Source organism: Manihot esculenta, chromosome 9 (assembly GCF_001659605.2).
Source record: "Manihot esculenta cultivar AM560-2 chromosome 9, M.esculenta_v8, whole genome shotgun sequence".
Classification (NCBI taxonomy): domain Eukaryota; kingdom Viridiplantae; phylum Streptophyta; class Magnoliopsida; order Malpighiales; family Euphorbiaceae; genus Manihot; species Manihot esculenta.
The window spans coordinates 10,089,841-10,160,663 of NC_035169.2; the positions used below are offsets into that span (position 1 = coordinate 10,089,841).

The 70,823-nt window shown below is 35.1% G+C and overlaps 7 protein-coding genes and 1 long non-coding RNA gene across 10 annotated transcripts; 3 read left to right on the forward strand and 5 right to left on the reverse strand.

Moving 5' to 3' along the window:
• Positions 1-11,931: 11,931 nt before the first annotated feature.
• Positions 11,932-15,401, reverse strand: LOC122724484. 2 transcript variants are annotated; one of them, XR_006351857.1, is made up of 3 exons: positions 13,362-15,401; positions 13,169-13,255; positions 11,932-12,066 (listed from the first exon to the last, which is right to left on the reverse strand). It is a non-coding gene; the product is annotated as an uncharacterized LOC122724484 (long non-coding RNA). The 2 variants fall into 2 exon arrangements; XR_006351856.1 differs by having other exon boundaries at positions 13,169-13,258.
• A 348-nt stretch (positions 15,402-15,749) lies between these two features.
• Positions 15,750-18,275, forward strand: LOC110623184 (beta-galactosidase 7-like). Of its 2 annotated transcripts, XM_043960434.1 has the most exons (5): positions 15,750-16,136; positions 16,229-16,345; positions 16,935-17,168; positions 17,326-17,814; positions 17,898-18,275. In XM_043960434.1, exons 1-4 carry the CDS (start codon positions 16,134-16,136, stop codon positions 17,665-17,667), a joined length of 696 nt encoding a protein of 231 aa, XP_043816369.1. In that variant the 5' UTR covers positions 15,750-16,133; the 3' UTR covers positions 17,668-17,814; positions 17,898-18,275. The 2 variants fall into 2 exon arrangements, with proteins under 2 accessions (XP_043816369.1, XP_043816368.1); XM_043960433.1 differs by having other exon boundaries at positions 15,750-16,345.
• A 320-nt stretch (positions 18,276-18,595) lies between these two features.
• Positions 18,596-20,938, forward strand: LOC122724693 (pentatricopeptide repeat-containing protein At5g12100, mitochondrial-like). Its single transcript, XM_043960436.1, has 2 exons — positions 18,596-20,690; positions 20,817-20,938. Exon 1 carries the CDS (start codon positions 19,950-19,952, stop codon positions 20,631-20,633), a length of 684 nt encoding a protein of 227 aa, XP_043816371.1. The 5' UTR covers positions 18,596-19,949; the 3' UTR covers positions 20,634-20,690; positions 20,817-20,938.
• A 335-nt stretch (positions 20,939-21,273) lies between these two features.
• Positions 21,274-23,659, reverse strand: LOC110623116 (SRSF protein kinase 1-like). Its single transcript, XM_043960435.1, has 3 exons — positions 23,030-23,659; positions 21,735-21,782; positions 21,274-21,652 (listed from the first exon to the last, which is right to left on the reverse strand). The coding sequence occupies exons 1-3, from the start codon at positions 23,645-23,647 to the stop codon at positions 21,482-21,484; spliced, it is 837 nt and encodes a 278-aa protein (XP_043816370.1). The 5' UTR covers positions 23,648-23,659; the 3' UTR covers positions 21,274-21,481.
• Positions 23,660-23,866: 207 nt separating this feature from the next.
• Positions 23,867-26,696, reverse strand: LOC110623117 (pentatricopeptide repeat-containing protein At5g12100, mitochondrial). The gene is made up of 2 exons (XM_043960432.1): positions 24,147-26,696; positions 23,867-24,009 (listed from the first exon to the last, which is right to left on the reverse strand). The coding sequence occupies exons 1-2, from the start codon at positions 26,615-26,617 to the stop codon at positions 23,991-23,993; spliced, it is 2,490 nt and encodes an 829-aa protein (XP_043816367.1). The 5' UTR covers positions 26,618-26,696; the 3' UTR covers positions 23,867-23,990.
• A 366-nt stretch (positions 26,697-27,062) lies between these two features.
• On the reverse strand, positions 27,063-30,947 carry LOC110623183 (beta-galactosidase 7). The gene is made up of 16 exons (XM_043960438.1): positions 30,817-30,947; positions 30,606-30,718; positions 30,460-30,526; positions 30,278-30,370; positions 30,057-30,200; positions 29,884-29,972; positions 29,689-29,794; positions 29,529-29,616; positions 29,334-29,452; positions 29,083-29,244; positions 28,773-28,990; positions 28,584-28,693; positions 28,398-28,507; positions 28,061-28,294; positions 27,444-27,932; positions 27,063-27,360 (listed from the first exon to the last, which is right to left on the reverse strand). The coding sequence occupies exons 1-16, from the start codon at positions 30,910-30,912 to the stop codon at positions 27,253-27,255; spliced, it is 2,346 nt and encodes a 781-aa protein (XP_043816373.1). The 5' UTR covers positions 30,913-30,947; the 3' UTR covers positions 27,063-27,252.
• A 2,511-nt stretch (positions 30,948-33,458) lies between these two features.
• On the forward strand, positions 33,459-34,662 carry LOC122724694 (pentatricopeptide repeat-containing protein At5g12100, mitochondrial-like). The gene is made up of 2 exons (XM_043960437.1): positions 33,459-34,157; positions 34,284-34,662. Exon 1 carries the CDS (start codon positions 33,514-33,516, stop codon positions 34,099-34,101), a length of 588 nt encoding a protein of 195 aa, XP_043816372.1. The 5' UTR covers positions 33,459-33,513; the 3' UTR covers positions 34,102-34,157; positions 34,284-34,662.
• A 9,517-nt stretch (positions 34,663-44,179) lies between these two features.
• LOC110622516 (threonine dehydratase biosynthetic, chloroplastic) lies at positions 44,180-49,014 on the reverse strand. The gene is made up of 9 exons (XM_021767044.2): positions 48,376-49,014; positions 47,914-48,093; positions 47,555-47,824; positions 46,924-47,130; positions 45,971-46,219; positions 45,824-45,894; positions 45,366-45,483; positions 44,724-44,858; positions 44,180-44,603 (listed from the first exon to the last, which is right to left on the reverse strand). Exons 1-9 carry the CDS (start codon positions 48,829-48,831, stop codon positions 44,463-44,465), a joined length of 1,827 nt encoding a protein of 608 aa, XP_021622736.2. The 5' UTR covers positions 48,832-49,014; the 3' UTR covers positions 44,180-44,462.
• Positions 49,015-70,823: the final 21,809 nt, after the last annotated feature.

The following is a 70,823-nucleotide window of genomic DNA, read 5'->3' on the forward strand; positions in this document are numbered from 1 at the left end:
GGTACCCATAATCAGAGAGAGAATCAAGACTGCTGCCAGCAGACAGAAGAGCTATGCAGACGTCCGCAGAAGACAGTTAGAGTTTCAGGAGGGGGATCTGGTATTGCTCAAGGTGTCTCCAATGAAGGGAGTGGTTCGCTTCGGGAAGAAAGGTAAACTAGCCCCACGATACATCGGACCCTTTGAAATCTTGCAAAAGATTGGGAATGTGTCGTACAAGCTGGATTTACCTGCTTCAATGGAAAGAATCCATCCGGTTTTCCATGTTTCAATGTTGAGGAAGTTTGTGTCAGATCCGAGCAAGGTTCTTAGTGAGCCTGATGTGGAGGTCCAAGAGGATCTCACTTATGTTGAACAGCCAGTACGGATCCTAGACACCCAGATCAGAAAGTTAAGAAACAAGGAAATCCCGATGGTGAAAGTCCTGTGGAACCACCACAATTTGGAGGAATGCACTTGGGAGACACGGGAGTCCATGCTCCAGCAATACCCTTATCTTTTCTGAGGTTAGTTCCCTGTGAGTTTTATGTGCTATGTATGTATGTTATGTTTTATGCCATGCTATGTGTGCTAGTTGAGGTACATTCGGGGACGAATGTTCTTAAGGGGGGGAGAATGTAATACCCGGCTAGACTCCGGTATCGGAATTCCTACCGTCCGGTGGAATCTCGGATGTCGGAAGCCTCTAGTAGGGTAGAAACATGTTTTCATAAAATGTTTTAAGGTATTTCATGGTTTTAAGTATGAAAATTAAATGAGTTTTTGCATGAAAAGTCTTTGGAGGAAAACCCAGGTTCGGCCGCCGAAAGTCAAGTTCGGCCGCCGAACATGCATGCGTTTTGGAGGCACGTTAGGCCCCCGAAAGCATGAGGGAGGGAAGTCCAGGTTCGGCCGCCGAAACCCAAGTTCGGCCGCCGAACATGGCATGCATGCGGAGGCACTTTCGGCCCCCGAACGTGGCCTGGCCAGCCACCTATAAAAGGGTCACTTAGCCGAAATGGGCGAGCTTTCTCCCATTTTCGGCCATAGCTAGCTTCCGACCTCCCTCTCCCCAGATCTTGTGTTCTTTCTCCAAATCTCCTCCATTTTTCTTGAGTTTTCACCTCTCATTGCAAGTTTTGAGCATTTAAGACAAGTTTTGGAGCTTTGGGAACTCAGGAGCTCATTTGCTTGGATCTCCGAGTTTAGGTCGTCTCTCTCTCGATCTTCAAGAGGTAAGAGCCGATCTTAAGCTCATTGTATGTTTTAAGTAAGTTTTAAGTGGTTTTATGGGGTAGAATGGCATGTATAGGGTTGTATGAGTTTTTAAGCAAATGTTATGTTTTTGAACAATGTGAGTTGCTTGTGTGTTGTAGTTGGGGTTTTTGTTGGTTTGATGCCCCTAGGAGCTTGTATGTTTGCTTGTGAATGCTTGGGAATGTTGTAGAATAGGTTTATGCATGATTGGTTAGTTTTGGAGGCATAAATGCATAAGGGAGCCAAGTTTCTGCCCTTTGGCAGAAACCAGGTTCGGCAGCCGAAGGAGCTTTCGGCCGCCGAACATGGCTGGGGAGGCAGGCCTTTCGGCTGCCGAAGTTGCCCCCGAAAAGAGACTTTCGTCTCTGTCTGGGACTTTCGGCCGCCGAAGGTGCCGCCGAACATGCATGAGTTTCGCCTCTGTCTGGGAGTTTCGGCCGCCGAAGGTGCCGCCGAACCTGCCTGACTTTCGGCTCTGGAGGGACTTTCGGCCGCCGAACCTGCCGCCGAAAGTGCCCTGTCCAGCCATTTCTTGCATGTTTTTATGTAGTTGTTTTATGATGTTTTAGGGGGTTTTTGGGGAGTATATTAGAGTTATGTTTATGTATGTTTGGTCCCTCATTGGAGTCCACCTGTGTAGGTTCGGACCCGAGGAACCGAGGACCCCAGCAGTGAGCCAGCTGCTACAGAGTTTGTCAGAGCTAGCCAGAGGTGAGTGGAATAAACCTTAAGTTTTAAAATAAATGAAATATGAATTTTGAGCATGATCCATGCATCATGAATGCCATGAGATATAGTAGGTTGTTTGCATTAGTATTCACGAATATGTTGCATTGCATTTATGATGTTGATGTGGATTGGTTATTGGATGATCCTTTAGTCCTCATATGGTATGATGATGTTACGGCATGATATGGTATGGAAGTCCAGGTTGTACCCATTCTACGTCCCTGGCACGATGTAAGAGAAAGTCCAGGTTGTACCCATTCTACGTCCCTGGCACATTGGTATGTTATGATATGTTATGTTAAGAGAAAGACCGGTTGTACCCATTCTACGTCCCGGCACAGTTGGACTATGTAGAGGACTATAGGTGACAATACCATCCGAGATGTGATTTGTTGTGATGTGTTGCATTTCATGAAAGCATGAAATTTTAATATATGATTTCACTATTCTGCTCACTGGGCTTTGTAGCTCACCCCTCTCCCCTAACCCCAGATGTGCAGGTACAGGGTAGACCAGGAGGTTAGCCAGAGTTTTGAAGTATGTCTATGTAATAGTTAGATTGTGGACATGACAATTGTACTATGATGTAATGTAAGAGATTACAGTATGTTATGTAATGAGGTATATTGAGGTTATAGATGTGCTTGACCCTATGAGTATTGTAATCCCTTGTTGATGCATGATCTTAGATATTTGATGATACAGATGTTAGCCAACTCAACACATGTATATCGCCCTTTGGGGCATTGATGAGATCCCACAGAGGGGTCAAGTTTATGATTATGTTTTAGTGCATGCACAGGTTGAGTTTGGTGTATGAGAAATGAATGAAAGAAAAGTTTAAATTTTTATGCATGTTGTTGATCATGTATGGGATTATACAGGTTTACAGGTTATATGTCAGGCTTGCTACGGGTCCCGGCGGCCTTAAGCCGATCTGGATCCTAGCGCCGGTAGCGGTCCGATTTTCGGGTCGTTACATAAACCTCGGGTCTCTGTCAGATATGATAGAGATAGGTACGCCATGCAGTCGTACTATCTCATTTATATACAATTCTGCTAATTTTTCAAGGGAATAATCTGTTATGACAGGTAGAAAATGTGCAGACTTTGTCAATCTATCAACAATCATCCATACAACATCTTTCTTTCTTAGTGTGAGTGGCAGACCAGTGACAAAATCCATTATAACTCGATCCCATTTCCATTCTGGTAAAGAGATTGGTTGTAGCAACCCAGAAGAAACTTGGTGCTCTGCTTTTACCTGCTGACAGGTTAAGCATTTTGAAACAAACTCTACTATATCTCTTTTTATTCCTGGCCACCAATAGTTTTTCTTCAGATCTTGATATATTTTGGTACTACCAGGATGCATTGCGTATGGACTACTATGAGCCTCTTCAAGTATACTCTTCCTTAACTCAGTTATGTCTGGCACACATATTCTATTTTGGTAATATAAGCAACCATCGGCTTTAATTTTAAAACCATTATCCTTCCCTTCCTGTATTTGTCTTACCTTCACTGCAATATCCTTATCTTTCTTCTGAGCTTCCTGGACTTGTTGAAGCAAACTGGGCCTAACTTTCAATTCTGCAATAACAACTCCATCTTTAGCCAATGTCAAGTGAGCATTTATAGCTTTGAGTGCAAGCAAATGTTTTCTGCTAAGAGTATCTGCCACCACATTTGCTTTGCCAGGGTGGTAGTCGATAATACAATCATAGTCTTTTAACAGCTCCATCCATTTCCTTTGTCTCAAATTTAACTCTTTTGGAGTTGGCAAGTACTTTAGGCTTTTATGATCCGTATAAATATAACATTTCTCACCATATCAGTAATGCCTCCAGATCTTTAATGCAAAGACTATGACTGCTAATTCTAAATCATAAGTGGGATAGTTTCTTTCATGTGACTTTAAATGCCTGGAAGCATAAGCAACAACTTTTCCATCTTGCATCAACATGCAATTAAGTCCATTGTGAGAGGCATCACTATAAATCACAAAGTCCTTACCTGACATTGGTTGTGTAAGGACAGGTGCCTCTATAAGCATAGCCTTTAATTGATCAAAACTGGCCTGACACTTGTCATTCCATTCGAACTTGACATTTTTCTGCAACAACCTTGTCAGTGGAGCAGCTATTTGAGAGAATCCTTTTACAAACCTTCTGTAATAACCAGCTAACCCCCAAAAGCTTCTGACTTCTGTAATGTTCTTGGGAGGCTTCCATGCAAGGATAGTCTCTATCTTTTTGGGATCGACCCTTATGCCTTCTGCAGATACTACATATCCCAGAAAAGATATTTCATTCAGCCAAAATTCACATTTGCTGAATTTAGCATAAAGTTGTTTCTCCCTCAGCGTTTGCAACACAATCCTCAAGTGCCTATCATGCTTTTCTTTTGTTTTTGGATAGAGTAGAATGTCATCTATGAACACAACAACAAACTGGTCCAAGAAAGGGCGAAAGATACGATTCATCAAGTCCATAAATGCAGCTAGAGCATTGGTCAATCCGAATGGCATGACAAGGAATTCATAATGCCCATATCGGGTCCTGAACGCAGTGTTTGGAATATCTGCATCCTTTACTCTGAGCTGATAATAACCTGATCTTAGGTCAATTTTAGAAAAGACACCTGCTCCTTTTAGCTGGTCAAACAAATCATCTATATGAGGCAGTGGATATTTATTTTTGATGGTCACCTTGTTGAGTTGTCTGTAATCCACGCACAATCGCAGCGAACCATCCTTCTTCTTAACAAATAGCACTGGTGCACTCCAGGAAGAGATACTAGGGCGTATGAAACCCTTATCGAGTAATTCTTGTAGCTGCACTTTTAATTCTTTTAATTTTGTGGGAGCTATCCTATAGGGAGCAATTGATATGGGTGTAGTGCCTAGTACAACTTCTATGGCAAATTCTACTTCTCTTTCTAGAGGTAATCCTGGTAATTCGTTTGGAAAGACGTCAGAAAAGTTGCAAACAGTAGGTATATCTTGCACAATAGGTTTCTCCTTTGTAGCCTCCAAAACACAGGCTAAGTACGCCTCACAACCCTTTCTTATCATTCTTCTGGCTGCAGTAGCAGAAATAATATTGGAGAGAAAATCTGATCTCTCGCCCACAACTACTACTTCTTCACCATCAGGTGTCTTTAGCGGGATTCTCTTCTTTCTACAATCAACTATAACCTGGTGTCTAAACAACCAATCCATTCTTAGAATTACATCAAACTCCTGAAAAGGTAATTCAATCAAATCTCCATGAAAAATGTGACCGTGAATCAAGATGGGGCAATCTTTAAATATTTTACTGACAACTACACTGTAGCTAAGAGGATTAGTTACTACTATATCCCGGTCTAGTATGTCTACTTGTAGTTCCTTTTTATTTGTGATAGATATGCAAATATAAGAGTGTGTGGAACCAGGATCTATTAAAACATGAACAGACCGACCAAAGATAGAAAATATACCCATGATAACATCTGGGGAATCCTGATCCTCTCTGGCTTTGATGGCATAGGCTCTGGCAGGTGCTCTAGATTCTGGTCTATCCACAGTCTCTAACACTCTTTGACTAGAGGTACCTGTCGGCTCACTTTTACCTTTACTTCTGGTCTTTTGAGTTACTGGTGCAGTTCTTTCTGTTGCTGGTGCTGAGGTTGTCTGCTTCTTAGGACAATCCCTCATAACGTGATCCATAGAGCCACATATGAAACAAGCTCCTGTCAGCAATCTGCAAGTACCAGTATGTCTCCTTCTGTAGTGGTCGCACTCTGGTGGAAGACTTCTTCCTGAGCCTCCAGAACTGGCCACAGAAGTAGTCTGTTGAATAGACCCACTTGCTAAACTCTGAGCTGATTTTTGGCCTTGCCTTTGAGACTGGCTTGATCTAGCAGGTTGAAAACTTTTCTGTCTCTTACTAGAGCCTTGTGAAGCTATGATCTGTCCTTGACACTGAGTCTGACTGTAAGTCCTTTTTTACTGACTCCTCTGTCTTCTACTCTGATCTTCTTCCCTCACTTTCTCTACATTTAAAGCTGTATTCACCAATGCTGAAAAATCTCTGATTTGAAGAGCAACTAGAAGCATCTTGATCTCAGTGTTTAACCCTTACTTAAATCTTTTACATTTTGCCTCCTCTGTAGGAATAATCTCCCTGGCATATTTGCTCAATCTAATAAACTCCCTTTCATACTCAGCTACTGTCATACGTCCCTGCCTCAAATAGATAAACTCCCTTTTTCTCTCCTCCATATATATGTCTCCTACATATCTCTTTCTAAACTCATCCAAGAAAAACTCCTATATCCTCTGTATTGGTTGCACTGTCTGTGCCACAGTGTCCCACCATTGGTAGGCTTCTTCTTTCAGTAGTGACACTGCATATACTAGACATCTTCTAAGGAACACTGTAGCTGTTGAAGCACCCTATCTGTACTTTGCAACCAATATTCTGCTGCAGATGCATCATCTTCCTTTCATCCTTTAAATTCTGTAGCACCATACTTTCTCAGTTTATTAATAGGCGGCCTGGCTGGTGCTGGTGCTGGTACAGGAGCCGGTGGTGGAACTATAACTGGCTGAGCTACTCCAGCCACCTGCCTAAAAATCTCTGCTATTTGCTGTAATAAGACCTTCTGCTATGGCCTTCTAGCACCAGGAGGAGCCTTTGGCGGTACATGGCCAATGGCCTCAGTCGGTACATGACTTTCTACCTCTTATTCGACTTGAAGTTCTCTCCGTTCTTCAGTCATACTATAATATTAAAATTCATAAAATAGATCTACATCAGAGTTACATCATATTGACATGTACATATTCCTATACCTAACTATTTACCAACATACTGCCTAGAGTCGACTAAACCTACTCTGATACCACTAAATGTAACACCCCTACCTGGTATTTAATTAACCGAGCTGGAGACATTACATTATGTAACAATTCTCTTATTTTTCCTTTAATTTATATCATGTAATTTATGGCTTTTTTTTATTATTATTATTACCGAAAATCCGATAGATTTTCCGCTGAAATATGAACTTAATTCCACCTGTGAATAGTAATATCACACTTCTATAAACTTCAATCTTAACCCCCGAACTTCTTTTAGCATCAACACAATTTCAATTCAGATCAAACACTTCATAAACCATCTTATTAATCTCAACACAAAAACTTATACTAATAACACATATTTACACCAAAATTAAAATTTTCAAACTTATCTAATTCAAACCACATACAACTTTACCTCTAAAACTTTATGTACATGCCATATTTCCAAAATTAACTTTATATAAAATTTACAAAATATAATCCAATATAGTTAATGATGTAACTCTGACTGGGTTTGTAACAGCCCGGAAACCGAACTGCCACCGGCACTAGGATCCAGATCGACTTAAGGTCGCCGGGACCCGTAGTAAGCCTGCTATCCTGTTTGTATACCTGTGAAATCCCATACATGATCATCCATTTTCTGTAAAAACATAAAACATTTCTTCATTCCAAGGCTTAACCTGTGCATGCACTCTCTCTGTTCTCTACTCATCCCTACTAGAGCTCCTCATGGCTCTAGGCGGATCAAACTCATAATGTTAAGCCTGGTTTTGCTTATAAACATACAACAATAAAGAACCATACATAAATTGATCATGTGACTCCACAAAGGGATTACAAGTCTTATAAGTCAAGCACCGTTCTATACACTGTACATACACTGTACATATACACTATCGCTATACATTTACATGTCCACACTAGCTATTACACCACTCTGAACTCTTCCTGTACCCTGCTGAGTTCTCTCTGACCTCTGAACCTGCACAACTGGAATTAGGGGAGAGGGATGAGCTACGATAGCCCAGTGAGTAGAATAGTAATAAAATATCAGGTGATAAAACATGCTCTCATGGAATGCAACACATAATCACATCACCTCGGCCGGACGGATCAAAACTCCCTCTATCTCATCTGGGGTACCTACGTACCATGTGCCTGGTCCCCGTAGGGCTGTTCCAGGTCTTTGTGTGCCTGGTCCCCGTAGGGCTGTTCCAGGTCTTTCCTCTGAGGGCTAATGAATCCTCACGAAGTCCGTGCCGTCTCACATAAACAATGTACAAGGAGCAATGCCAAGTACAAGGATAAATGCAATGCATCATCTTTGTGTACACTAATGCACTCACCCTATAGCACATTCATGATGCATGAAGCATGATAAAATATTCAGTTCTCAGATTAAAACATTACATTCAGGTAAATTCCACTCACCTCTGGTTATCTCTGAACTGACTCTGCAGGTTCTGACACTGGACTCACTGCTGACCTCTCTGATTCCTCTGGTCCGTACCTACACAGGTGGACTCAAATGAGGGACCAAACTGACTCAAGTACATCTCTAAGAAACTCCCCAAAACCCCTCTAAACAAACCTAAAACCATCACATAAAACATGCAAAAGAAAGCTGGACAGGGCACTTTCGGCGGCAGGTTCGGCGGCCGAAACCCCTCTCCAGAGACGAAACTCATGCATGTTCGGCGGCACCTTCGGCGGCCGAAGGTCTCGTCCAGAGACGAAACTCACACACTTTCGGCGGCCAAACTCCTTCTTTCGGCGGCCGAAAGTCTCTGTCTAAACCGAAAGCCTAGCTTTCGGGGGCAACCTTTGGCAGCCGAACTGCCTCCACAAGGGGTTCGGCGGCCGAACCTTCCTTCGGCGGCCGAACCTGGTTTTGCCCGAAGGGCAGAACCCTGCTCTGTTTCATGCAAACATTGCCCAAAAACCTACAAACATGCATAGCAACTACTCCCCACTAGCATATACACATATATATGCACAAAGGGGTCTAAACCTACCCTAAACCCCAAACAAACTTCACACATAACACTTAACCATGCTGGAACACCACAAATCACCAAAAACCTCACCTAAACCTAAACATGCATACTACCCATACAAACTTCATAAAACCTTTCAAAATCATCAAAGAAACTCAGGATCTTCACTTACCTCTGACACAACTTGAGGATGAAGGATCCTAACGTGGAGATATGAAGAAAAGCTCTTCCAAAGCTCCAAGCTTCAAAACTTGGTTCTTTTGCTCAAAACCTTCATAAGTCACCAAAACTCTTAAAACTCTTGAAAGATTTGATGAAAATCATGGAAAACATGAAAGTCAACGTAGGAGAGGCTGAAACTCACCTCTGGCTGCAAGTGGAGGAGAAATAACCTCCTTCCACCGACTCTTGGCCCTTTTATAGGTGGCTGGCCAGACCACCTTCGGCAGCCGAACGTGAAGCTGCAACCATGCAATGTTCGGCGGCCGAAAGTGACCTTCGGCGGCCGAACCTTTGCATTTCTCCCTTGTTGCTTTTCTTTCAAACCTCCATGCTTTTCACACTTCAAAACATGAAAACAAGTGAAAATACTTGGGAATACATATGCATTACCCTTCTCGAGGGTTCCGACACCCGAGATTCCACCGGACTACAGGAATTCCGATGCCGGACTCGAGCCGGGTATTACATTCTCCCCCCTTTAAGAACATTCGTCCCCGAATGTCCCTAACACAACAGAAACACATAGAAAAGGGGAAAAATTAACCTTAAAACAGATATGGGTATTGCTGGAGCATGGACTCCCGAGTCTCCCAAGTGCACTCTCCTAGGTTGTGGTGGTTCCATAGCACTTTCACCATTGGTATCTCCTTGTTTCTCAGCTTTCTACTTTGGGTGTCAAGGATCCGCACTGGCTGCTCTACATAGGTGAGATCACTTAAGATTTCCACCTCAGGTTCATGAAGAACCTTTTCTGGATCTGACACAAACTTTCGCAATATAGAAACATGGAATACCGGGTGAATTCTTTCCATAGAAGCCGGTAAATCTAGCTTATACGACACAGGCCCGATCTTCTGCAAGATCTCAAAGGGACCAATGTACCGTGGGGCCAGTTTACCCTTCTTTCCAAACCGAACCACTCCCTTCATCGGAGACACCTTAAGCAATACCATATCCCCCTCCTGAAATTCTATCTGCTTCCTACGGATGTCTGCATAGCTTTTCTGTCTGCTTACAGCTGTTCTGATCCTCTCTCTGATGATAGGCACTAACTTCTGGTTATCTCAACTAACTCTGGCCCTGCAAGAGTTTTCTCTCCTACCTCTTCCCAGCAAACAGGTGTTCGGCACTTCCTCCCATACAGAGCTTCATAAGGGGCCATCCCTATGCTAGCATGATGGCTGTTGTTGACTATCGCTATACATTTACATGTCCACACTAGCTATTACACCACTCTGAACTCTTCCTGTACCCTGCTGAGTTCTCTCTGACCTCTGAACCTGCACAACTGGAATTAGGGGAGAGGGATGAGCTACGATAGCCCAGTGAGTAGAATAGTAATAAAATATCAGGTGATAAAACATGCTCTCATGGAATGCAACACATAATCACATCACCTCGGCCGGACGGATCAAAACTCCCTCTATCTCATCTGGGGTACCTACGTACCATGTGCCTGGTCCCCGTAGGGCTGTTCCAGGTCTTTGTGTGCCTGGTCCCCGTAGGGCTGTTCCAGGTCTTTCCTCTGAGGGCTAATGAATCCTCACGAAGTCCGTGCCGTCTCACATAAACAATGTACAAGGAGCAATGCCAAGTACAAGGATAAATGCAATGCATCATCTTTGTGTACACTAATGCACTCACCCTATAGCACATTCATGATGCATGAAGCATGATAAAATATTCAGTTCTCAGATTAAAACATTACATTCAGGTAAATTCCACTCACCTCTGGTTATCTCTGAACTGACTCTGCAGGTTCTGACACTGGACTCACTGCTGACCTCTCTGATTCCTCTGGTCCGTACCTACACAGGTGGACTCAAATGAGGGACCAAACTGACTCAAGTACATCTCTAAGAAACTCCCCAAAACCCCTCTAAACAAACCTAAAACCATCACATAAAACATGCAAAAGAAAGCTGGACAGGGCACTTTCGGCGGCAGGTTCGGCGGCCGAAACCCCTCTCCAGAGACGAAACTCATGCATGTTCGGCGGCACCTTCGGCGGCCGAAGGTCTCGTCCAGAGACGAAACTCACACACTTTCGGCGGCCAAACTCCTTCTTTCGGCGGCCGAAAGTCTCTGTCTAAACCGAAAGCCTAGCTTTCGGGGGCAACCTTTGGCAGCCGAACTGCCTCCACAAGGGGTTCGGCGGCCGAACCTTCCTTCGGCGGCCGAACCTGGTTTTGCCCGAAGGGCAGAACCCTGCTCTGTTTCATGCAAACATTGCCCAAAAACCTACAAACATGCATAGCAACTACTCCCCACTAGCATATACACATATATATGCACAAAGGGGTCTAAACCTACCCTAAACCCCAAACAAACCTCACACATAACACTTAACCATGCTGGAACACCACAAATCACCAAAAACCTCACCTAAACCTAAACATGCATACTACCCATACAAACTTCATAAAACCTTTCAAAATCATCAAAGAAGCTCAGGATCTTCACTTACCTCTGACACAACTTGAGGATGAAGGATCCTAACGTGGAGATATGAAGAAAAGCTCTTCCAAAGCTCCAAGCTTCAAAACTTGGTTCTTTTGCTCAAAACCTTCATAAGTCACCAAAACTCTTAAAACTCTTGAAAGATTTGATGAAAATCATGGAAAACATGAAAGTCAACGTAGGAGAGGCTGAAACTCACCTCTGGCTGCAAGTGGAGGAGAAATAACCTCCTTCCACCGACTCTTGGCCCTTTTATAGGTGGCTGGCCAGACCACCTTCGGCAGCCGAACGTGAAGCCGCAACCATGCAATGTTCGGCGGCCGAAAGTGACCTTCGGCGGCCGAACCTTTGCATTTCTCCCTTGTTGCTTTTCTTTCAAACCTCCATGCTTTTCACACTTCAAAACATGAAAACAAGTGAAAATACTTGGGAATACATATGCATTACCCTTCTCGAGGGTTCCGACACCCGAGATTCCACCGGACTACAGGAATTTCGATGCCGGACTCGAGCCGGGTATTACAGGGTTGATGCAGATCTTGATCTACTGCTCATTGGATCTACAACCTGTGCGAGGAAAAAATAAATTCCTACAAATTGCTTAGTGGTGCTCAATTTCTTTTTTTTTTTAAATAAAACATTTAAATCAAAATTCATTTATCAACAATAAATCAAACAAATAACAATAAACTATATAGCAAATAATTTGAAATAATTCTAAATCATATTATTATTTCACATATATACAAATTTCAATTTCATAGTCTTTTTCTTTTTCTTCATGTAAAAAGTTTTGTTTTCTCTTAATACTTTTATTTATTTATTATTTTTCTTTTGGTCCCTATAAATTTAAATGGGACTGTTAAGTGTTAAATGCCAAATAACTGGCTCAAAAGCTGAGTTTATAACTATAGGGTACCTCATTGTATTCCAAAAATCAGTGTAACTGTAGTGCAGTACTGCAAGATTTGTATATGACATACCATACCCTTAAACTAACTCACAATTCCCACCAAACTTACTAGGGTCAGACTTTAAATAATTTATATATTTAAACATGGGGACAAAAACTTTCAATACAGTGTAACTTTCAATTATTCAAACTATAATACTTTATCATATTACAACTCTACCTTTAGACATTGTCATATCATGTAAATATATTAATTTAATTCTACTACATAAATTACAAATTCATAATTTAATCCTTAATTAATTAACTATTATTATTTTTATTATTATTATTTATTTTTCTAATCTAATATTTTTTTCTATTTATCACGATATACCATAACTCGTTTTTCTTTTTCTTTTAATTTTTATTTCTATCCAACAATTTTCTTTCAACCCTAATTTAACTAATTTACAACATTTAACATAGTATTCCTTATTTAGACTAATAATTAATTTATTATTATTATTATTACTATATATTAGCCAAATTACATCCCTAGAGACATTTCACTTGGTCCATAACTTGAGTTTTGCTCAAATTACATATTAATTTCAAAATTTTCTATTTATCAAATTTATCATTTCTTCAAACTTTAATCATACTATATAACTAAAATATTATACACTTGATCTAGTTCTACTAAAGTAATAAAATTTTCAAATAAAACCTAATTAACAAATTATTGAATTTATTCAAATAAAGTTGAGCACAAACCTTAAACCTTCCAAATCTTCCACAAGCTTAAAATTTTCTAATTTTCCTTTTATTTCCCTTTAAAGTTTCCACTCTTCCCTTCCACTTCTTCTTCATGAAAAATAAACAAATAAATCATATTAATACAATATTCTTCATAAATATTCACATAAAAATGATAAGAAACATTCATAGATCAAAACCCCTAACATACCTTTATATTTTCCAACACTTGTTACTGTTTACTCTCTCTCAACCTTGAATTTTCTCTTTGATTTCTCTTCTTTTCTTTAAATTCTACTTTGGAAAGGTGTTGGGAGAAAATGGGTAATTGATTGGAGGTGGAAATTTGAAGAAATTTGGTGTAGAATAGAAAAGATAAGAAATGGGGTTTCATTGTTGTTCACGGGAAGAGAAGAAAATGGGAAAGATGAAATCCCTCTTCTCTTCTAGTCTTTTCTTCTTTCATTCTTTTCTTTTCTTTTTTCTTTTTTTTTATTTGGTTAAGTGGCTAGCAAATTGGCACTTGTCCTTAAATTAAAATTTAATTTTTTTTTTCTCTTTTTTCTGTTTTTTTTATTCTTATTATTTTATTTTATTTTTTATTTTATTTTATTTTATTTTATTTTTGGGACGTTACAGGCAATGCCTAATTTTAATGAACCATTTGTCATTGCAACTGATGCTTCAAATGGTAGAATTGGAGCAGTCTTGATGCAAGAAGAAAAACCAATAGCATTCATGAGTCGAGCCTTGGGGATTACAAAGTAATCTTGGTCTACATATGCCAAAGAAATGCTGGTGATTATTCAAGTTTTTCGCACCTGGCGATCATATTTGCTAGGCAGAAAGTTCTTTATTTAGACTAATCAACGAAGCCTCAAATACTTGATGGAACAACGAATTGTGACGCCGGAATAGCAGGAGTGGGTATTTAAGCTGCTGGGTTATGATTATCAAATTCTTTACAGACCGGGCTGTGAAAATTTTGTTACAGATGTATTATCAAGAATAGTAGGCAGCCCTAGCCTTAATTCCTTATTCCTTCCACAAACTACTCTGTGGAATGCAGTGAAGGCAGAAACTAAGGATCATCCGTATATAGCTCGCATTGGGAAATTTGCCACTGAGAATCCAAGAGCTCCATACATGTGGCATAATGGTTTAATCCATTATAAGAATTGTGTGGTTATCCCTCCTAATTCTAATCTGGTGAAATTGCTCTTGCAAGAATTTCACGACTCCCCATGCGAGAGGCACTCAGGTGTCTTACGAACATATAAGAGAGAGAGTGGCTCAACAATTTTATTGGCAACAATATATATCTTCTTGCTCTGTAACATTACCATGGCTTTCAGCGAAGGGTTTCCCCTATCCATGGGTAGGAACACTATTTTGGTAGTGGTTGACCGCCTAAGCAAGTATGCACATTTTTTAACTCTATCTCATCCTTATACTCCAAAGTAGTTGCTGAAAAATTTATGGAAGGGGTTGTGAAGTTTCATGGAATGCCCAAGTCAATTGTTGGTGATCGAAATCCTATTTTCATCAGCCATTTTTGGCGAGAATTCTTCAAACTGTCAGGTACTAAACTTAATATGAGCTCTGCTTATCATCTGGAGATCGACGGCCAATCTGAAGTAATTAACAGATGTGTTGTGCAGTATCTTCGATGTTTTGTTGCGCAACAGCCCCGCAAGTGGAGTTCTTATTTACCTTGGGCTAAATTTTGGTACAATACCACTTACCACAGTTCTATTGTAATGACTCCATTTCAAGCACTTTATGGCAGACCTCCACCTACCATTCCCCAATACGAAACGGTCACTCTCCTGTTCATGAAGTAGATAAATCATTGGCAACGCGAGATGCAATTCTACAGCAATTCAAGGGCAACTTATCTTCTACAGTCAATCGAATGAAACAAACAACTGATTCCAAAAGGCGCGATGTTGAGCTGCAAGTGAGAGATTTCATTTACCTCAAACTTCATCCTTATCGGCAGCAAACGGTGTATAAGCGAGCTTATCAAAAGTTGGCTAGCTATTTTAATGGACCATTTCCATTGAAGCAAGAATTGGGAAAGTTGCATACAAACTCTAAGGGGTCAAGGTTCCATCCTGTCTTCCATGTGTCGCTGCTTAAAAAACACATTGGGGAAACACACGCCACTATCTCAGAATTGCTGCCTATAGATGATAATGGGGAAATTATGCTGGAACCAATAAAAATTTTGGAGACTAGGTGGGTTAAGAAGGGATCATAATTCATTGAAGAAAGTCTTGTCTTACCGGCTGAAAATGCGACTCGAAATAATACGCAACGGTTGAAATATAGATTTCTCGATTTGAACCTTGAGTACGTGGTTCCTTTCAAAGAAGGGAGCAATAATAAGATAAGAATATCCACAAGAATGCTAATTCAAAATAAAAAATATATGGACTAAAGATATGCACGTGAAAATCCTATTTTAAGTACACATGTGCTGCTGATTTTTAATTGATGCAAAATATGTCAATTAGTTAATTCCTTAATAGAATCTTTTATATTTGTTTTGTTATAAAGTAGCGTTTGAGGCCCAAAAGAATAAAAAGTTTTGAGTTTCAGTTCTATTTATAATTTCTAAGAATAAGAAAGTTTTTTGGTTTAGTTCTATTTATAATTTCTTATCGGAGTAGTTTTTAGGGAAAATTCAATAAAAAGCCTTTGATTTTACTGAAATCTTTCCTTAGTAGCTTTGACCAACCGGGACCTATCAACAATCTTCGATTTTTGCTTGAACAAGGCAGCACAGAAGCCGCCTATAGCTTTACCAAGTCTATTGTTCTATCAAAATCGTTATTCTCTACACCCTCTGATCTCCTTTCTTGTTTCTCTTCATTCTTTCCTTCATTACGATTCAAACTGTCAAACATGTTATTTTCTGTTTGTTGCGACTCAAAAATGCTCGACCAAGCTACAGAATTATACGATCTCATGAAGCGAGATGGTAAGCTTCCTCCTCTTGCTTATTTGAATGTGTTGCTTAATTCTTTGGTGGTCTCGAAGCAATTTGATAAGGTTCTTGTTTTGTTTACGGAGCTTTTGGAGTCGGGCTTTAGGCCTGATACAGCTATGTACGGTAAGGCTGTGCAGGCGGCTATGATGGGGGATGTAAAGAGGGGCATGGAGTTGCTTGATTCCATGACAAAGAGAGGGGTAAGAACTAACGTGTTTGTATACAATGTTTTGATTGGTGGGTTATGTAAGGAGAAGAGCATAAGAGATGCATAGGAGCTGTTTGATGAAATGAGGAGGAAGAATTTGGTGGGGAGCACTATCACTTATAGCACGCTTATTGATGGATATTGTAAGGTTGGGGAGGTGGGCACAGCATCTAAAATGATGGAGGGGATGAAGGAAGAGAATGTGCCCATGAATATTATTACTTTCAACTCATTGCTTAGTGGGCTTTGTAAGATGAAGAGAATGGTGGAGGCAAGAAATATACTGAAGGAGATGGAAGTGAATGGTTTTGTGCCTGATGGATTTACTTACAGCACCTTTTTTTATGGGCTTTTTAGGAGTGCTGATTGGAATGGTGCTATGGATTTGTACGAATCAGCTACTAGAAAAGGAATTAAGATTAATAATTACACTGGTAGCATTTTGTTGAACGGGTTATGTAAAGAAGGAAAAGTCGAGAAGGCAGGGTTATGTAAATAGATAACATTTCTTTTTAATTTCTTTTATTATTTCAATGATTTACTGATTTTTCTTTGTGGGTATGTGCATGATTGGTGGTTAGAACTATGGTCAATTTTTTGACACTGTACGAGTTGGAATCCGAGGTCCTGTTAAGATGATTGCAAGGAGCAAAAATGGGGAACCAGATGTGCTTAACAATATTTCATCATACAGATGGGTTTACAAGACTGGATTAATCGGCGTAGATCAAGGACTTCACCAATTTCAACCTCGCTATCTACACAGTTGGAATCCCGATAAGCTTCAAACTAATCGGCCTTTCATCTGGTACAAGGTAACCTTAGCCAATAACAGATCCAAGGGGGCTGGCAGGGGCTGCCGCCTTGTTTGTGCCCCTTGAACGTTAAGGCTGCGTCCATCGTCGACCTTTTGCATACCCTTTTCTTCTTAGTGATAGATTCAAACTGAGTTGTTCTTTTGTTTCTGTGCAGACAAGCTTCAAGGCTCCATTGGGATCAGACCCTGTAGTGGTGGACTTGCTTGGACTGGGGAAGGGAGTTGCATGGATTAATGGACGTAGCATTGGGAGGTATTGGCCTAAGTATTCAGCCTCAGAGGAAGGTTGTGATATAGTTTGTGATTATAGGGGAGCTTATAAGCCAGAAAAATGCAATATTGGCTGTGGGAAGCCTTCGCAGAGATACTACCACGTCCCTAGAGACTGGCTAAAAGGAGAAGATAATCAGCTGGTTTTGTTTGAAGAACTAGGAGGCAACCCATCTCTTGTTTCTTTCCAAACTGTCACTGTCGGTACAGTTTGTGCAAATGCTTAGGAAGGGCACACGTTGGAGTTAGCTTGCCATGCAGGAAGCAAATTTTCTGATATCAAATTTGCTAGCTTTGGATTGCCTGAAGGTGGCTGTGGTCATTTCAGAAATGGCGTATGCCATTCTGAGAAAACTTTGTCAGTTGTGGAACAGGTTGATTTTTTGAATACCCTTTTGCTTTGTGATGTTAATATGTGAGATTTCAATTGTTTCTGATTAATTAATGATTTTGGCAGGCTTGTCTTGGCAATGAAAGATGTGTTCTTCAAGTTAATGAGGATGCTTTTGGATCTTTACGTTGCAATGCTGATACTTACAGGCTTGCTGTTGAAGCTGTTTGTTAGGATCTGTGATCTGTTCTCCATTACAGTAGTGTCAGAATTCATGAATGTATGGACTCTCTTAGATTTGTTAGGTTAGATTTAGATTTGGTCAGTTCATGAACTCTGTTATGTTAGGATTCTTTTTGGGTAGGAATAGATTTGCAATTCGACTTGGGAGATAATATCAGTTATGAAATCTGTCCAGCAGTATTATCTTCTTTCTTCTGTTGCTATGGCTGTGCTGGCAATTCTGTTGATTCTATCTATTAATGGAGTTGAATCTTTACTATTTCAGAAAAGTTTTCATTTTTATTTTTCAGATTTCACATTTATACATTATCCATTCGAGAGTTAACTAATTCAATTTAATTAATTAAAGTTTTTCTTAACCGTGAGTTAATATTTTAAAATTTAATTTTAATATTTTAATTTTAATTTTTTTAATAATAACTATTAAACAATATAAATAAAAATAATTATTTCGTTAAATTTTATTGAGTTCTTTTAACCATAAATAATATACACTTATTAACAATTTTTTAATCGAAAAATGCAAAATTTTAAAAAACCCTTGTACACATTTATACAAATTTAAAAACTAATGACTAGATTCAGTTTAATTTAATTGAAAATTTTTTAGCCAAATCCGAATGATACGCGCCTCACCTTGCTAACGAGTACAAAGGATTTGGATACTAGAATTTGCTAATGAGTATGCAACAGCTCTAGCTATGCTCTGCTAATCGAAATTGAATTTTCTTTATGTCAGAAAATGGCCAGAAGAGCTGGCTTTGTCCTCAGATTCTCTGTTATTGCAACAAACAAACCCATAAATCCCATATTGTTTCATGTCTCTTTCTCCTTCTCCCCGGTTCCTACACCCCAATTCGAACAAACCGAACAGCGCGAAATCCTACAAAACTATAGCAACACTATTAGCGGCAAAGACCATGAACGCTGTGAACAAATGGACAAGCTTCAATTTTTGCTTCAGCAAGGCAGCACAGAAGCCGCCTATAGCTTTACCAAGTCTATTGTTCTATCAAAATCGTTATTCTCTACACCCTCTGATCTCCTTTCTTGATTCTCTTCATTCTTTCCTTCATTGCGATTCAAACTGTCAAACATGTTATTTTCTGTTTGTTGCGACTCAAAAATGCTCGACCAGGCTACAGAATTATACGATTTCATGAAGCGAGATGGTAAGCTTCCTCCTCTTGCTTCTTTGAATGTGTTGCTTAATTCTTTGGTGGACTCGAAGCAATTTGATAAGGTTCTTGTTTTATTTACGGAGCTTGTGGAGTCTTGCTTTAGGCCTGATACAGCTATGTACGGTAAGGCTGTGCAGGCGGCTATGATGGGGGATGTAAAGAGGGGCATGGAGTTGCTTGATTCCATGACAAAGAGAGGGGTAAGAACTAACGTGTTTGTTTACAATGTTTTGATTGGTGGGTTATGTATGGAGAAGAGGATAAGAGATGCACAGGAGCTGTTTGATGAAATGAGGAGGAGGAATTTGGTGGGGAGCACTGTCACTTATAACTCGCTTATTGATGGATATCGTAAGGTTGGGAGGTGGACACAGCATCTAAAATGATGGAGAGGATGAAGGAAGAGAATGTACCCATGAATATCATTACTTTCAACTCATTGCTTAGTGGGCTTTGTAAGATGCAGAGAATGGAGGAGGCAAGAAATATACTGAAGGAGATGGAAGTGAATGGTTTTGTGCCTGATGGATTTACTTACAGCATCTTTTTTGATGGGCTTTTTAGGAGTGCTGATTGGAATGGTGCTATGGATTTGTACGAGTCAGCTACTAGAAAATGAATTAAGATTAATAATTACACTGGTAGCATTTTGTTGAACGGGTTATGTAAAGAAGGAAAAGTGGAGAAGGCAGAGGAGATTTTGGAGAGGCTTAGAAAAAATGGACTTGTTCCAGATGAGGTTATTTACAACACTATGGTGAAGGGGTATTGTCAAATAGGTGACATTAATAAAGCCATTATGATTATTGAACAAATGGAGAGTTTGGGGCTGAAGCCAAATTGCATAACTTTTAACTCTTTGATTGATAAGATCTGCGAAATGCAAAAGATGAATGAGGCAGAGGAGTGGGTAAAGAAGATGGCAGAGAAGGGAGTTGCACCAAGTGTGGTAACATACAACACCCTTATCAATGGTTTTGGAAAGTTGTGCACTTTTGATAGGTGCTTCCAGATTCTTGAAGAAATGAAAGAGATTGGGGTAAAGCCGAATGTTGTAATCTATGGTTCTCTCATAAATTGTTTATGCAAGGATGGAAGGATTCTTGAGGCAGAAATAGTTGTCAGGGATATGATCGGAAGAGGGGTTTTGCCTAATGCACAGATTTACAATATGTTGATTGATGGGAGTTGTGCGGTGGGGAAATTGAAAGATGCTTTAAGGTTCTTTGATGAGATGTTGAGAAGTGAAATAGGTGCAACCCTTGTAACATACAATGCACTTATTAATGGGCTCTGCAAGAAGGGAAGATTGATGGAAGCTGAAAACCTGCTTCTACAAATTACTAGCAGTGGTTATAGTCCAGATGCAATCACATACAACTCGTTAATTTCAGACTATGCAAATGCAGGAAATGTCCCAAAATGTCTTGAAACGTAAGAAAGAGACTATTATTGTTGAGCTTGCTCACAATCAATCTATCAACACGGGGAAAAGGTAATATACTAGATAATATCGCCATAAATCCATATTTGATTTTCTTTTCCCCTTCTTTTTTAACTATTCGTGGCTCCATAATCTGAATTTGAATACAGCTTAATTACTTGTTTCTTCTGATCTCAGAAAGCAAGGATCTATCTGACACTACCCAAAGGATCTACACTTAGCCAGTTAATACAAGATGCTACAATGAACATTTGGTGAGATTTTCTCATCTATTATGACTATAAATTATCTGCTGCTGCTAAACAATCAAGTCTGGTGCTGTTATGCATTTTTATCTATTACGGAGATTTGGAAGAGATTTTCATCTTCATCGTCTGTAAGTTTCTCAAGAAGCAACATATGTTGCATTTGTATAATAATACTCCAAAACTCAAGATTGTCATTTTTATTTCTATTTTGGATGATAATACACTTGTTATAAATTGCAATCATCTAAGAGCTCTTTGTATAGGACACTGCAAAAATCAATTTCTTGGTTAACAATTTTCATTTCATTCACTTGCCCGGTGCCCCAACTGAGGGCTTTTTTTGCCTGTAAAAGAAATGATCATCTTTCTAGAATACATTTGAAAGAACTTGCTCGTTGTCCTAACTTTAATGGCATCTCCTTTTTCTTAGTCTTGATCTTTATGTCCATACGTAAGCACCAACACAAATATATTTTTGGGTGTTTAGCTGCTTCTCTCTTCTTGCTTTCATATTATTTGACTAGTATTTTTGAAATATCTTAATTAAAAGATATTAAAAATTAATTTAAAGTTAAATTTTGTATATTTTAACCATTACAATTTTAACTTTGTTATGAAATCATTCATGTCTTCTGCCTCCTTTTCACTGAATTCATACTTCTCAACGAGGACCTTATTCAAGGGCCAAAAACGCAGTCGGCGTATGTGCCTCAAATCGCCATATCTATTAAAGAAGTCCCGAGAATAGCGGCCACCTAAGGCAATCTGAGAATCATGGCCAATATCTTGAAAGTTAGATGTAAATGTCTTTTAAAGTCAACTTATTAGACATTAAAATGCATCTCACCTTGCGTGGCATCATTCCAAGAAGCTCCATCATCAATGCCAAGTGGTCCTGAAACAGAGAAACATGAGCATAACTTGTAAAGGATAACCACAATTTTTTTTTTTTTTTTTTTTTTTGAAAAAAAGAAAGGGAGAGAAAAGGGTCGAATATAGCTTATTTTACAAGTACAAAATCTGTTAGTCCCAATAACTAAAAATTTTGGCACCTTTGCTATTCCACATGTTTAAGGAAAAGTAAATAATATGTTTATCCCAAGTAGAAATTATGGTATCTCTCCTATTCCACTTGTTCCTGGGCTCCCATGGCTCTCATGTATAAGGCTCTAAGAAGGAAAGTTGAATATAAAGGACAAAACAACATAAGTTCATGCAAAAAATTACTCCTCATTTGGTATATGAGTACAAGGAAAACCAAAAGGCCAGTAATAGGTTTAGCAGCAGTAAAGTCACTATTTGATTAAACTTCAAAAATGAACCTATCACATACCACAATTAAAAGGAAAGAGATAAACCTAACCACACAGAAACTAGTAGCTTCCACTTACAGAGACCTAAGAACGAACATTTGGAGAAAAAAAAACCTATGGGCTAGAACAATATAGAACAAGTCATTCAGCAGAAAGCCATCTCGATGGATGCTACTCTGTAATCTTTAAACCTCCTCCCACAGAAAAACTTCAAAGTCTCTCCTAGTGACTTCCATACTTGCAATGCAAAATTTATAACAATTATGATATCAGTTTGATATAGAAATTACAAACAAGGATTCAAAGAGAGGTTCCAAGTTGCAAAAGAAAGATAATCATCCTGCCAAAGCCTTCTTTCAGCAGCCAAAACAAGTCAAAGAAGAAGAATCATTTATCCATGCCTTTCTTTGGAGCCAACAAATAGGATAACTGATGGGAATGGGCAAAACCACTTATATGATATGATGCATCCTAAATATAACAGATATGACATCAAAATATACAAAGGAAAGTCTTCATCTCATCAAACTGAGCCAGTTACAGAAACACCGATAAAGATATATTTTGCTCTAACTGTTGCTCCCAACACATTGTTTCTTTAACTAAACTGTACATGGTCAACCACAGAAATGTTGGTGTTGCCATATTGCTGGGTAGTAACAGTTGGTCATAAGAAATTATTCAAATATCCATGCTGAGACTCAGAGAGACGGGATGACCTAGGGACAACAGCAAATATTATGCAACAAAATTTGGAAAGAAGAAGAAGAGGAAGAAGAAAACGTCAAGCAACCATAAATAGTAATAAGAGATCTACAGCATATCACACCTCATCTCTGTCAAAGTGGTCACCGCTGTGGGGGTCAAAAAGCACATCACCAGTTGCAAGTTCAAAACAAATGCAAGCAAAGGACCAAAGATCAGCTGATGTGGAATATTTAGATCCAAGTATCACCTCTGGACACCTGTATTGTCTCGTCTGGATATCATTTGTAAACTGTTTGTATGTCCAGCATGCATTTCCAAAGTCCACCAATTTACACTTCAGGTCAACTGAGGCCAGCAGTTTCTTCCTTGTGGAGCGGCTCCCCCTCTTATTACCCTGATTTTCTAGTCCATTTTTCTCTGTTCCATCAGCATCAGATACTCTGTTTATATGGTTAGGAGTAGTAGGCCGCTCTTCAGCGGAACCAACGTTTGTTTTAGCATTAGCGGATGACTCCTCTTTAGCAGATGTTTCAGGATCTGCATCAGCATCAGCAGAAACTTCCTTTTCTGCACACCCCTGAGCTGCTCGCTTGGCCTTTCTTCGTATCTTTTTCTTTTGATTTCTTGTCAAATCTCCGTTTAGTTTTGCGATTGCAGATTCCACTACAGTCTTATCCTTACCATTTTGAAGAATAAGAGGGGCACCAGATTTTCTCGGATCCTTTGATGGATCTATCATTGATAATAGCAATATATTCTCTGGCTTGAGATCAGTGTGTATGATGGAAAGCTGTCTATGCAAATAATCCAAACCTACTAAATGTGGAAACAGATCTCTTTAACCTTATGAATGGGCATTCCTCGATAATCAGAATACTTGATAAGGGTCAAAAGGTTATCCCCTAAGTACTCAAAAACCATACAAACATGCTGTCCATTTGGACATGAATGCATAACAGCACCAGACTTAGATTGTTTAGCAGCAGCAGATAATTTATAGTCATAGTAGATGAGAAAATCTCACCAAATGTTCATTGTAGGATGTTGTATTCACTGGCTAAGTGTTGATCCTTTAAGTGGTATCAGATAGATCCTTGGTTTCTGAGATCAGAAGAAACAAGTAATTAAGCTGTATTCAAATTCAGATTATGGTGCTAAGAATAGTAAAAAAAAGAACGGGAAATTAAAATTGATAGATTGATTTTGAGCAAGCTCAACAATAATAGTCTCTTTCTTACGTTTCAGCAACAGCAGATAGATCTTCAATAGAGCCCCAATCTGCCATTCCTTTAACTTTCATTTCAGAGCATATAACTAGGACCTCGTTCAACCTTCCCTCCTGCTTAAGGCCAGCAATAAGCTCCTTGCAAATACTAACACTAGGGTGGAAATTGTTTTCAATCATTTCTCTGCACCAAATATATGCTACACCAAAATACTTTCTGTCGCAATGTCCCTTAACCAAAATGTTATATGTATTAGCATTAGGGGCTAATCCTTTGGCCTTCATACTGTCAACAAGACCTTTAGTTTCTGACAACTCTCCCTCCCTTATATGACCCAGAATCAAACTATGATAAGTCATCTTGTCTGTTTGAACTCCCCGGTCTATCATATCGTGATAGAGTTCATATGCCTTTCGAAGACTTCCGATTTCAGCATGATTATGAATCATTGCATTATACACAACTCGATCAGGAGCCAAATTAAACTGCAACATTTCAGCAAACAGTGTCTCTACAAGCTCTATCCCTTGTCTACTGCATCCACTGATTAGCGGATGAAATGTATTTATAGTTGGTTTTATTCCCAACTTTTTCATAGTTTCATATAGCTCAAGACATTTTGGGACATTTCCTGCATTTGCATAGCCTGAAATTAACGAGTTGTATGTGATTGCATCTGGACTATAACCACTGCTAGTAATTTGTAGAAGCAGGTCTTCAGCTTCCATCAATCTTCCCTTCTTGCAGAGCCCATTAATAAGTGCATTGTATGTTACAAGGGTTGCACCTATTTCACTTCTCAACATCTCATCAAAGAACCTTAAAGCATCTTTCAATTTCCCCACCGCACAACTCCCATCAATCAACATATTGTAAATCTGTGCATTAGGCAAAACCCCTCTTCCGATCATATCCCTGACAACTATTTCTGCCTCAAGAATCCTTCCATCCTTGCATAAACAATTTATGAGAGAACCATAGGTTACAACATTCGGCTTTACCCCAATCTCTTCCATTTCTTCAAGAATCTGGAAGCACCTATCAAAAGTGCACAACTTTCCAAAACCATTGATAAGGGTGTTGTATGTTACCACACTTGGTGCAACTCCCTTCTCTGCCATCTTCTTTACCCACTCCTCTGCCTCATTCATCTTTTGCATTTCGCAGATCTTATCAATCAAAGAGTTAAAAGTTATGCAATTTGGCTTCAGCCCCAAACTCTCCATTTGTTCAATAATCATAATGGCTTTATTAATATCACCTATTTGACAATACCCCTTCACCATAGTGTTGTAAATAACCTCATCTGGAACAAGTCCATTTTTTCTAAGCCTCTCCAAAATCTCCTCTGCCTTCTCCACTTTTCCTTCTTTACATAACCCGTTCAACAAAATGCTACCAGTGTAATTATTAATCTTAATTCCTTTTCTAGTAGCTGATTCGTACAAATCCATAGCACCATTCCAATCAGCACTCCTAAAAAGCCCATCAAAAAAGATGCTGTAAGTAAATCCATCAGGCACAAAACCATTCACTTCCATCTCCTTCAGTATATTTCTTGCCTCCTCCATTCTCTTCATCTTACAAAGCCCACTAAGCAATGAGTTGAAAGTAATGATATTCATGGGCACATTCTCTTCCTTCATCCTCTCCATCATTTTAGATGCTGTGTCCACCTCCCCAACCTTACAGTATCCATCAATAAGCGTGTTATAAGTGACAGTGCTCCCCACCAAATTCCTCCTCCTCATTTCATCAAACAGCTCCTGTGCATCTCTTATCCTCTTCTCCTTACATAATCCACCAATCAAAACATTGTAAACAAACACGTTAGTTCTTACCCCTCTCTTTTTCATGGAATCAAGCAACTCCATGCCCCTCTTTACATCCCCCAATTTCACTGCCGCCTGCACAGCCTTACCGTACATAGCTGTATCAGGCCTAAAGCCCGACTCCACAAGCTCCGTAAACAAAACAAGAACCTTATCAAATTGCTTCGAGTCCACCAAAGAATTAAGCAACACATTCAAAGAAGCAAGAGGAGGAAGCTTACCATCTCTCTTCATGAAATCGTATAATTCTGTAGCTTGGTCGAGCATTTTTGAGCCGCAACAAACAGAAAATAACATGTTTGACAGTTTGAATCGTAATGAAGGAAAGAATGAAGAGAAACAAGAAAGGAGATCAGAGGGTGTAGAGAATAACGATTTTGATAGAACAATGGACTTGGTAAAGCTATAGGCGGCTTCTGTGCTGCCTTGTTGAAGCAAAAATTGAAGCTTGTCCATTTGTTCAAAGCGTTCATGGTCTTTGCCGCTAATAGTGTTGCTATGGTTTTGTAGGATTTCGCGCTGTTGGGTTTGTTCGAATTGGGGGGTAGGAACCGAGGAGAAGGAGAAAGAGACATGAAACAATATGGGATTTATGGGTTTGTTTGTTGCAATAACAGAGAATCTGAGGAGAAAGCCAGCTTTTCTGGCCATTTTCTGAAATGAAAGAAAATTCAATTTCGATTAGCAGACTCATTAGCAAATTCTGGGTATCCAAATCCTTTATAGTCATTGGGATTTGGCTAAAAAAATTTCAATTAAATTAAACTGAATATTTTAAAATTTGTATAGATGTGTACAAAGTTTTTTAAAATTTTGTATTTCTCGATTTAAAATTTGTTAATAAGTGTATATTATTTATGGTAAAAAGAAATTTAACGAAATAATTATTTTAAATGATTTTATATAAATATAGTTTTTAAATAGTTTAATTTTTAATTTAAAGTATTTTTTATTTATATTGTTTAATAGTTATTATTCTCGAATGGATAATGTATAAATGTGAAATCTGAAAAATAAAAATGAAAACTTTTTTTCTGAAATAGTACAGAGTCAACTCCATTAATAGATAGAATCAACAGAATTGCCAGCACAGCCATAGCAACAGAAGAAAGATAACTCTTTGATATTATCTCAAAGTCGAATTGCAAATCTATTCCTACCCAAAAAGAATCCTAACATAACAGAGTTCATGAACTGACCAAATCTAAATCTAACCTAACAAATCAAAGAGAGTCCATACATTCATGAATTCTGACACTACTGTAATGGAGAACAGATCACAGATCCTAACAAACAGCTTCAACAGCAAGCCTGTAAGTATCAGCATTGCAACGTAAAGATCCAAAAGCATCCTCATTAACTTGAAGAACACATCTTTCTTTGCCAAGACAAGCCTGCCAAAATCATTAATTAATCAGAAACAATTGAAATCTCACATATTAACATCACAAAGCAAAAGGGTATTCAAAAAATCAACCTGTTGCACAACTGACAAAGTTTTCTCAGAATGGCATACGCCATTTCTGAAATGACCACAGCCACCTTCAGGCAATCCAAAGCTAGCAAATTTGATATCAGAAAATTTGCTTCCTGCATGGCAAGCTAGCTCCAACGTGTGCCCTTCGTAAGCATTTGCACAAACTGTACCAACAGTGACAGTTTGGATAGAAACAAGAGATGGGTTGCCTCCTAGTTCTTCAAACAAAACCAGCTGATTATCTTCTCCTTTTAGCCAGTCTCTAGGGACGTGGTAGTATCTCTGCGAAGGCTTCCCACAGCCAATATTGCATTTTTCTGGCTTATAAGCTCCCCTATAATCACAAACTATATCACAACCTTCCTCTGAGGCTGAATACTTAGGCCAATACCTCCCAATGCTACGTCCATTAATCCATGCAACTCCCTTCCCCAGTCCAAGCAAGTCCACCACTACAGGGTCTGATCCCAATGGAGCCTTGAAGCTTGTCTGCACAGAAACAAAAGAACAACTCTTAAGTTTGAATCTATCACTAAGCAGAAAAGGGTATGCAAAAGGTCGTCGACGACGCGGCAGCCCCTGCCAGCCCCCTTGGATCTGTTATTGGCTAAGGTTACCTTGTACCATATGAAAGGCCGATTAGTTTGAAGCTTATCGGTATTCCAACTGTGTAGATAGCGAGGTTGAAATTGGTGAAGTCCTTGATCTACGCCGATTAATCCAGTCTTGTAAACCCATCTGTATGATGAAATATTGTTAACCACATCTGGTTCCCCATTTTTGCTTCTTGCAATCATTTTAACAGGACCTCGGATTCCAACTCTTACAGTGTCAAAAAATTGACCATAGTTCTAACCACCAATCATGCACATACCCACAAAGAAAAATCAGTAAATCATAAAAATAATAAAAGAAATAAAAAAGAAATGTTATCTATTTTGATGTGAAACTTACAGCTAATCCAACAGTCCCACCGAGTAAAGAGATTGCATTATTTCCTTGTTTCAATTTAATGCTTTTCTCAAATATAAATTCAAAATGACCATTTTCTGCAAATTGTGATCCTGAAAGGTGATTTACATTATTATGTTAGTAATTAAACACATTGATTTCAGTTAATTAATAAATAATAATACTTACCATAGAATCTTCCATTAACAAAAGCATGAACAACATGCCCATCAGTGTGCACATGGAGAATAATATCCTTGTCATTTCCCCATTGAGGATCACTAGCATTATGCACATAACTAGGGAAAAAAAAAAGCAATAAATAAATTACATTATGAAAAAGAATTAATTGATTAATGGGTATTAATTTATACTTACTTGGTCAAAATCCATGAGTAATCACTGGTACCATTGGTTGTCCTCTTTTGATCCATGAGGACATTGGAAACCAAGAAATTAAAATTACCCTTAAGAATTCCATTCTCATTAAGTCTAGGGATTTTCTCTTCTTTCCATTGCCATACCAAATCATAAGGCTCCTCAAAATCATCTGCTTCATTTGGCCTTTTCACCATAATACTTGTTTGGGCATTAACCTACCAATAATATAATTTAAAACCCATTTGATATTTTTTATTTATTATACATTATTTAGTAAATTAATAAAGTATTTATTCATCAAAATCACCTTAGCTGTGTTGTAAACTTCTGTGTAGCAATCAGGAAGGATGCTGACAGACCATGCAGGAAGAAAATAATCCTTCCCTTCAAATGTTAATGTCTGATCTTTGTTCTCATCTATGCTAGCAAAAAAGCAACTTCTTTTTCCTTGATAAGCATAGATGGTGACCTAAAAAAATTAAAAAAGAATTAATAAAAAGAAATTGTTTTTTTTATACAAAAAATGAAAAAAAGAAAAAAGAAAATTAATTAACTTACAAATTTGTTATCCTGGTAATCCATAGATGTCCTCTCACCATAGAGGAGAATTTCTTCTATTGACATCAATGTCTCATGAAGGTTTTTAAGATGTCCCCATTTGGGTTGGCGTAAATTACCTATTTTTTCATTGAGAAAAATTAAATTTAATTAACTGAAAATTATTATTTATTTTTTTGAAATAATTTTTCTAACCATATTCATCCAATGGTGCATCATAATCATAAGATGTGGTGATGTACGGTCCACCAGCTGTTTTGCCAAAGTTGGTCCCACCATGGTACTAAAGGAAAAATAAATGAGAATTAAAATCAATTTTCTACAATTTAATATTTAATAATAATTAAGAACTAACCATATAATAATTCTGGAGAGAACCACCAAGTTGGTAGAAACGAGCAACGGCAAAAGCTAGATCTTCAGCAGTTCTACGCGGAATTCTATTTCCCCAATCCATATACCTAATTAAATTTAATCAATAAAAATTAAAAATTAAAGTTAATAATAATAATAATAATTAATTAGCCTAAATAAATTATAATTTACAAACCAGCCACTCCAATTTTCAGTCCATATCTTGGGATTGCTGCTGTTTCTAGGATTCCATTGGTCACAATAATAACCATTACATGCACTAAGCTGTAAAATTAAATTAATCAAATTAATTAATTAAATATTAATTATAGTTTAATAAAAATAAAAAAGGTAATATTAATATTATACAATTGGTGATGGAGCATCATCTTGTTGACACATGATCCAGGGTACACCAATTCTGAAATCTTCAGCTATTTGAGCACACCAATCTCTATATTTTTTTCCATCATCTCCATAAGCCCATTGAACATTGCCATATTCATTTTCAATCTATATAATTTCAAAAATATTTAGAAAAAAATTTAATTTAATTTAATAAAAAAATTCATAATATTAATTAATTCAACCTGAGCAAGGATTATAGGTCCTCCTTGTGATGCAAATAGACCCTCACTTTTCATCAGCTCCACTATGTATGCTGTAAAAGTTTGCATTTCCTTCTGTAATAGGCAAAAATAAATAAATAATTATAAATATTATTATTAGACAAAAAGGATATTAGTATATATAAATTTAAAAAAAAAAATACCTTGAATACTTCATTATTAGTTCTTAAAGCAATGCCTGGCAAATTGTGGAGCCAAACTGGAAATCCACTGTAAATAAAAAGGAAATTAATAAAAATACAATAACAAAAAAATTAATTTTTAATTTATTTTTTTAAAATATAATTACCCATAATCCCATTCTGCACAGACATATGGTCCAATCCTAAGGATGGCATACAGTCCTTCATCACGAATGATCTTAATAAAACGAACCAGATCAAGATTTCCAGAAAAATCATACTAAAAAATAAAAAGGAAAAAAAATCAGAATTGAAATTAACATCATTTTAGTAAAAAAAAATAAATATTATTTATTAAAAAATGAAAAATATAAAAACCTGACGAGGTTGAGGTTCATGGCCATTCCAAAAAACATAAGTTTCAATAGTATTAAGACCCCCTTCTTTTGATTTCTTAATAAGGGATGGCCACATCTACACAAAATTTAAAAAAAAAGAAAAGTAATTAATTAGTTTAAAAATTAAAAATGTCTATTATAATAATAATAATAATAATTTGGAGCTACCCCAGGTGTGCTACGAGGATAATGAATGGAACCAGAAATTAATAATTTTCTTTGGCCATCAATCTTAATGCCTCGCTCATCATAGCTCACATCATAAGCAGAAGAAGCTGAGAATGATAATATGAGAATAATAGCAAAGCTGAGAATAGAAACAATGGCTGAAAAACCCATTGTTGAAGTAGAAATAGAAATGGAAATGGAACTGTGAAACTGAGAAAAAATTGTAGTATTTATAGTAAAAAATGAAATCAAATGAAATGGATAGATCTTCAAAAGATTTAATTATTGATTTTGATTAAAATTTGAATTTGAAATTTAGTTAGTAAAATAGCTTCTGTAAAATAAATGAAATTTAAATATGTATATTTATGATTTTTTATATTTTTAAAAAATAATTAAATATAATTTGTTTTTAGAATAGAGTACTCAAAAGTACTCAAAATTGAAAAAATAAAATTTAGGACTTTTTTAAATTTATTTAAATGTATTTTATTATCGAATTAAGTGGGGTTGAGCATTTGATCGATTCGGTTTAAAATCGAATCGAACTGAATAAATTGAAAATTAAAATTTTAGTATTTATTAAAACCGAACCGAATTGATTTTGGTCAGAAATCGAATCAAACCAAACCAGTCTGATTCGATTCGATTTAATCGATTTTAATTTTTAATAAATTTTTTATTTTTTACACTTTATTTTTAATATTTTAAAATTGAATTAAAATATTTTAATGCTAATATGATTTAATTTCTCTATATTATTAAAAATAACATGTTATTATCATTAAATCGGTTCGATTTACTTTTTTTAATTTTTTTTTATTAAAACCGAATCAAACCGAAATAATTAAAATTTTTGAAATTAAAATCGAATCGAACCGCAATGAATAAAAAATCGAATCAAAATTTTAAATTAATTCAATTCGATTAATTTTTTTATTTAAATCGAATAATGCACACCAAAAATAAAGTATACTACATCAAATATTTGATGTTAGTGTAAATAATTAAATATAATTGTAATTATCTTTAGCATTGATTAATACAATGATAGTTTCCAACTATGTTTGATTGCCAAGTATATAGAAACGTATTCCAATTCAAACTTGCTCTCTTGGAGATCTGATCTGGTGCATCTATTTGTACCACAAAATAATTGCCTTGTCAAATCACAAATGTCTCTTTCTCATTCATCAACACTGCTCATCCCAATCCAATGAACCCCAATACTAAAAAAATATCAATTTTGTTTATATAGATATGTTTCTTATGATGTCTTTGTCACACTGCACAAGAGATGAATACTATAATTAAAAATTATATTTATAAATTTATTAATAATATTAAAATATTGTAATTAAAAAGATAAAAATTATACACTAAATTAATACTATAATTAAATATTATATTTATAAAATTTAAATTATTTTAATTACTTATTTAAATACCAAGTGTACCCCTCAATTTGGAGTAGTTAATAAGTTTTAGAAACAATACGTGTGAAGTTGATATCTGGTTAAAGAATTTAAATTTGGTTTGTTAAAATTACTTTGAACGCGAATCAAATTTGAGTTTTACTCATTTCGAATTCGAATTAAGTTTAAACTTTTTAATACTCAAATAGTTTAGACGAGTTGAATTTTTATTGAATTAAATTGAATTTTTATCGAATTTAGTCTCGAATAGTTCATGAGTATGTTTTATTTATATGTATAATGATTTTTAGTTTAAAAATAAAATAATTAGCTCGTAAATTTATAAAAATAAATTTTTAAATTTTAATGATCTAAATATATATAAATTTAAAAATAATTAAACTATATCGAATTAAATTTTAAAAAATTTAAATTTTATTCATTAAAATATAATGAGACCGTTCGTAAACCTATTTATAAACTAAAAAATAAATCCAATTAACGGAATACTATAAAATTTAAATTTAACTTATTTATTAAATAAATTTAAAAATTAAACTTAAATTTAATTCATTTAAAATTTAAACAATTTCAACCGAATTTTTATAAAATTAAATATCGATTAACTCATCAAGTATTTGATTCATTTACGCCAGTAACTACAGAAACGACAATTGCCCGACAAATCCTTTCCGTGATTTTCCTAAATAACAGTGTTATTTATTTGTCACATTTGGCAATGCTCTTCTTCACCTTGCAGTAACGTAGTTTGGTGTCTGGAGGAGGAGAAAAACAAAGGGATAGAGATTAGAGAGCGCTTTGTACATAATCTTCTTCTTGCTTCTTGCTTCTTGTTTGTTTTTTCTTTTTGTTGTATAGAACAGTGGTTACTCGTATAAGCCGCCGCCTATGGCCACAAGAGGGTTGGTATTGTATTTGCTGTCGGGTTTTCTGTGGCTGTTCTCTCTACAATCATCTTCGTCAATAAAATTACTAGCAGTGGTTATAGTCCAGATGCAATCACATACAACTCGTTAATTTCAGGCTATGCAAATGCAAGAAATGTCCCAAAATGTCTTGAACTATATGAAACTATGAAAAAGTTGGGAATAAAACCAACCATAAATACATTTCATCCGCTAATCAGTGGATGCAGTAGACAAGGGATAGAGCTTGTAGAGACACTGTTTACTGAAATGTTACGGTTTAATTTGGCTCCTGATCGAGTTGTGTATAATGCAATAATTCATAGTCATGCCAAAATTGGAAGTCTTCGAAAGGCATATGAACTCTATCACGGTATGATAGACCGGAGAGTTCAAACAGACAACATGACTTATCATAGTTTGATTCTGGGTCATTTAAGGGAGGGAGAGTTGTCAGAAACTAAAGATCTTGTTGACAGTATGAAGGCCAAAGGATTAGCCCCTAATGCTAATACATATAACATTTTGGTTAAGGGACATTGCTACAGAAAGGATTTTGGTGTAGCATATATTTGGTGCAGAGAAATGATTGAAAACAATTTCCACCCTAGTGTTAGTATTTGCAAGGAGCTTGTTGCTGGCCTTAAGCAGGAGGGAAGGTTGAACGAGGTCCTAGTTATATGCTCTGAAATGAAAGTTAAAGGAATGGCAGATTGGGGCTCTATTGAAGATCTATCTGCTGTTGCTGAAACGTAAGAAAGAGACTATTATTGTTGAGCTTGCTCACAATCAATCTATCAACACGGGAAAAGGTAATATACTAGATAATATCGCCATAAATCCATATTTGATTTTCTTTTCCCCTTCTTTTTTAACTATTTGTGGCACCATAATCTGAATTTGAATACAGCTTAATTACTTGTTTCTTCTGATTTCAGAAAGCAAGGATCTATCTGACACTACCCAAAGGATCTACACTTAGCCAGTGAATACAAGATGCTACAATGAACATTTGGTGAGATTTTCTCATCTACTATGACTATAAATTATCTGCTGCTGCTAAACAATCAAGTCTGGTGCTGTTATGCATTTTTATCTATTACGGAGATTTGGAAGAGATTTTCATCTTCATCGTCTGTAAGTTTCTCAAGAAGTAACATATGTTGCATTTGTATAATAATACTCCAAAACTCAAGGTTGTCATTTTTATTTCTATTTTGGATGATAATACACTTGTTATAAATTGCAATCATCTAAGAGCTCTTTGTATAGGACACTGCAAAAATCAATTTCTTGGTTAACAATTTTCATTTCATTCACTTGGCTGAGGGCTTTTTTTGCCTATAAAAGAAATGATCATCTTTCTAGAATACATTTGAAAGAACTTGCTCGTTGTCCTAACTTTAATGGCATCTCCTTTTTCTTAGTCTTGATCTTTATGTCCATACGTAAGCATCAACACAAATATATTTTTGGGTGTTTAGCTGCTTCTCTCTTCTTGCTTTTATATTATTTGACTAATATTTTTTAAATATCTTAATTAAAAGATATTAAAAATTAATTTAAAGTTAAATTTTGTATATTTTAACCATTACAATTTTAACTTAGTTATTTTTTTAAAAAAAATGACTGAGCCTAACTGGTTAAAAAAAATGAGGAGAATCTTTAATCTTAAACGTATTCATATGAAATTCCTCTCTCCGGTTAAACAAAATTTTTTGAAGAAAGTAAGGGTTGTTTGACATTTTGGGAATTTCAATATACATTTGCATTCTTGCTGATTATTATTGTATGTTGAGGACATAGCAAAGTACTTTGTTGGAATTAACCCAGGAGATCGTTCAGCACCTGAGCTTATTCACTGTAGATTGAGAAATCATGGGTCTAAATTGGGCCAGCTATCTAGGCTTTTTGTCAATTTAGGGGCGGAAAAGTTTTTATTTATGTATTTAGAGTTGTAATAGAAATATTTGCGGATTTGGGGTTGGGGTGCCAGATGGCAGCCGAAACTTGGCGCCACTTAAAGTGGCCCCAAGCCATTATTTAATTATTTAATTATTTTTTTTATTGTTTAGAATGGTCTCACGCTATTCACAATAATGCTAAGCCATTATTTTTTTTTTTAAATGGCCAAACATCACGGTAAGTGGTGTCAGGTCTTGATTTTTTTTAATTGTTTAAATTATTAAAATATTATAATTATATTAATTAATTAATATATTATTTTTATATTATATTAATTTAATAATTATATTTATACTATATTTTTTATTAAAATAAATTTTATAATATATTTTATTAATTTTAATATATTTTTATAATAATATTCTAATTAAATAATATTAATTATAAATTTATTTAACTATTATTAAATATATATACAAGACAGACTGAATTAAATAATTAATAAAAAATAATTAATTAATTAATATAAATATTTAAAATTATAAAAATTAAATTTATTTTTATTGGATTGCCACTCGTATATAATTACAGAATAATATTAGTGATCCTAATATTTTAGAGGGTTATGAAATATAATATAATAAATTTATTGTAATAAAAAATATAATATAAAAAATTTATTATAATAAAAAATATAATATTAAAAATTTAGTTATAATATAAATAAAATTATTAAATTATATAAAAATAATATATTAATTTATTAATATAATTATAATATTTTAATAATAAAAATTAAATCGTGGGCTAATCTCTTATAAATAAAATAAAAAAATAAATAAAAAAAATAAATAATAGCTTAGAGTGGCGGAATGTATTTATTTTTTTAATTATTAGTATATTATAATAAAATATTTATATTATATTAATTTAATAATATTCAGTATTTTTTATTATTTTAATAAATTAATATAGTAATATTATTTTATTATTTTAATAAATTAATACAATAATATTGTGATTAAATAATATCAGTCATTTTTTAATCACATAATAATATTATTTTATAACTCTAAAAATTACTAAAATCAGTTATAAATAATTATCATATTTTATAAAAATATTTTTAATATATAATATTACTATAAAAATTAATAACAAACAGGCTATACATAAAAATATTTAAAATTATAATATTATTATTATATAAAAATCTTGAATTATTTATAATTTATTAAAGAGAAATAAATAAATAAATTAATTTGATCATATAATAAATTAATTAACAGTATAATTTTATTTTATCTAAATATTAATATATATTTTATATATTAATATTTAATAGATTTTATTATTAATATTTAAACTAAAAATATTACTTACTCCATATAATTTTAGTGTTATAAAATTAATATTATTATGTGATTATGTATATTATCATAAAATTAATATTATTATATGATTATGTACGACTATGCAATATCAGTCTAATAAAAATAAATTTAATTTTTATAATTTTAAATATTTATATTAATTTATTTATTTATTTTCTTATTAATTATTTAATTCAGTGTTTTTATATATATTTAATAAAATATTATTATAAAATATTATTTTAGTAAAATTAATAAAATATATTATAAAATATTATTATAATAAAATATAATATAAAAATAATATATTAATTAATTAATATAATTATAATATTTTAAAAATTTAAAAAAAAAATCAAGGCCTGGCGCCAATCACAGTGATGCCAGGCCATTCTTTAAAGTTAAAAAAAAAATGGTCTGGCGTCATTGTGAGTAACACTAAGCCATTATAAAAAATTAAAAAATAATTAAATAATGGTCTGGCGCTACTTTAAGTGACGCCAAGATTTGACGCCTATCAAACAGGCGCCAAGCAAGTTTTTCGATTGCCACCTGGTACCTCAACCCCAAATCCGTAAATATTTTTATCCCAGCCCTAAATACACAAATAAAAACTCTTCCGCCCCTAAATTGACAAAAAGCCCCAGCTATCTTGAAGAAGGATTGATACTGTTGTATGATTTCTATGTATACACGCCTCTCTGCATGAACAACTGAAACGTTCATGAAGTTTTGAACTATAAGCATTCTTTGCAATGTATTTTATCATATTCACAAATGGGAGCTGCTTGTAAATTACATCTATGAACTCTTGCTAAAGAATTATTTGTAACTTACTAAGCTCTCATAAATTACATCTATGAACTCTTGCTAAAGAATTATTTGTAACTTATGAGTTGGATATGTGTTGATTGATACATTTAAATTTGTGTATTTGTATCTAGTGGCATATTTCATATATTTTATTTTTATTTTTAAATTATATTTTTATATTTAATAATGTTACTAATTAATATGTCTATAATAAATAAATTTTATTATTTTTATTATTATAATTTTTATAAAACTTTTAAATTTCCTTTCATTATTATTAGTATATCACTTTTAATTAAAAAATTAAAAAATAAAAATTAATTATATCTTTAAAATAATTAATAAAAAATTAATATATATTTATTTTTCTAACTATAAAATTTGAAAATATATATTTAAATTTATAAAACGTCCTTTTTAATTCTATTTTTATCATTAGTATATAAAATGTGGTGTTTGCATGAATAATGTAGCATTTTAAAATCGTAAAAGTAATGAAAATCAATCTGATCTAACTTGTGCCTTTGATGGCTATGTGACATTTCTGGGAATTCGTAGGACAAAGTGTTGGTTTCCCATGGTGGGAAAAGGAGAGGAAAAGCCACAAAGAGGACGATAATACATCTTAATTAGCAGACAGAAAAATGGGCAAACGTGGACTAATATTCTACAAGTTTCATGATTTTGGTTCATATATTTTGTTGGTATTTAATTCTAAAATCTAGCTTCAAAAGTAGATGTGATAGTTACTTGTAAGACTAATATTCTAAGTTAGATGTTCTATTGCTCTCTTAGCCAATTAGGTAAAAGTCATGTGATATTTTGCTCTATAAATAGACTTGTATTGCTGAAAATATGTAGGAAAGAAAAAGTAAGAAAAATCATATCATGTTCCAGCAGATTTCTCTCTCATTTTCTTAGTTTTTTCTCCCTCCAAATCCAACAAATGGTATCAGAGTCTAATTTCATTCTTGGTGAAGAAATATGGCTGCAAATGCTTCACTTCTAGCACTACCAGTTTTCAAAGGAGAGAACCATACTTTTAGTCTATCAAAATGAAAGCTTTTCTCATGGCTTATGATCTATAGGAGATAGTTGAGAAGGGTTATGGGCCAACAACACTTCCTGACAATCCTACCGTTGCTGAACTAAAGAAACAGAGAGAAGAATCAATAAAAAATTTCAAAGCACTCTCATTTTTTCATTCAGCAGTGGATGACTCAATATTTCCAAGAATCATGGGTGCAACAACGACAAAAACAAAATCAGCTTGGGATACTCTTCGGCAGGAGTTTCAAGGTTCAGAAAAGGCATGAGCTGTTAAGTTGTTAAATTTGAGAAGGGAGTTTGAGTTATTAAAGATGAATGAATATGAAAGTATTAAAGATTATGTTTCAAAGCTAGTTAAGGTTGTTAATGAAATAAAAATTTATGGAGATGATATTTCATATTAGACAATTATGAATAAGATTTTAGTAAGTATATCTGAAAATTTGAATTAAGAATTACATTAATTGAAAAATCAAAGAATCTCAACAAACTTATTGTTAATGAACTCATTGGATCACTACAAGCTCAAGAGCAAATGTAATACCCGATTAAACTCCAGCGTCTGAATTTTCACTTTCCGACGAAATTTCCATCGGAATCTGAAATCTTGAAGCTGAAATTTTTAGAATGATAAAATAGGATTTTCATAAATTGAATTCTGAAAATTTTTGGAATCGTGATAAAAGAAAGAAAGAGAGAAGAGTTTTAGAGGAATTCCAAGGTTCGGCCGCTGAACCTTCAAGTTCAGCCGCCGAACGTGGTTTTCTCAACCACCTATAAAAGGCCATTAGCCCTAAAATATGAGATTTCTTTCTCCATTTTCGGGCAGAGGTGAATTCATGCACCATCTTTGGCATTTTTACTGAAATTTCTCCAAATCCCTCAACGAATTCATGTTTTTCTACTGTTGTTTTGAAGATTAAGCTGTGTTTCAGAATTCTAGCTCTTGGAACTCTCGAAACTCATCTCTCCATCTCCAAAACCCTCCCCTAGCTTGCTGTCACTTCATTGTTCTTCAAGAGGTAAGTTTGGTCTTCACCCTTCTTCTGTTTACATGAAGGTTCCAGTGAGTTTTATAGGTGGTTTAAGGAGGTTTGTTGATGCATGCATGTTAACTATTCCTAAGTTGAAAGGTTGAGTTAGTTTTGTTGAGGGATGTGTTTCTCTTGGGTTTCTGTTTATGCATGATGAGGATTAGGCTAGATCTAGATGTCCCTCATGTGTGGTAGCTGTTAGGCTTTTGCATATGCGTTTGGATGTGTTTTGGAGGCTGCCTGCTTAGGACAAAATCGGGTTTTGCCTTGCTGGAAAACCCAAGTTCAGCCGCCGAAGCAAGGTTCGGCTGTTGAACCTACTTGTGGGAGGGCCTGCCCCTGAAGGTTTTGACTTTCGGATCTGTGAAGAGTTTTAGGCCGCCGAACTTGCCCCCAAAGATTTTGACTTTCGGATCTGTGAGGGACCTTTGGCCGCCAAAAATCCTCTGCCTAGCCTTTTTTTGCTTGATTTCTATGTATATTCTGGTATATTTTTAGGAGTTTCTTGGGGGTTGTTTTGGGTATTATAAAAGTTATGTTTGGTCCCTCATTTAAGTCCATCTGTGTAGGATCGGACTTGGGAGACCATAGAGGCCTGCAGTGAGATAACTGCTTCAGTATTAGGCGAGCGTCAGCCAGAGGTAAGTAGAACTGAACTGATCTATTATTTTAAAGAAATCAAACTTTTTGAGCATGCTCATGCATCACGAATGCCATGTATATGTAATTAGGTTATTTGCATTAGAATTCACGAATATGATGCATTGCATAATTTAATTGTTGTTGTGGATGGATATTGGATGACCCACTAGTCCTCGAGTATATTATGATATGCTATGACGGATATGGAAAGACCAGGGCTGTAATACCCGGCTAGACTTCGGTATCGAAATTCCTACCGTCCGGTGGAATCTCGGATGTCGGAAGCCTCTAGTAGGGTAAAACCATGTTTTTATGAAATGTTTCAATGTGTTTTATGTTTTAAGCATGAAAGAAAATGAGTTTTTGCATGAAAATAGCATTAGAGGAAAACTCAGGTTCGGCCGTCGAACCCCAAGTTCGGCCGCCGAACATGCTTGTGTTGCGGGTGTGCTTTAGGCCCCTGAAAGCGTAAGTGAGGGAAGTCCAGGTTCGGCCGCCGAACCCCAAGTTCGGCCGCCGAACATGGCATGCATGCGGAGGCACATTCGGCCCCCGAACGTGGTCTGGCCAGCCACTATAAAAGGGTCCCTTAGCCGAAAACGGGCGAGCTTTTTCCCCATTTTCGGCCAAGGTGAGTCTCCGCCGCCCCCTCACCCATCTTTGATGTTTTTCCTCTAAATCTTTCAAGGTTTTCACTTGTTTTCACTTTGTTTTGAAGATTTGAGCTTTTGAGCAAAGTTTTGGAGCTTGGAGGTTCAAGAACCCAATCTCTCCCAACTTCGAGTTTAGGTCGACTCTCTCTCGATCTTCAAGAGGTAAGAGCCGATCTTAAGCTCATTGCATGTTTTAAGTAAGTTTTAAGTAGATCTATGGGTTAGAATGCATGTTTAGGTTATGGTTATGCTTTTTGGAGTTTATGGGTATAAATGTATGTTCTTGTACAATGTGAGTTGCTTGATGTGTTGTAGATGGGGTTTATGATGGTTTGAGACCCCTAGGAACATGTATGTTTGCGTTTGTGTGTTGTAGAATAGGTTTGATGCATGTTTGATAAGTTTGGAGGCGAAATGTGCATTGGGAGCCAAGTTTCTGCCCTTTGGCAGAAACCAGGTTCGGCAGCCGAAGGAACTTTCGGCAGCCGAACGTGGCTGGGGAGGCAGCCTTTCGGCTGCCAAAGCTTGCCCCCGAAAGGAGACTTTCGTCTCTGTCTGGCAGTTTCGGCCGTCGAAGGTGCCGCCGAACATGCATGAGTTTCGTCTCTGTCTGGGAGTTTCGGCCGCCGAAGGTGCCGCCGAACCTGCCTGACTTTCGGCTCTAGAGGGACTTTCGGCCGCCGAACCTGCCGCCGAAAGTGCCCTGTCCAGGCCTTCCTTGCATGTTTTTGTATGGTTGTTTCATGATGTTTTAGGGGGTTTTTGGGGAGTAGTTTATAGTTATGTTCAGGTATGTTTGGTCCCTCATTTGAGTCCACCTGTGTAGGTTCGAACCCGAGGAACCGAGGACCCCAGCAGTGAGTTCAGCTGCTTCGGTGTTGTCAGAGTCAGCCAGAGGTGAGTGGAACTAAACTTAATCTTTTAAATTAAATGTTTTATCATGTTTCATGCATCATGGTTGTGCAATAGGATGATTGCATTAGTTTCCACGAATATGCCGCATTGCATCGATTGTTGTTGATGTGGGTGAATATTGGATGACCCAATTAGTCCATGACAGGAAGACCAGGACCCCATGCTACGGCCTGGCACTATGACAGGAAGACCAGGACCCCATGCTACGGCCTGGCACTATGTAAGGAAAGACCAGGACCCCGTTCTACGGCCTGGCACGGTTATGAGACTCGAAGACCAGGAGCCCAGAGGAGGCCCTGGGAAAATGGTAAGTAATGTATGTTATGACAGGAAGACCAAGACCCCATGCTACGGCCTGGCACTATGTTAACTTGGACTAATTGGTGACAAGTTCACCCAACCCTTATGTGAATTGTCTGTGTTATGATGCATTTCATTGGAGCATAGTATTAATATGTTTTTATGGTTCTACTCACTGGGCTTTTAGCTCACCCCTCTCCCTTACCCCCAGGCTTGCAGGTACAGTATAGAGCAGGAGTCCGGATAGAGTAAAGAAGTCATGTTTATGTAATAGCTAGCAATGGACATGATCAAATTGTAATGTAATGTCTTAAGTACAGTATAGCTATGTAATGATGTTTATGGATGATTAGAGGTGTGCTTGACCATAGATGTTGTAATCCCTTTTAATACATGATCTTGGTTATTTTATGTCATTTATGTAAACCAACTCAGCATTTGTTGTGTCACCCATTGGGGGCACTGATGAGATCCCATTGAGGGATCAATGTTATGATCATGTTAAGTATACGTATATGCACAGGTTGAGTTTGGTTGATGTATATGGAAAGAAAAGATTTAAATTTTTATGTATGTTGTTGATCATGTATGGGATTAAGCAGGTTACAGGATGCATGTTAGGCTTGCTACGGGTCCCGGCGGCCTTAAGTCGACCCGAATCCTAGTGCCGGTAGCGGTCCGATTTTCGGGTCGTTACAAGGGCTGCCCATTCTACACCCCTGGCATTGTGGACATGTTATGATATGTTTAAGAGGAGGTCCTGAGAAGCACCCGTCGTGGACCGGGCACTATTGAAATTTGTAGAGGGCTACTGGTAACAAATTCATCTTAATGTGAATTATTTGTATTGTGACGCATTCATATGATTATATATTTATTGAACTATTTTTATGTTCTGCTCACTAGGCTCTTGTAGCTTATTCCTTTCCCTTAACTCCAGAGTTCCAAGATCAGAGTTAGCTCAGGAAAGTCGACTGAGTTGCTGGTATAATCTATTGTAATAGTATAGTTGTGGACATGTATTGTTTTATGGATTAGAATTGTGCTTTACCCTAGTGTTTGTCCTTGTAATCCTTATTTTCGTGATCCTTTATATAAAAGTTTTAAGTATAAATTTATGTTTGAACTGAGCTTAAGGCATGTTATGTTGACCATACTAGAGCATTGATGATGGCTTTAGTATGGATTTTATGTTTTCAGTTATAATGCATGCACAGGTCGAGCCTTGGTTCGTGAAATGATTAGGTCTTTGTTATATCATGTGATCATGTATGAGATTTTATCAGGTGTAACAGGATGTATAATAGGCTTGCTATGGGCTCCGACGACCTTAAATCGATCTAAACTCTAGCGCCAGTAGCGGTCCTGTTCCCGGGTCGTTACAGCAAAGATTCAACCTTAAATCTGAAAAATCTGTTGAAAATGCATTTTAAGCAAGTCACAAAGGAAATAAATTTCAACCAAGAAAGTATCCTCCATGTGGCATATGTAAGAAAATCAACCATGAAGAAAAAGATTGTTGACATAAAAAAAGCTACAATGTTCCAAATGTAAAATGTTTGGGCATATGCAAAAAGTTTGTAGATTCAAAGAAGAAAGCACATTAAATACATCAAATGTGGCATAAAAACAAGAAGAATAATTGCTCTAAAGAAAAAGATTGGATGGTGAGAAGTGTACCATAAAGAAAAAAAGCAATGGTGAGAAATACACTAGAAAAATGCAGCAATGGTGAAGAAGTGCACCATAAATTAATCAAGAATTGGAGAGAAGTACTCCATCAAAGAGCCGGAGGAAAGTGCTCCACCAACAACAAATCAAAACAGAAAATTGGAAAGGCTCCATAAATATCTAAAGAAAACAGAAAATTAGAGAGATTTGCTCCAAGATAATATAATTTGGAGTTTTCAGCAAAAGCATCAAGGAGTGTTGAAGCAAGTGATACTTTAGCTTCAAACTCCAAATTTTCTACAAGTTCCAAGATTTTAATTCATATATTTTATTTGCATTTCATTTTGAAATCTAGCTACAAAAGTAGATGTGATAGTTTCTTGTAAGACTAATCTTCTAAGTAAGGTGTTCCATTGCTGTCTTAGCTAATTAGTTAAAAGTCATGTGATATTTTACTCTATAAATAAATAGATTTGTATTGCTTAAAATACGTAGGAAAAAAAAAAGTAAAAAAATCAGATCTTATTCCAGCAGATTTCTCTCTCATTTTCTTAGTTTTTTCTCCCTCCAAATCCAACAACTACAAAGCAAAAGAAAAAGGTTCCTTCTCCACTTCAGAGCAATAATGGCTTGCTTCTACAGAAATCTTGGCAATAGTGTATTTCCTTTCACACTCTGCTCCAAGAAGTTGGCTTCGACTGCTGACTATTAAGCCTAGGCCTAGTAGGATAACCCAGATGAAAAATCACAGGGTGTCTTGGTTAATGCATCAGAAGCTGGAAGTTATCATCATCGGTTACAAGATGGTATTCATATCCAAGATTGTTGGCATGACTATGGAACTCATCCATCTCATTTTCAGGAACCTGAATACCAACCAATACGTTTGCGCCAGTTTCCCCCTGTTGCAGAGGAAATCCAAGAATGAATTTAATATAGATTAACAAGAGCAGTATTTCATTAACATAGTTCACCTATTGAAATGTCAACATTCACAGAAGATGAATACTCTGGAAACCAACCTGCCCACGGTAATGGAATAAACTAATATTCCAACGAGGACTGAAAGCGTCCAAGAACTTCAAGAGAGCACCAGGCCTTTCTGGGAAAACAAAATGACAAAGAACCTCATTGGGAATTTTCAATCTGCCACCCATCTGTAAAAGGTGCATAACAAAGTAGCCTGAGCATTGAATTGCATGAATGAAACAATATGCTAAAGCACGACTTTACGCAGATTCAACTTAAAAGGTTTTCTCACAAGTGACATTTGATGAATTTCAAAGGAAAAATCCAGGGTCCCTCCTCTCACATCACTGCAACTCCCACACAAAAAGCAAAGGAAAGAGGTAAATTGGATCCTATGAATTTTAATTGCTTTACCATTATATTTTGGTGAAAGGATAAAGGGGTTTATGGTGGGGTTGGGTTAAATTGGAATTACTACCACACTTGGATTTGGCATATAGGGGGGATAATAGGAGATTATTTCACATATTATTTTTTGTGAAGTCAGAGGCTGATTACTAGATGGTTACACAGAGTTAAGACACCAGAACACTATTTTCTCTGAAAAACATGTTCCTTTGGAAGAGTCAGCTTGTAGCTACTAGCCATGCATTATGATGAGAAGGAAATATTTTCTTTTAAGAAAATATCATTACCAAATAACGCAAGTGATCTTTGACCAAGTCACTTGATGTAAGATTGTAAGTTCTCAGTTGAGAAGATTCCAGCTGCTGCTGCAGTTCTTCAATTTCAAAAACTGTATGAAGCCCAACACTGCATACCACATGGATAATTAAGTGTCATTTGATAGAGTTGGGTAGAATATAGATTGTAAACTAAGTAGAACAGAGCTTGAAGCAAATGGTAATGGTAGGAATTGCTCAATATGATAAGTGTATTAGTATCACACTGCCTTCTCCATTCTCTCTCTAAATATAACCAAACAAAGGAACTCAAAAAGGAAAAGATGGTTGACAAGCAACCCCCAGGAAGAAAATGTACAAATTAAAACTTTTAGTTGCATAAAGAATCACAAAAAAAATAAATTATATTGTTCTAAATCAACAAAAGGATTTAGATTTTTGCAAAAATTGATAGATTCAAAAAGCCTAACCTGTACAGAACAACCGCCTGCTTTTTAGAAGTACATCTGTATTTGAACTCCGTGATATTCATAGGTCCCACCTGCAACCCAAGTACATTCAATATAGAATAAAACAAGAGCTCCATTAGATAGTTGACGGAAGTTATGTAAACATACAAGTTTACAGAAGTGTTTGAACATTCCAGGCTCTTCTGGCATAACAGTTGCAAGAACAGCCTCCTGTTGCCTACCAACGTTGGCAAGTTCAGTTACAACCCTCAGTTTATCAAAGTTCATATTTGCTCCACTTGTTATTGCCACAACATTTTTGTCCTCAATGCCATAATATTTGCAGTATGCTTCAGCTCCAGCAAGGGCAAGAGCACCCGCTGGCTCTAGAATGCTCCTTTTCTCCTCAAACATGTCCTGCAACACATGAAACAATGTTATCAATCTCAACTGTAAGGAGTAAAGCATTTAAAGCTCTCTCTAATTTGCAGGACTCTTGCTGTAAGCTATCACTATAAATAAAGCTAATTTATCATGAATAAAATATGCAGGCTCTCCCATAAATGAGAATTTCATTTTTTTTTTACAGATGCATATGGTTGTTTATGCAGTGTCATTATGACAACAGAACCAAATATGTGACGATGATGTTTTTTGTTGCCAATTGTCCAATGCACTTGTACCTCTCTTTCCTAATGTTTCTTGCAAGTATGCTAGGAAGTCAAGTAGCCAATTAAAATTCCAAATCACCAAGACACCAAAGTAGACTTGACCAAGACCAACAGGTTGAACTGGATAGGAATTGGCGATTCCAGTTCAAGGTTCATTGGAACCGAAAACACAGGGGCCTCTAGCTCGATTCTGGTTTGATCAAATCCAATTGTTAATTTTTTTTCCATTTTTTAATCTTTCAAAAAATGTAATTTCAGCACAAAATTGAATTGAATCCGTAGATTCCATTCAGATAAAATCCAGCTTAGTCAATCCAAGTTTGACTGGTTCTGGTTTTGAAATAAACAAGCCCTGGGCCAAGTGCACACCAAAGTGATCATATATTGGACCCCATTAATGCTTATGAATTAAAGCGCTATTTACACACAAAAACATGACTGGAACATTACCTTTATTGATGCACATATAGCATCACGGCTTACAAGAACTACACCATCTATCAATTCCTTGCATAAACGGAAAGTTTCTTCACCAACCTCCTTAACAGCCACTCCATCTGCAAACCCTCCAACCTGGTCCAACATCACTCTCTCACCATGATGCAAGGACAATGCCATTGCATTCGCATCTGAGGGTTCCACGCCAATGATCTTTACCTGCAAGCTTTTCTACAATTAAAACTTTCTTTTCCTAATTTTAAATAATCTAATTATTACACATGAAACTCATCTTTTTAAAAAATTAAAATTTATTTTTCCTAAATTTAAATAATCCAACCTATATTTTCATCAATTCTCTTAAGCAGATTTTCAAAAAAATAAGATAAAAAAGAAAAAAGAAAACCAATCACCTCCTAAGCAATAAAAAATGGTGTATAAGCATAGTGATAAAATAAATATGTTCAAAGAAAGATAAATTTAAAATAGATATACGATGAGAAGCACTAAAATTTTTGAACTTTGGCAATGTTGGAAAGAATAGGAAATGGGGAGTTGATTATTAGTTGGCTGCTGCTAACACATCTTGAATAGTTTAGAAGTAACAAAGTAAATGAAAATTCTAGTCTAACAACCAACAAACCTCAGGATTAACCCTCTTTACATAGGCAGCAATACCAGCTATTAGCCCACCACCCCCTACAGGCACAAAGATTGCATGCACTGGGGCTTGCATTTGACGCACAATTTCCATCCCAATTGTTCCCTGTCCCACAATAACATCCGGGTGATCAAAAGGAGGGATGAATGTCCTACCCTCCTCTTTGGCCCTTTTTTTAGCATATTCCTGAGCCTCATCGTACGAATCACCCACTAGAACAACAGTTGCGCCCAATCTCTCAACTGATCTCCACTGTATAAGAAACAAATCTATCATTCAAGTAACAAATTATAACTCATGACTGAATCATATTCATTGGAATAAAATCGAAAAGCATGCACCTTGATTTCCGGAGTAGTTACAGGCATAGCAATCACCGCATTACAGCCTAGTTTCTTGGCAGATAATGCAACACCTTGGGCATGATTTCCAGCTGATGAGCAGATAACCCCTCTTTCCAACTGTTCCTTTGGAATTTTCGCCATCATATTATAAGCTCCACGTAGCTTAAATGAGAAAACCTGAAACCAGAGCATCAATATTTACAGTACATGACATCAGGATATGCATTCAAGAAGCTAGCAAGCACTGTGAGTTAAATACATGGAAACAGGCAAAAACACACACTTTCATCACGTAGTTCCATTTTTTTCTGAATCACATTACAAATAACTGTAATCTCAAACCAAAAGCTCTTATCCAACAGAATAATGATTAACTATCACTCACTTTAAGGAAAAATCGCATTTAAATAAAACCAAACGACAGAGAGGAAAATAAGTGGAAAAGTGAAAAAGCTTTACCGGCTGCAAGTCCTCTCGCTTGAGCCAAACCTTGACCCCCAATCTCTCCGACAGCTTAGGAGCGAACTGCAAAGGAGACTCAATAGCAACGTCATAAACCTTAGAAGACAGTATATTCGTCAAATACTCCATGGCATTTATAATGTCATTAGTCCCGTCAGGAACTGTATGATCAGGTAGGGCACCGACATAACCGGGTGGGTACTGGAGAGAATTGGGGGAGACCTTCTTCGAAGAAGTCGAAACAGTGGTTGTGGAGGAGGAAGTCGGAGAAGAACGCTGAGGAGACGACATAGGCAATGGAGGGACCTCCGCCGCCGGTTTGGAGAGGGCAGCATTGATAAAAGGCCTAATGAACTTCTTGTGAGATCCAGGGAAGGAGTATGGAGTCAATTTGCAGCGGCCTTCAGGCCGCACGAGGGGCAACGGCGATGGCCTTAGATGGAGAGCCTCCATTCGGGGACTGAGAGAGAGGCGCTGTGTTTCGTGGTTGTCGTTGTAGGAGTGTTGTCTGGCTGCTGATGGAAATGGGGAGCTTAGGAGTGTAAATATTGCGTTTTTGTAATTTGTCGGCGGTCAGGCTTTAGGAGTTGGTGGTGGGAATGACTCTGGGGTCGTCCTTTTTTCAAAAAATCAGTCGTCGTCGTACTGGTGGCTGTGTCAGTTAGCGCTTTTTCGGGATTTATATAGACACCTGAATCAAACTTGAAACGGATAGGTACTCACACTGGGACATGGTTTCCATAATTCAGAACTTCTGTTTACGCACGTGAAAAATATCCGTAAGGGGAAACTCTATCACTTACCCAATTTTTATCCATGGTCCTCAAATATAAATTTATTGTTTATTTTAATCGGTCAATTTTAGGTTGTTTTAATAAAGTTATTCAATTTTTATTTTTTAAAAAAATAAAATTATTCAATTTTAAATTTATTTAGAAGAAATTACTTGAACCTAGGGTAGTGGGTTTTCAAGTTATCAGAAAAAAAATATATAATTATTTTAGATATTCTCTTCTGTACTCTTTTATTTTTTTATCACTCTTATTTTTGTGTTTTAAAAATTAAATTCATTATAAATAAAATAATTTCATCATAATAAAATTCTAATTCAATAAAATTATCAATAATTTAATTACTATTTTATATTTCTTATTATTCATTTCATTATCATTTTTAATTCTATTAAATTAATTAATATAAATTGAACTTAAATGAATATTTAATTTTAAGAATTTAATTTATTTTTCTCTAATTAATAAAAATTTATTATTAATGAAATGGTTTAAATTGTTAGCAGTAACTAATTAATTTCCGTTTTGTGCAGATCTTGTATTCAGTAGTACTTGGTGATTTTCTCCTATATTTAACCATTCTTTCTATATTAGTGGTTTAGTACTTTTATTTTTGAAAAGATAGTGGTTTAGTATTTTTATGTTATTGATTTGGTGCTTCCTATTTTATAGGAGTTGTTTTTTTGGTTAGTTACTGCAATCTAAAGCCTATTTATAAGCTATTTATTTTCAATTTTAGAGCAGGGATTTCACTTCTATTTGGTCTAGGGATGTAAACGGGTAGGGTACCCGTGAAATTGAGGGTACCCAAATTCGAATCCGATTATATATAAAATTTCCGAACCCGTCCCAAATCCGTTTAGTATTTTAATTTTATTACCCGTACCCGTTCCAAATCCGTTTAACAATACCCGCATAATACCCGAACCCGACCGAACCCGATTTTTTTTTAATTCAATTCAACGATAAAAAATTTAAAGATCTGGATACTCATCTTCCTTTTCTTATGCACCACATGAATTTAATTCCACAACCATCATTATACATATTAAAAAAGAATGAAGCAAAAACTGTTGTCAGCAATATCCAAAACCCACAACTGACATTCAAGAGAAATTTGAAAATCCAAAGTAATGAAAAATATAGCAATTCATACTAAAAATTAAGAAAAAAAAAAAGAAAGAAAGAAAAAGAAAAACAACCCGAATATAAAAAAAAAATATGAATGCTTATTATTATTAGGGAAAATTACTTCTTAGTCCCTCAGGTTTAACGTAATTAACACTTCTGTCCCTCTATTTTGGCGACCCAACACTTAAGTCCCTCACTTTCTCTTCCGTCCAATTTCGCAGTCCTTCCGTTCATTTAAACCGTTTGGTCAAAGAGTCAAAAGTGAGAGGTGATAATTTTTTCCAGAAATACCCTTCTCTTAATGTGAAATTCCTTTTTTTTTTTTTTCTCTTTCATGCTTTCTCCCGTTGCAGAAGAAGAAGAAGAAGAAGAAGAAGAAGAAGAAGAAGAAGAAGAAGAAGAAGAAGAAGAAGAAGAAGAAGAAGAAGAAGAAGAAGTTGCTGGGTAGGAAGAAGAAGAAAAAGTTGCTGGGTAGGAAGAAGAAGAAGAAGAAGAAGAAGAAGAAAAAGAAGAAGAAGAAGAAGAAGAAAGATTTGCTGGGTAGGAAGAAGAAGAAAAAGAAGAAAAAGTTGCTGGGTAGGAGGAAGAAGAAGAAGAAAGAAGAAGAAGAAGAAGAAGAAGAAGAAGAAAGAAGAAGAAGAAGAAGAAGAAGAAGAAGAAGAAGAAGTTGCTGGGTAGGAAGAAGAAGAAGAAGAAGAAGAAGAAGAAGAAGAAGAAGAAGAAGAAGAAGAAGAAGAAGAAGAAGAGGGTTAATTTTGTCAATTCACGTGTCCCAAACGGCTATTTTGAACGGAAGGACTGCGAAATTGGACGGAAGAGAAAGTGAGGGACTTAAGTGTTGGGTCGCCAAAATAGAGGGACAGAAGTGTTAATTACGTTAAACCTGAGGGACTACAAAGTAATTTTCCCTTATTATTATTATTATTTTCAATGTTCATGTGGTTACTGGAGGAAAGGAGGCAAAGAAGAGACGACGGATCAGAGGACGGACACAGGGGAGCCGGGTAGAAAATAATAAGACCCACTCTTTTTTTCTTTTCTTTTTCTTTTTGAGAATACTGTAGGAGATGTCAGATGTGTGGGAGATGTGGTTACCCGTGGAAAGTGGGACTGTGGGAGATGTCACCGACCGGAGAGAGGAGATATCGCTGACTGGAGAGAAAGGAGACGTCGCCGGGGAGAGAAAGGAGACGTGCCGATGTCGATTGGGGTGCCGACAGTCAGTGAAGTGGGGAGAGAGGGACCCGTGGAAAGTGGGACTGTGGGAGATGTCACTGACCGGAGAGAGGAGATATCGCTGACTGGAGAGAAAGGAGACGTCACCGAGGAGAGAAAGGAGACGTCGCCGAGGAGAGAAAGGAGACGTGTCGCCGGTGCCGATGCCGATTGGGGTGCCGGCAGTCAGTGAAGTGGGGAGAGAGGGAAGGGAAGCAGGGGAGAGAGGTGCCGACGGAGAGAGAGGTAAAATGAAAAATGGAATCAGTAAAATGGAAAATGGAATGAGGAATTAGGGTTAGTTTGTTAATATAGGTAATCGGGTTCGGGTAATGGGTATCCGATCACTTAATTCCGAATCCTACCCAAATCCGAGACAGGTAAAATTTTTCAAACCCGAACCCGCCCAAATCCGTTTTATAAAAATTCAAATCCGTTCTAATAGGATTTGGGCGGATCGGGTACCCGTGAAAACCCGCCCGCTTGACATCCCTAATTTGGTCTCTTTTTATATTACACTTGCTGTAATTTTATCTTTGTTGGATTGTTCAAAAACGCTATTAACAGTGGTATCAGAGCCAAGGTTAAATTGTAGCTTTTTCGTGTATTTTTCAAATATTGTCAATAACATCTAACAATTTTGTGCAACCAGTGATACCTCACTTTGATGGTCATTATGATCACTAGAGCATATTGATGAAAAATTTTCTCATATCGAAAGAGTATTGACAACTTGTTTCAGCTGGGGTGTCGGCACCAGCAAGTGGTGTAACAGCGATTGAGGGGTAGAAAGCAGAAATTGAAGGATTGAAGTTGAAGGATCTCAAGGCAAAAAATTATTTATTTCAGGCAATCGATCATTCGATCTTGGAGACCATTTTGTGTAAAGATACTTCCAAACAAATTTGGGACTCCATAAAAAAGAAATATCAAGGCTCTACAAGAGTAAAGCATGCACAGCTTCAAGCCTTGAGACGAGATTTTGAGACTCTACAAATGAAGGATGGTGAATCTATCACAATCTATTTCATGAGAACCATGGAGATAAGTAATAAAACGCGATTTTATGGTAAGGGGATGGAAGATGTCACCATTGTGGGGAAGATCCTACGATCTTTGACACTAAAATTTGATTATGTTGTTTGCTCCATTAAAGAATCCAATGATATAAATATACTTTCCCTTGATGAACTGCGGAGCTCATTATTAGTGCATGAACAGAAAATGAATCGAAGTTCAACGACAGAAGAGCAAGCTTTGAAAGCATCTACCTTTGATCATTCCTCAAGCTCTAGAGGAAGAGGAAGAGGAAGGGGAGATCGTGGCAACAAAAATGGGAACACAAATTTCAAAACTGATGATGATCAATCACACAAAGGAAAAGGACGGTTTCAGCACTTTGACAAATCCAAAATTGAATGCTACAGATGCCATAAATTTGATCACTTTCGTTTCGAATGTCGTATCAAAATGTCAAATGACAGAGAGAATAGGGAGAAGTCAAACTTTGTGGAAAATCATGAAACATAAATTCTGTTAATGACTGTTCAAACCAATGAGACAGATGACTCTGGAGTTTAGTACACTGATACAGGATGTAGCAATCATATGTGTGGTAATAAGTCTCTTCTTTCCTATTTAGATAAAACTTTTCATTCGACTGTGAGTTTTAGTAATAGTTCTAAAGTGAATGTAATGGGAAAAGGTGATATTAATATTAAAACTAAAAATGGTTTTGTGAAGACTATTTCTAGCATGTTTTATGTTCCTGATTTGAAAAGTAATTTACTTAGTGCTCGTCAATTGCAAGAGAATGGCTATGTGATAACCATTTAAAAGGGAGCTTATGAAATTTATGATCTTTCAAGATGAGCTATTGCAATTATTCAAATGAGCTCAAACAGGTTATTCCCATTTCAAATTCAAGTTGCCCAAACTTGTTTGATGGTTGAATGAAGAACCCATCTTAGCTTTGGCATTTCCGTTACGGCCACTTGAATTTTGGTGGATTAAGAGCTCTCCAACAAAAGAATATGGTGAATGGTCTTCCTCAAATTACTATTCCATCTAAAAATTGTGAAGAGTGTGTTATTAGCAAACAACATCGCTCTCAATTTTCACAAGACAAGGAAAATTATGGAGAGTGAAAGATATTTTAAAGCTGGTCCATTTTGATATATGCAGTCCAATCAATCTAACTTTCAATGGGGATAAGAAATATTTATTCACTTTCATTGATGATTTTTATATAGGTTGCTGCTGTGACTCATTTTTAACCCAATTCTATATGTTTTCTTCATCAAAAATCACGTTCCTGTTGATCATAATCTTTTTAGTGATTGGATTAAACAACTTGTAAGCTTTAGAGACTTCACTTAAGCCAAGAAAGACACATTTTTCACCCTTATCATCTAATTTTTTCTTTTTCTCATCAGATACATGTGCATATGTGATGCAACCGAAAATTTAAAAATTATCAACAGTTGGTTTTCGTTCGCTCCATGCTTCCTCCAGGATCATATTCTATACTGAAAATGTTGGACTTCTATTTAGTACATGGATACTCCAATTGACTGCCTCAAACTAAAAATTCTTCGAAACATTGTCTTTAGCCAGCAAGCTTCTTACTATATTAAGGATTATTCTGTTTTTCCTTTCCGATATGCCATTTTGTTGTGGTAAATAGGCAACTGTGAGTTTTCTTTTAATGCCTTTTTCATCACAAAATGCTTGAAATTCCTTTGAATAATATTCTCCACCACAATCAGTATGCAAAATTTTGATTGCCTTCCCTAACAAATTTTCAACATGTACTTTGAAGCTCTTAAATGCACAAAAAGCTTCTGATTTAGCCTGCAAAAAGTAAATCCAAGTCTTCTAAGAAAAATCGTCAATGAAAGTGATTAAATATTTCTTACCCCCATTGGAAGTTGGATTGATTGGACCGTATATGTAGAAATAGACCATCTCTAAAACATCTTTCGGTCTCCATGATTCTTCTTATAGAAATTAAGAGCAATATTGTTTGCTAACAACACACTCTTCACAAACCTTAGATGGGATAGTAATTTGAGGAAGACCATTCACCATATTCTTCTGTTGGAGAGTTCTTAATCCACTGAAATTCAAGTGGCCGTAACGGAAATACTAAAACCAAAATGGATTCTTCATTTGAAGAAATAGAGAATCAAAATCTAGAATATGACTTGCAACATCAAATTACTGGTGAAAGTTCACCAGAAATCCAGCCTATTGAAAGAGCTCAGCCTCGTTCTAGAAGGAAACCAACTTAGTTGATAGACTATGTAAGTGGAGATTATTTAACTGATGATGATCCAGCTGTTTATTTTGCTTTATTTGTAGACTATGATCCTCTCACATTCCACCAAGCTGCCCAAGATCCAAAATGGCAACATGCCATAAATGAGAAGATGAGATCTATTGAAAAAAACATGACGTCGGAGTGCAATTCAATTTGCACTCTAATAGAATTTGGTTTGAAATTTTTGAAAGATAAAGGAGGGATGAGGATAGATGCCACTTTGTACAAGAAAATTGTGGGGAGTTTAATGTATTTAACTTTAACCAAACCTGATATCATGTATGGTGTTAGTTTGGTTAGTCGATTTATGGAGAGTCCAACCGAGAATCATCTCTTTGCTGCAAAAAAGGATTTCTCGTTATTTAAAAGGCACTATTGATTATGGAATCTTTTATGTAGCTAGAACAAAAGGAAAATTGATTGGTTTTACTGATAGTGATTTTGCAGGTGATTGGAAAGATAGGAAAAGCACTTCTGGATTTATATTTTTTTTGGGTTTTAGTGTTGTATCTGGTCATAAAAAAATAGATTGTCACATTGTCGAGCACAAAAAGCAAAATTTATTACAACAACAACATGTTAATGTCAAGCTATTTGGTTGAGGAGATTGCTAGAAACACTCCATGTTCAATTTCAAGGTTCTACAATAATATTTTGTGATAATATTTCAACAATCAAACTATCTAAAAATTTCAGTTTTACATGGAAAAGGCAAGCAAATTGATGTTAGATTCCATTTTTTGCATGAGCTTTGCAACAATGGAACAATTGACTTAAAGTTTTGCAAAAGTTAAGAACAAGTTGCTAATATCATGATAAAACCTCTCAAACAGGCTGTGTTTATTAAGTTTCATAAAATGCTTGGAGTTTGTTTTTCAATGAATATTGGTCGGCTAGCTCAAATTGAATAGTTAAATTAATTTCTTAAATTGAATTCTGCAGATTTCAATTTAAGGGATTGTGTTAGCAGTAACTAATTAATTTTCATTTTTTGCAGATATTGTATTTAGTGCTTAGTGATTTTCTTCTATGTTTAACCATTCCTTCTATATTAGTGGTTTAGTACTTCTATATTAGTGGTCTAGTACTTCCTATTTTATAGGAGTTAATTTCTTAATTATCACGGTCTTATAAAGCCTATTTATGAAATATTTATTTTTAATTTTAAAGTGGGAATTTCACTTTTATATGGACTCTTATATTGTATTTGCTGTAATTTTATCTTTGTTGCATTATTAAAAAAAAAACTATTAACATAAATATGTCAGAAATAAAAATATAAAATATTTTTTTATAATGTTAATGAAAGGAATTTAATAATACATGTATTTAAAATATCCAATGATTAATATTGAAAGTGTAATTTTTCTTATTTAAATTATTGATAAAATTTTAATTGAAAATAATAATTTTAATTAATATTGAAATAAAAAAATATTTATATTAAATTACTTGTGTAGCTAAATAATTGTTGTAAAATTAGTTTAGATTTCAAAAGATTATGTGGTCGTTGAAAATTTTATGCTAGTTAACGATTTTATGGTCGTTGAAAATTTTATTTATGAGATTTTTTTGCTGTTGCAAGTTTGATATTTGAATCTAATATTAAATCTGACCGTTATGATTTTATTATATTATCTCAAATTTTTTATAACTGTTTACAACCCACATTTTTTTCACTATAAATAGCCTCCATTTTTACAAAGAAATGCAATCTCATTTTTCTACTTTATTCTTTCTTCTCTATGTTTTCTTCTGGGTTATAAATTAAAGATAAATCCTTGTTGTCCTAATCCTGAAAATTAAATTCTAGAAGGACATATTTAATCCTAGGGGATTACAAAATAAATCCTAGGGGATTACAAAATAAATCCTTAAGAACAGTGTCCAACACGACTCAATTTTTATTATTTTATCCTATTTTTTTCAACAATCTTAAGGATTTAGCAAACTTTAAACAAATGGAACCAAACGTTGTCACTGCCTCTACTTCTGCACTGTCTGCTTCCAATGAAATTATCATTGCCTTTGCTTCTGCTGTGCTTCCTACTGTCACGCTTCCTACTGTCACGCTTCCTACTGCTGCAAATGGTGAGTCTCTTCTGCTTGCTGTTCCATACGCCAAATATTTTCCTGACATCTCGAAGATTAAAGATACAAATAGGAGCAAACTTAAAGCTGCAAAAGATAAAGATTGGCTACAAGAGCAAATCTTGTACCAGAAAAAGTGCACAAATCAAATAATAGGTACGAAAATAATAAACCTGATTACAAACCTAAGTTTAATAATCCCATCTTTAAAAAGAAAGGACATTGATTTGTATGTGGTAAGTCAGGTCATTATGCACTTTAGTGCAGGAAAAGAGTGATAAATGACAATCCTCCTAAACTAAAAGTGAATTTAGTTGAAGAATATGACACTATTGCTACGGTTATTTCTCAAACTTTTCTTGTAGCTAATGTGCAAGAATGGGTAGTAGACTCTGGTGCTACTAAACATATTTGTATAAACAAAAATGCATTTACCTCCTACACTACAGTGGGGGAAGGAGAAGAACATGTATATTTAGGTGGTTCTAGGACTGCAAGTGTCCTTGGTAAAGGGAAAGTTCTTCTCAAACTCACATCTGGTAAGACCTTGGCACTTAATGAAGTACTTCATGTACCTAATATAAGAGCTAATTTAATTTTTGTAGCTCTATTGAAAAGGACTGGGATTAAGGTGTCTTTTGATTCAGACAAAATTGTACCGACTAAAAATGACAATATTTTTGGAAAAGGTTATTGTAATCAGGGACTATTTGTTCTCAATATTTCTCTAATAACAAATAAAAATGTATTTTCTTCTGCTTACTTGCTTGATTCTTTTGATTTATAGCATGCTAGATTAGACTAAGACATGTTAGTACTTCTTATATCAAAAAAATGTAATATTTTAGTATAATATCTACGTTTAAATAAATATGAGATTTTTGTAGAATCTAAGTCAACCAAAAAATCATTTACAACTGCACATAGAGAATCTGAATTATTTAATTTAATACACACAGATTTGGAGGATTTAAAATAAACTATGACTAGAGGTGGTAAAAAATATTATATAACTTTTATTGATAACTATTCTAGATATACTAAAGTATATTTGCTTAGAAATAGAGATGAAGCATTTGATATGTTTTAATTATATAAAGTTGAAGTAGAAAATCAATTAAATGGGAAAATAAAAAGGATTAGATCAGATAGAGGTGAAGAATATATCTTATTTAATGACTTTTGTGAAAAAAAAAAAGGAATAGTTCATGAATTTACTTCACCTTATTCACTTGAATCCAATGGAGTAGCGGAAAGAAAAAATAGAACATTAAAAAAAATGATGAATACTCTATTAATAAGTTCATTCTCACCTAATAACCTTTGAGAGAAAGTTTTGTTATCTGCTTGTCATCTACAAAATAAGATACCATATAAAAAAACTGATAAAATAGCCTATAAACTTTGAAAATGTTATACACCTAACTTAAAATATTTAAAAGTGTGAGGGTGTCTTACTAAAGTAATTATTCCTGATCCTAAGAAACGAAAAATAAGTTCAAAAACTTTTGATTGCATGTTTATAAATTATGCTAAACATAGTGCTGTATATAGATTTTTTGTTTTGAAAAGTGATGTGCTTGATTGTAACACTATAATTGAAACAAAAAAATGTTGAGTTTTCTGAATATATTTTTTCTTTAAAAGTTGAGAAAATTTCTCATGCACATAATTAAGATATTTATGAAAATGATTTTGGAAATAATAATGAAGATTTAAGAAGAAGTAAAAGACAAAGAAAGAGATTTTTTTTGGAAATGACTTTTATACTTATCTTGTTGAAAATGAACCTTTAACTTTTTCTGAAACAATTAAATCTTCTGAAACTCTTTTTTGGAAAGAAGCAATTAAAGCTGAAATTGATTCTATTACTCAAAACAGTACCTGAACATTAGTAGACTTGCCTCCAGGAGCTAAACCTATTAGTTGTAAATGGATTTTAAAAAAGAAATTATAATCCAGATGGTTTAATTGAAAAGTATAAAGTAAGGCTATTAGCAAAAGGTTTTTCTCAAAAATAAAATATAGATTATTTTGATTCCTTTGCTCCTGTAGCTAGAATTTCTTCTATTAAAGTATTAATTGCTTTAGTTTCTATACGTAAACTTGTTATTCATCAAATGGATATTAAAATAACCTTTTTAAATGGAGACTTGGAAGGAGAAATTTATATGGCACAACCTGGTGATTGTATTGTTTTTTATCAAGCAAATAAAGTTTGCAAACTTCTTAAATCATTATATAGTTTAAAACAAGCCCCCAAACAGTGGTATGAGAAATTTGACCAAGTTTTGTAGAATGATGGTTTTTCCTCTATTGAAGTTGATAAGTGTGTATATACAAAATGTATAAATGATGAATCTGTGATTATTTGTTTGTATGTGGATGATATGCTTATTTTTTGTACAACTTACGATATAGTTTGTAAATCAAAAGCTTTCCTTACCTCTAAATTTGATATGAAAGTGATCAAGCTAAATTTAGACCCATTTTTCATGTTGTTAATGTTAATTTATACATTTTCTACCTAATTTTGTGGTTTTGATCTTATTTTGCAGAAAATGGTGTAAAAGGGTAGCTTGGTAAAAATGGCCTTAAAACTGCCCAAAAGAGAACAAATGAGATCAAGCATGGTTTGCCCAAGACCGTTTGCCCAAACAAAGCTGAAGCAGGGACGCGGAAAATTCAAATTTCAAACTTTCGAAGAAGTCTTTCCCTCCCAAAACATGTGAAGACAACTCAGCACTCTATCCCACCTATTTAGGAAGCCAAATCTCAAAAAGATTCAATTGCCTTCAAGAAAATCCAACTCTAAATAGGAAAAGAACTCCATCCAAATCAAGAAATTTAGGGAAACCTATTCAGCTATAAAAAGAGGATCAAACTAGCAACAAACGAGTTTGAATCTTGGGGGGATTCACTCCAGTAGCCGCACACCACACAAGCCGCCTGGCTGGCCCTCCTTCTCCTTTTTCTTGCTTTCTTTCTTTTATTTTTATGTTAGTTTCAGCCATGAGTGGCTGAAACCTCTTTTTCTAGTTGAAAATCAGATGAAACTTCAGTTTGTTTATGGATTAGGAGATTTGAACATATGATGTTTATCTTTTATTTATCAATATTTATGCAATTTCATGCTTAATTCTATTATTGCTTTATTATTTAGATCAATAGGATCCATTGATTCTTGATTGCAAAATAGTAATTTGTTAGTTTGAGTAGTTTAAGTCTGTAATTGCTTGAATTATTCAAACACAAGAACACTTGGCGTAAAAACTAAGGAGATTGCATAATCTAGCAAGGTCACCATACGTTTGGGTAGCTAGAATTAGGTCTCTCTATCTCTTAATGCAATTGACAGTTGTAAGATGCTAAAAGCCCCAAGGACGTTCCTTGACAACTTGTTGATTAGTGATTAATTAGAGGACGTTCCCTAGTTAATCTATGCTTAAAGAGGGATATGGTGGTGAGAAGCGTCTTCCACCCCATAACTAATTTATTGAGTCAAATAAAAGAACCTAAGTGTTAATGATCAATCCCAACAACTGAAGTGGATCCAAAGCTTCAACTAGGCCTTTCTCATTATTGAATTTCTTTACTTTATTATTTGCTTTACTTTATTGCTTTTAATTCTAGTTTAGTTCATCAATCCCAAAACCCTCCCCCCTTTTTATTTTATTTTCGGTTTAATTACTTGGCCTTGATAAGGAAAATAGGTGAGTATCAATTCTCTGTGGATTCGATCATTTTGCCACTATCTACAGTTGTAAAATTGTGGATAACCAAAAAGATTATTTTTTACTGGCTTTGACAACCGCACAGTCAAAAAGCTATGGGAGAGACAAATGTGATTTTGGGAGTTAGAATCATAAAGAAGAATGATAGTCTAATACTATTACAAGAGCATTATGTTGAGAAGTTTCTAAGGAAGTTTGGACATTTTAATGTCAAACCGGTAAGTACCCCTTATGATCCTAACTGTCAATTAAAGAAAAATAGAGGTGACTCTGTTGCTCAATTTAAATATGCACAGATTATTGGGAATCTATTGCATTTAATGAATTTTTCATGACCTAATATAGTTTATTCTGTATGTAAATTGAGTAGGTATACACATAATTCCAATAATGAACATTGAGCTGCATTAATTAGACTAATGAAATATTTGAGAGGTACCATGAACTATGGTATCTTATATAGTGGATTTCTCGCTGTATTAGAAGGATACAGTGATGCTAACTAGATTTCATATTTAGATGAGATAAAATCCACTAGTGGTTATGTATTTACTCTAGGAAATCAACCAAATAAAATATCATTGCTAAATTCACTATGGAGTCAGAGTTTATTGCTCTGGAATTAGCTAGAACTGAATCTGAGTGGCTAAGAAACTTTTTATCAAATATTCCATTAGGAATAAAACCAACACCATCTATATCAATGTTGTAATACCCGGCTAAACTCCGGTATCGGAATTCCTACCGTCCGGTGGAATCTCGGATGTCGGAAGCCTCTAGAAGGGTAAAATCATGCTTTATAAAATGTTTTCATGTATATTAATGTTTTTAAGTATGTTTTTAAATGAGTTTTTGCATGAAAATTCTCTAAGGAAAAACCCAGGTTCGGCCGCCGAAAGTCAGGTTCGGCCGCCGAACGTGCATGCATGCGGAGGCACGTTAGGCCCCCGAAAGTATGAGTGAGGGAAATGCAGGTTCGGCCGCCGAACCTAATGTTCGGCCGCCGAACATTGCATGGATACGGAGGCACATTCGGCCCCCGAACGTGGTCTGGCCAGCCACTATAAAAGGGTCCCCTTGGTCCGCACGGGCGAGCTTTTTTCCCCCTTCGTCGACCAAGGTGAGTCTCCGCCGCTCCTCCCTCAATCTTGAATGTTTTCCTTAGATTTTTCATGGTTTTCACAAGTTTATAACTTTTGTTTTGAAGATTTGTGAGTTTTGAGCAAGTTTTGAGCTTGGAGACCCAAGGAGCTAAATTTCTCCCAACTCCAAGTCAGATCGCCTCTACTCTCGATCTTCAAGAGGTAAGGGTCGATCTTGAAGTCTTTTTATGTTTTAAACAAGTTTTATGCAAGATTCATGGGGTAGAATGGCATGTTTAGGGATATATGCATGTTTGAGTAAATGTTAGGTTTTTGATGTTTGATGAACAATGTAGCTTGATTGTGTGTTTGTGGAGTGTTGTAGATGGGGCATATACTTGTTTGAGGCCCCTAGGAACTTGTATGCATGCTTTGGGTTGAAAAATATGCATGATTGGTAGGTTTGGAGGCGAAATGGGCAAAGGGAGCCAAGTTTCTGCCCTTTGGCAGAAACCAGGTTCGGCAGCCGAAGGTACTTTCGGCCGCCGAACATGGCTGGGGAGGCAGGCCTTTCGGCTGCCGAAGTTGCCCCCGAAAAGAGACTTTCGTCTCTGTCTGGCACTTTCGGCCGCCGAAGGTGCCGCCGAACCTAGCTGAGTTTCGTCTCTGTCCAGGACTTTCGGCCGCCGAAGGTGCCGCCGAAAGTGCCCTGTTCAGCTATTTCATGCATATTTTCTGTGATGTTTTCATGATGTTTTAGGGGGTTTTTGGGGGATATATTAGAGTCATGTTTATATATGTTTGGTCCCTCATTGGAGTCCACCTGTGTAGGTTCGGACCCGAGGAACCAAGGACCCCAGCAGTGAGCCAGCTGCTACAGAGTTGTCAGAGTCAGCCAGAGGTGAGTGGGACTATACTTAACCTTTTAAATTAAGAAATTAAATGTTTTTATCATGCTTCATGCATCATGATTATATTATAGGTTGTTTGCATTAGAATCACGAATTATGTTGCATTGCATTATTATTTGTTGTTGATGGGGGATGGACATTGCACGACTCACTAGCCCTTTGTACGAAGTCCTGTGGTGCCCATAATAGGGCCGGGCAATAGCTCCGATCTACGAAGTCCTGTGGTGCCCATAAAAGGGCCGGGCAATACGAAGTCCTGTGGTGCCCATAATAGGGCCGGGCATGGAGCTGAGGGATTTTTGGGTCAGTCCGTCCATGATGTGAAATGTTTGTGCAGTGATGCATTCCATGATAACATGTTTTAAAATATTCTTTTTAGAGTTCTACTCACTGGGCATCTAGCTCACCCCTCTCCCCTAACCCTCAGATTTGCAGGTACGGGATAGATAGAGAAGGCTATGAAGAGAAAAGTCACATGTTTGTAATAGATAGATTGTGGACATGACAAATTTGTAAAATGATGTATAGTTGATTAGTCTTTTTATGTATTAATGTTATTGAGGATAGAGCTGTGTTTGATCATAGTATGTTGATAATCCCATTTGTATCTTTACATGATCTTTATGTTATGATGTTTAAGTAAACCAACTCTCCATATGTTGTATAGCCCTTCGAGGCTTGTTGAGATCCCACAGAGGGACTTTATTTATGTAAATGTTCAGAGCATGCTCAGGTGGAGTTGGTGCATAATAGTATGTATGCAAGAAAAGTTTTAAATCTTTATGTATAATGTTGATCATGTATGGGATTACACAGGTTTACAGGTACATGTTAGGCTTGCTACGGGTCCCGGCGGCCTTATGCCGATCTGGATCCTAGCGCCGGTAGCGGTCCGGATTTCCGGGGCGTTACAAATGTGTTATGATTGCTAAGCGGCAATGACCATTGCAAAGAATAAAACTTTCAATGGTAAGAATATACATATTCATCTGAGACATAATGTTATTAAGTAGCTGCTGAAAGATAGAACTATTTCCATTGATTATGTGAAGTCAGAAGTGAATTTGGTCGATCCTCTGACTAAACCTTTAGGGAGAAAACTAATAAATAAAACATCGAGGGGAATGAGACTTAAGCCAATTTGAAATTAACAGTGATAGAAACCCAACCTTTGTGATCGGAGATCCCATGAAAAAAGTTCATATGGATAATAACAAGTCACTTGTTAATTCTGCTAGCACTATTTGTTGTTGTTCCTGTGTGAGAAGTGCTATACTGCATTAATGAGAGAATGAAATGAAAGGTCTTAATGATATTCATATCCCGTATGGGTGGTGTATAAATTGTAGTATACACTTGATGATATCACCTATATAAGTGTGGAGTAGGGGCCGCTTCTATGAGATTGTGGCATAATTTCTAGAGCACTTATGAACTACCAGGCGCGCGAATGGCTTATTAGCGCAAAACAAGATTTATGGAGTATTATGAGATTGATGGAATATTAGCATACAAAAAAAAGGGTTTTTGGTTCATAAAAATAAAAGTTTCACCGAATACTCTGTATATTAAGTCTTATTAATTTAAGCCTGGTTCATAGTCCAAAAGACAACAGATTTGAAACATATACACTAAATTTCTAAATCGAGTAATGAAAATCTTTTAAAATATGTGGGGAATTGTTGTAAAATTAGTTTAAATTTCAAAAGATTGTGTAGTCGTTTATAGTCATCAATGATTTTATGATCGTTGAAAATTTTATTTATGAGATTTTTTTGCTGTTGTATATTTGATATTTAAATCTAATATTAAATCTGACTATCATGATTTTATTATATTAGCTTTAGATTTTTATAAACATTTACAACAACCATTTTTTCCACTATAAATAACCTCTATTTTTATAAAGAAATGCAATCCCATTTTTCTATTTTATTTTATTTTTTTATATTTTTTATTAGATTATAAATTAAAAATAAATTCTTGTTATCCTGATCCTGAAAATTAAATTTTAGAAAAATTTATTTAATCCTGGAGATTACAAAATAAATATTTAAAAACAGTATCCAATACGACTCATGTTTTATTATTTTATTTTATTGTTTTAACAATAATAACGTTAAAAAAATCTAGTATTATTTATAAAATTTAACTATTAGCAATAATATTTTTCATTAGCTTTATTTTTATTAAATATTTAATAATTTATTTTTAAAATTAATTAAATTTTATATTTACATTTTATAATTAATTGATGTTACTACTACCTAATTAGTTATTTTGAAATGATTCTGAAGCTTTCCTTGACCGAAAAGAGATCACATGTTGCAGCTTAAGAAGGTCTAGTTCTCTCACGCGGTAGTACAAGCCCTTCCCACTTGCTTAGAAATGATATTGCGTCTGTTTCCTTTTCAGTTTTTGGTTCTCCACTTTTTGGTAGCAATGGATAAATTTATTTCCTTTTTCACTAGGTAAATTTTTATTCCTCATTTAAAATTAGGAATTTTATAAAAAAAATTTTATTTATTTTCTATTAATTCTCTTATTTAAAATTTTTCAAATTGAAAAAAAATAGGACCATGCATTATTTCATAAATATATTTAAAAATAAATTTTAAATATATCATCATAAATTAATTTAAAAATCATCTACAAATTTAAAATTTAAAATTTCATAAATTTTAATTTTATAATATTTCATAAATATCAACAAAGTAATATGTTAAAAATTTATGCTCAATATTTTATATTCAATAATAGTGAAAATCATCTACATTAATTTCAAGAATTACAGAAAATTTTATATATTATTAAAATTAAATTAAAAAATACTATTTTATTATTTTAGAATTTACTAATAAACATTAAAATATGTGAAATTTAATTTTAAAATAATTTTTATAATTCTTTAATTATTAAAGAGTGAAATAATTAATATAGTTAAAAAAGGACATGGTTGATTAAAATTAAAATATTTATTTTAAAAAAGTATGAATGAATAAAATTATGGTGATTATTTCGTGGGTTTAGTTTAAATTTATATCAAATTAATAAATTGAAAATTTAAATTTAAATATTTATAAAAATTGAATTAAATTAAACGAAAATTTAATTTAAATTGAATTGATTTTATTTTATTCAATTCTTGAATTTTTAATGAATTTTTTTATTTTTTAAAATTTTATTTTAAATATTTTATAAATTAATTAAAGTATTTCAATTTCTTTTATAATATAATTTTTTTATATTATTAAAAAAATATGGTAAGTGATTGGTTCGAATTTTTTAATTTTTTTTATTTTATCTGATTAAAATCAAATAAAATTAAAATAATTGATTTATTTTTTTAAAGTTAAGACTAAATTGAATCAAATAAAATATAAAATTAAATTAAAATTTTTATATTAATTTAATTCAGTTGATTATTAATATATAATTTTAAATTTAAATAAAAGAAAAGACATCGACCTTAATATGCCACTTATAGTAGATATGATGATGGAAATATAGAAAATTTGATAAAAGTTATTTTGAATGGAGCCCTTGGGAACATTTTAAGAAAGATTCTTCATAAGACAATGATGGTGCTTCACAATTTAAAATATAGTACAACACCATCTAGTGCTAACAAAATTAGTTAAGCTATTTCATTTCTATTTTAGATCTACCATACAATTTGGTAGATCCTACATGCAGGCTAGAGTTTTCATTATAACATAGCAGAAACACAAATATCTCAAAAAATGGTAATCCCATGGCCGTGTTGGAAAAAAACTCCCATGTCTTTCCTCTTCCTCTTTCTTTCACATGAGATCATTTATGCAGACCGTACATCAAATTAAAACTTGTAATAATAAAATTTAAAACTTTATTTTCTATCCCCATTTTTTCACTGTTGTCGACTCTACTGAATGGATTTTTGCTAATTTAAAGTCTAATTACACCCAAATTGATGGACAACAATGGAACATTATTTTTCCTTTGGAAATTTGGTACTTATGAAAAAGAAGAAATAAGGTGATCTTTGAGAGTCCTGCGCAGAACCCGCCTATGTCCAAGCATTTTATTTTACAGCAGGCTCTTGAGAATACTTGAAGCTTGGAAACATGCTTCAGGAGTGGGCCATACTATTTCTAGATTGTCCACCACCTTTAGTTCTTGGTCCCCTCCTGCTATGTGATGGATTGCTATAAATACAGATGGTGCAGTTAAGGGTTGTCCAGGACCTGCGGGTTGTGCTGGGGTTTTTAGAGATAGTAATGGTGATTGGATTCTTGGCTATCAATCTGCCTTGGGTACTTGTACAGCAATTGAAACTGAGTTTTTGGGCATTCTTTTGGGCCTTCGAACAACGTGGGATAGATGATGGAAATTTGTGCAGGTTCAAACTGATTCACAGGTGGCCATGCAATTAATTGAGAAAAGTTTAGATGGAGCGGGCCGGGTTAGGAATCTAATTTCTGAGATTACGACTTTGGTGGATTATGATGGAAAGTTTATTTCAAACACATCTTTCGCGAGGCTAACTCTGTGGCGGATTGCTTAGCGAAATCGTCAGTTGGAGGTCCTCTTGGAATGCAAATTTTGGAAACGCCTTCTATGTAGTCTCGGTACTACTTGCAAGCTGATACTGTTGGAGTTATATGGTCTCGTGGCTTTGCTTAAGAGTTTAATACCCTCCTTACTATGTAAAAAAAAAATAGGCATGATCAATTTATTTGTAATATTTTTTAAATTACAAGTCAAGTTAATATATAATAAAATCAACTTTCGTTTTTATGATTATAAATACAAAATTTATAAGTCAATTTGACTAAATATATTGGTATTTTGCTATCATTTAATTTTAAAATTGTACTGAATATTATTTAATATTAATTTTAATAATAAATATGCTTATAAATTAATTATTATTAAATATGTAAATTACTTATTAGCCCTTTTAATTAGTTAAATACATAATTATTTTAATTTTAAATTAAATAAATATAAACTTGAAATAACTTATAAATATTATTGTTTATAAGTTAATTTTTATAAATGCCCCAAAATTAACCAAATTTTATTACTTTGAAATCCATTTGGAACTCTATAGTATTGGTAGATCTTTTTCCTATAAATTAGGTGATCAGCAAATTCAAATAGCCCCCTTTTGCAAGTAAAGCAGAAGCTTTTTATTACTATTATTTATGAAGTTCTTCATATGCATTAATAAAATTAAATTTTAGTAGAATTAAAAATATTAAAAATTGAAATGTGTAGTTAAATTTTAATATTTTTTATTTACCAATATAAAATATACACAACTCAATAATAACAATAAATAAATAAATGAAATAAATAAATTTACAGTTGCATAACTTAATTAAGATAATCATTCAGTTGATTCGGTTTAAAATCGAATTAAATCGAATAAATATAAAATTAAAATTTAAGTATTTATAAAAATCGAATCAAATCAATTTTTACAAAAAATTAAATCAAATTGAACCAATCTGATTTAGTTTGATTCGATTCGGTTTAGTATTTTAAAATTTAATTAGAATAATTTAATTTTAATATGATTTAATCTCTCTATATTATTGAAAATAATATACTATTATCACTAATACGTTTAATTTGATTTTTTTTATCAAAATCGAACCGAACTAAAATAACTAAAATTTTTAAAATTAAAAACTAAACCGAACTAAAATAAATAAAAATCAAATCAAAATTTCAAATTAATTCGGTTTAATAAGTTTTTTCGGTTTTAACAAATACTGTTCACCTAATCTTAATATTCTATTTAGACAGTGAGTTTTTATTGATTAAGAATTAAACAAATGAGCAATACAAACCGGGATTGAAACCCAATGACAAAAGCTAATTATAATTGAAACATCCGTTACTAATGCATGAGCTGTTTCATTAGCATGCCTTCTAACCCAGGACAAAGTAACCCATGGTATTTGTGAAAATAGCACCTTGCAATCTTCAATTATCAGACCATATTCATTGATTGCACAACTGGGAGAGAATCCAATTCCACCACACATGGTTGCTCTAAATGTTTATTAGTCAACCAGTTCAACAAACATCTCAGAGCCAAAGCTTCAGCCACCTCTAGACTACAACATGGTAATAAACCCGAACTAGCTTCTACAAGCCCATCATTAGAACATCGTGCTACCCAGCCAAACGATACTGTTGATGACTGTTGGGTTTCAGTCATTATGGGTAAGGTCAGGCCCAAAAAAATAGAATTGGTCCAAAGCCCGCGAAGTCCCTTAGGCTGACCAATCCAGCATTTCGGGCCCTAACCACATACGGGGCAGATTCGGACTCTAACCCAGACAAGCGGGGCAGGCTGAATCACCCGTGAGCCCGGATCCAGCAGAAAGAAATCCAGCCCGGTGATGTGATGTAAGGAGAAATAGCAGGCTCAGGCCTAGGTCCAGTCACTTTATAACCCTGCCCGCATACAGGCCAGAAGAATTAAACAGCCGACTGGCATGGACCTAAGTGACAGAGACAAGTAGCACCACTGTAAGGCCATTAGACGACACTAATGGACGAAATGGAAAGTTCTCTCCACCTAAATTCACACTCGTACTCATATGGTAAAACCCTATTTTTTGAATCTAGCTAATGTAAATAAAGCATGAACATTATACTTAATAGTCCCATTTACAGGCGGTATACAATCTGCAGAAACAACAGCTACCCCATTAACAGGGAGTACATAATCTGCAGAAACAACTGCAGTTTCATGTACTGTTCGAATTCCAGTCGATCTTCAACCGGACTGCGCCAGTTACCCTCCTATAGGGATATACTTGCAACTGATTCCACCGAAAATTATTCCTTCCTCCCCATATACTCCAAGCAACCATCATAAAATCTTCAAAGCTTTCATTTCCTAAAGTTGCATGCAAATGGACAGCAAACTCAAGAAAATTATCAAACCCAACACTGCTAATATTAAGCCCTTTAAACCTCCAAGCCAACTTTGCATGTGAACAATCTATCAACGCGTGCAATATCGATTCCTGCTCACCATAAAAATCACAAACTGTAGTTAACAACATACCTCGCTGCGCAAGAACAATTTTAGTAGGCAGAATTCCACGACCACACTGCCATCCAACTTGCCTCACTTTTGGAGGAACCTTCATCTTCCATACGACTTTTCAAAATGGGGATACTATTCGAGCATCTCGCAAAATAAAACGCCACAAAATATGCTTATACTTAATTTTACCGAATACCTTCCATCCTTAGAGGCGTGCCAAATTGACTCGTCAACCATGTGAGGGCTAAATAACCATTCAGTAAAGAAATATTCCATCACTGACTGTCTTCCCAAATTAATTTCGACACCTGAACATGTTCAAAACCTTCAACAACTTCCAATTGCAGATAAAAAGAGTGCTCGTTTGGAATCCATGGATCTTTCCAAACATTCACCTTCAAACCCGAACCAATTCTCCATCTCAAACCATTTAAAATTGCAGAAGGGAGCGATGGTTTTTAAAATAAGATTTGCAAATGTTTTTAAAAATCTCAAAAAATCTTCAATTTCAACCCACAAAATTGGTGAATTGCTAATGTTTTCTTTTAAAAATTTTTAAATTTCTTAAAATTCTTTTATTCTTTTCAAACAATAAAAAATTATTTAAATTTAAAAACTATGAAAAAAAAGCTTATTTTATAAAACTATATCTTACAAAATCTTAATTTATTATGCTTTCTCTCACATAAAACTTTTAGAAGGACTAATATAAAATATTCACTGGTTTAACTTGATAGCAAACACATCTGAATAAATTTGAAAGATTTCAAATTCTATTTTCCAAATTTTCAATCCTATTTCGAAAGATAAAAACGAATGGGAATATAAATACCTAATTATTTAGTACACATAGTTAAGGACTCTTGAGAAGCCCAATGACCCTAACTCAAAATTAGGCAATTTTATAATAATTTTGTTTTTTTTATATGATTTATTTTATTTAAAAAAATAAATGAACTTCTTATAAAATTATACATAATTTTATATTCCTTAAAAATAAAATATTATAAGTTTAAAAAAATTATTACCTTCCAAACAATAAATTTAATAAAAAAATCAATTAAAATTAAAATTTTGTTAAAATATCATGTAATGGTGATTTGGAATCAAAATA

Excerpts from the sequence above, each read along its gene's own strand:
- LOC110623184 (XM_043960433.1), top strand. The coding sequence starts at position 16,061 with ATGTTATTTTCTGTTTGTTGCGACTCAAAAATGCTCGACCAAGCTACA. Across the intron at positions 16,346-16,934 it reads ATTCCATGACAAAGAGAGGG|AACTATGGTCAATTTTTTGA; the intron begins GTAAGAACTAAC and ends ATTGGTGGTTAG. Across the intron at positions 17,169-17,325 it reads GGCCTTTCATCTGGTACAAG|ACAAGCTTCAAGGCTCCATT; the intron begins GTAACCTTAGCC and ends GTTTCTGTGCAG.
- LOC122724693 (XM_043960436.1), top strand. The coding sequence starts at position 19,950 with ATGGTGAAGGGGTATTGTCAAATAGGTGACATTAATAAAGCCATTATG.
- LOC110623116 (XM_043960435.1), bottom strand. The coding sequence starts at position 23,647 with ATGATAGATCCATCAAAGGATCCGAGAAAATCTGGTGCCCCTCTTATT. Across the intron at positions 21,783-23,029 it reads ACCACTTTGACAGAGATGAG|GACCACTTGGCATTGATGAT; the intron begins GTGTGATATGCT and ends TCTCTGTTTCAG. Across the intron at positions 21,653-21,734 it reads TTGGAATGATGCCACGCAAG|ATTGCCTTAGGTGGCCGCTA; the intron begins GTGAGATGCATT and ends CATGATTCTCAG.
- LOC110623117 (XM_043960432.1), bottom strand. The coding sequence starts at position 26,617 with ATGGCCAGAAAAGCTGGCTTTCTCCTCAGATTCTCTGTTATTGCAACA.
- LOC110623183 (XM_043960438.1), bottom strand. The coding sequence starts at position 30,912 with ATGTGGCCATCCCTTATTAAGAAATCAAAAGAAGGGGGTCTTAATACT. Across the intron at positions 29,453-29,528 it reads TGCACCATTGGATGAATATG|GTAATTTACGCCAACCCAAA; the intron begins GTTAGAAAAATT and ends ATGAAAAAATAG. Across the intron at positions 28,508-28,583 it reads TGTTAATGGAAGATTCTATG|GATCACAATTTGCAGAAAAT; the intron begins GTAAGTATTATT and ends ATCACCTTTCAG.
- LOC122724694 (XM_043960437.1), top strand. The coding sequence starts at position 33,514 with ATGAAAAAGTTGGGAATAAAACCAACCATAAATACATTTCATCCGCTA.
- LOC110622516 (XM_021767044.2), bottom strand. The coding sequence starts at position 48,831 with ATGGAGGCTCTCCATCTAAGGCCATCGCCGTTGCCCCTCGTGCGGCCT. Across the intron at positions 46,220-46,923 it reads CTATATGTGCATCAATAAAG|GACATGTTTGAGGAGAAAAG; the intron begins GTAATGTTCCAG and ends CATGTGTTGCAG. Across the intron at positions 44,859-45,365 it reads AAGATCACTTGCGTTATTTG|ATGGGTGGCAGATTGAAAAT; the intron begins GTAATGATATTT and ends CACCTTTTACAG.